General features: G+C 38.3%; 3 protein-coding genes across 4 annotated transcripts; 2 read left to right on the forward strand and 1 right to left on the reverse strand.

Annotated features, from left to right (window-relative positions):
- Positions 1-3,282: 3,282 nt before the first annotated feature.
- On the forward strand, positions 3,283-7,439 carry LOC149401683 (uncharacterized). 2 transcript variants are annotated; one of them, XM_089612191.1, is made up of 7 exons: positions 3,283-3,468; positions 4,481-4,609; positions 4,732-5,964; positions 6,056-6,119; positions 6,263-6,402; positions 6,478-6,789; positions 6,889-7,439. In XM_089612191.1, the coding sequence occupies exons 1-7, from the start codon at positions 3,400-3,402 to the stop codon at positions 7,213-7,215; spliced, it is 2,274 nt and encodes a 757-aa protein (XP_089468317.1). In that variant the 5' UTR covers positions 3,283-3,399; the 3' UTR covers positions 7,216-7,439. The 2 variants fall into 2 exon arrangements, with proteins under 2 accessions (XP_089468317.1, XP_089468318.1); XM_089612192.1 differs by having other exon boundaries at positions 3,287-3,468; positions 4,485-4,609.
- A 17,209-nt stretch (positions 7,440-24,648) lies between these two features.
- LOC149401684 (Nucleic acid-binding, OB-fold-like protein) lies at positions 24,649-25,273 on the forward strand. The gene is made up of 2 exons (XM_089610841.1): positions 24,649-25,063; positions 25,212-25,273. The coding sequence occupies exons 1-2, from the start codon at positions 24,649-24,651 to the stop codon at positions 25,271-25,273; spliced, it is 477 nt and encodes a 158-aa protein (XP_089466967.1).
- Positions 25,274-30,962: 5,689 nt separating this feature from the next.
- Positions 30,963-32,959, reverse strand: LOC149401685 (uncharacterized). The gene is made up of 4 exons (XM_089610842.1): positions 32,887-32,959; positions 32,700-32,767; positions 31,706-31,880; positions 30,963-31,600 (listed from the first exon to the last, which is right to left on the reverse strand). The coding sequence occupies exons 1-4, from the start codon at positions 32,957-32,959 to the stop codon at positions 30,963-30,965; spliced, it is 954 nt and encodes a 317-aa protein (XP_089466968.1).
- Between the last annotated feature and the right edge of the window lie 29,600 nt (positions 32,960-62,559).

The raw sequence follows: 62,559 nt of genomic DNA on the forward strand, positions 1-62,559 counted from the left end.
CGACTTCCAGAGGTATTGACAACTATAAAAGCCAAAGGCTCTGCCCTTAGTAGTCTTGATGCATTCATTTGTATTTTTAGGATTCTTAGACGTGCACGATCGGTGGACTGAGAAACTAATTGTGTGATGTGTGTGGTGTGATTCTCTAAATACTATTCCAGATCTATTGAGTGTTAGAGGTTGTGTGGGTTTTGTGATTTCGTGGTTGAAGTGCTCACGACCGATTGACATCAAAGATTACCAAACACTTGAAGAGTGTTTGAGAATGGAAGTGAGGGCAGCTCAGATCCAAGGGGACCTTGGACTTAAATTCACGGGTAGTAATAAGAAAGAGACCTTGAAGCGGGGATCGTTCATATATGTCCATTGTTGTACTATTGAGTACTCTTCATATAGTGAATTGTCTTTCCATTGGGCACACTGCCCTCCAGAGTATGTGACATTGCACCTAATTGGGTTACCATTTTTTGTGTCTTTTTCTTTTATGCACTGCTTTATATTTATCCATCTCTTGCATCAGAACATTTTTTCGCATACATTGACTTTACATTGTGTGCGACATTTTGTCTCTAACTAAGAGGGTTGGCCTTTTGGACCTCTTTTTTTTTTCTAGGCCATTGTTTTTCGTTTCCTATAAGAGCCCAGTCGATTCTTGAGCTTTGTTTATTTTCTTACGTCATTGTATAGTTGACAGGTTATGGTTCATTGTAAATTATTATTTAGTCAAGATGAAGAAAGTTTGTTTCGGGATTCGATACAAGTTAGTATAAATTTATATTGTATATGATAATTTCCTTTTTCAAAGGTTCAAAGGCGATCCAATAATTCAATTCCTTTCAATCCTAGTTCTTTTGAAAATCACTCCATTCTGAAACTCGAGTGTAAGTCATTTCCTTTAAGTTCAGAAATTATCTTATACCTTAATGCTCTCACTGACTCATCTTATTTTGTATTTCAAGAGAAGTCCGTTTACATTCTCTTCCTTAGATGTGGCTCATTGTTTTATGTCACCGTCTCAATTAAAATGGTTTTTGTTATAACCATTCCTTCAGAGAATTTGTTTTCTCCATCGTATGGTTCTCTTAAATTAAGAACATCGTACATAATGTCATGTTTGAATACGTTGTCTTAAATTGATTAAGACTTTGTGTATCGACAAGAATACATTTTAATACTCTCGGCGTTGCATCATTTATTCGTCAGAGTAACTTTGGTGATTGTCAAGAGGATATGCCTTATAAAAGAGAAAGCTATAAATATTTGGGACTTATGGGTAAGTGGAAGATTAGGTCAACTACTAATTACGAAGGGATTCACATGCTTATGTGCATTTTACTTGTTAGTAAACAAGAATAGTTGAAAGCCTTCAAAATGATCAAGTAATCAAGACTAAGACTTCGGCCATCATTACTGGAAACAAAGATTCGTATTTACTCGATAAGTTCAAACGTAGACTCTATAAGAACTCAACCTCTGTTACTTGATATAATCTACCATTTTACGCTTTCGCTAACTTAGCTTTGAACCGATAGACGGGTTTACGAGAGTGCATAGACATCTGACTATTTATTCCAACTGAGATATCTGTTCTAGGGGTGCTAGGAGTCAATATCCTGATTCCTCTTTTAAAACACTTAATATGGTAAAAATGAAATAATAATTCTCTGGATTTACTCCGAGATATGCCCTCTTGTGGTAGTACTAACTGGAATCGACCGTACAACACCACAGGAGACTGCATGACACTACATCTGAACGCACGTCACGCAATACTTCATTCAATCATGTTATTCTTCTTTTTTCCAAACCATGCAAAAGTTAAAAAAAAATTCTCTTAAAATTTACCATTTTCAATGTAAAACATTTTGAAAATATAAAAATAAAGCTTGGTGTGTAACAACAAAATAAAACTTACCCATTACAAAGGAGATCTCTTCAAAAATATTATTATGTAAGCCAAAAAAATAGATGAACATTTGATAAGCCTTAGAAAAACAAGGAACGGGTTGTGTGTTTTCGAAAATGAGAGGGACTGATTTCGTAGGTTTATGAGATGAAACGAGTTTGTAAGCTCGAAAGTGACTGATGAGATATATATATATATATATATATATATATATATATATATATATATATATAGCGTCTTAGAAAATCAAGAAACGGGTTGTGAGTTTTCAAAAACTAAAGGCATTTGCTTCGTAGGTTTACGAGAGGAGATTAGTTTGTAAGCTCGAAAATGAACGATGAGGGAGAGGGGTAAAAGTTTAGATGTAAATGTATTTTTGTAAGATTATACATAATTTCAAATTTTCATTAGTTTACACAATTTTTTAATTTAGTATATTTCCACACATAGTTTTTAAATTTCTCCAAATGTTTTCCTGTATTGTTCAATGTAGTACGAATTTAGCAGTGTCATTTTTCTTCTATATTTTAATAAGAAGGTTTTGTCAGATATAATGATATATGCATATACTATATAAGATGATTCCAATGGGAAGTCAACTTGATAGTATCTTGGTCGCTAAGACTGGGCATTACTTCTACATCGTCCTCTCAGCGAAAGGGTTTAAATCCAACGGTTCAGTTCTGCATTAAGAAAATACCAAATAAAGACAAACTCACTAGTAGAAGACAACTGGAGTTAAAAATCACATGCACATTGCACACGGAGGGAAAAGCATGACCGCAATCAAGAGTTTCTATTTATTTATTTATAACCATTTAATTTAATCAGTAATCACTAATCAGTGGCACGGTCGTAATACAAGTTAAGAAACATGTGCATTTTGGGTCAATAACAAAAAGACTTGTCTTTTTCTTTTGTTTACATTCATTGGTAATTCAATGTTTGGTATTTTCTTTCCCAAAAGGCACGAAGCCACCAAGCTAATGGCTCAATTTGCACATTGATAACATATATATAATATAATAAAATACCATAAATAACAATTAATATCAATAGTAAAAAAGAAACCAATTATTATTAAATTTTCACCATTTATATGCTGGTATTCCGTCAAATGTGCTGGTATTCCATAAATTGTTAATATCAATAGTAAAAAAAAAAAAATTGGTATTAAATTTACACCATTTAATGCTGGTATTCCGTCAAAAGTGCTGGTATTCCATAAACCCTAAATAAAATAACCTTTAATAGTTTATATTAAAAAAAAAATGCAATTAGCCAAGCCGAGATTCTGGAGCCGAAGCCAATAGCTGACTCGTGTGTCCGGTGTTCCTAAGAATTCTCTCTCTCTCTCTCTCTCTCTCTCTCTCTCTTTTATAAAACGCTCTCTTTTATAATTTCATCTCCGTCGTTTCGTCTTGACTTTTCCCTCACTTTCTCGCTCTCCGAACCGGAAGCGACGATTCTCTCTCTACTCGTTGGCGCTTTATATGGATCCTGATGTCGTTGAAATTCCTCCGCCGATTCCTCCGCCGTCGAGATTATTCAAACACAAAGAGGTTTAAAAAGCTGCGATCTTTACTTCTTTCTGTTTCTTCGATTGGAATTTTGCTTAATTTCTCTCATCGATCACTGATTCAGCTCTCAAATTCTATTTCTTTTCGGTTGGCCTCACAATTGGGTTTTCGGTACTTTAGGTCAAACGTATTCGTTTTGGGTTGTTTCCGATTTTCGCTGTCTTTATCGATGTTTTCTTGGTTTATATTTATCGTTTATTTATGCATGCATCGGTTACGGGATGTTTCAAATCATTCTAGTGTTGATCAAGACTGGTTTTAATTCATCAGGAATTTTACATTTAATTGGTGCTTTATAAAGTTCGATGATTGAAATTCCCGGGGATTCATAGTTTTTTTTAATAACTTTTTTGTTTTTTTTAATAATCCTTAGGCTTTTCATATCGCTCTACATGCATTGTTGTAATATTCTATCCTGTTGTGAAGAAGTGCACGAATTCTAGATTGTGGAAGATAAAACAAAGCTTTTTTTTTTCTTCGGCTTTATCTGTAATTACTTGTCGTGAAACGACCAATTTAGGTGAATGATGAAGGTTTCGAAATTCGGATTTCGTATATAACGTGCAATTGGTGTCTTTGAAATTGCTGTTGTTGACTGTAATCAGGTCAAAGAGTGGAAATTCTATATAACTCGAGTCAATCTGTTATTTTCTGTCGTTGATTGCGTTTACGTTAAATCATTCGATCATACCTACTCTGCCCATGTTTATCTGCCAGCCTCTTTATCTGAGTTCGTTAGTCAGTTGAATGGATTTATGGCGCAGTGTTTTCCAGGGCATTTTTACTAAACTCCATTTTACAAGCTTTTCGAATTTGTGGCAATTTCAGATTTCAGACACATTTTATGTGTGTTTTGCTGGGTTATTGTTCCATTCCCCTTTGAACTACTCATCTAAAGTTTGATTTCTGTTGTAATTTTTTCCTATTATTTTGCTTAGATGATTCTCTCTGTACTTGATTATTGTAAACCTGACATGCTTTCATTTCTATCCAGATAGATATGGGCCGCTTGATTCATATTGAAGATGATGCCGATTCTGTTAGCATGGTGACTTTCAACAATAAGAATAAAGGAAAGGCGATAAAAATTTTCTCTGACGATTACGATGATCGACTAGTGGAAGTTTGTGCTTGAATACCTATGAAAACATTCATTTTTTTTTTTGTTTTCTGGAAAGAACTATGCCTAGTACTAATACGTTATTATCATAACATGTTTTTTTCTTCTATTTTTAATGAATGAAGGTAAATGGGGCCAATCGTTTTGGAACCTCCGGTGAGCAAGGAAGTGCATCGACAAATGGGGTCGAGTCCTCAAAGGGTTTTTTTCCCGGTACACCTAACAACATAATCAACCTAGATGATCACAGCTCTGATGATTCCTGCGATAATGTCGATGACTACACTGATTTATTTTTGGACGCGGATATGGACGTTGATACGTATGCCTTGTTACAAGCCCACTTTGATAATTCCGACATTCCTGCGGGAGTTGAAGCGCCTGTCCCTTTTTTATTGGATCCTCATCAGAGTAACATGAATCCCCTTAGTGGCACTGATTTTGGGCATACAAACAATGCAGAGCCTGTTCATTTGCCCTCGGCATTTACACCTGGGAATGAACAGACCCAAATAGGAAACACAAAAAAGCATCATAGAACCATCCCATCGTCTTCTGCTCCTAGGTTTCCCAAGCCGGTCTGTTTTCCCACGACAGCTTTGGGTACGACTTCAAGCTTTCCAAACGAAATGGATTATTATAATAATAATATTGCAGGCCAGCCTACTGTTCTGGATATGCCTACGCCTCCGTGGTCTTCGAAGCCAGCCCAAAGTAAAAGGAAGGTTATACAACAACACAAAGGTGCTCTGTCTAGTTCAGCTCTTGGCGCGTTATCAAAGTCTCGTTGGAGGAGACCTTTTCAGGGTAGAAAGAAGCAATCAAATTCGAGTAGCCCTACTAGTTTCGACTCTGTAAACCAGCCAAATGGGTTGAAGTCACCACCTTCATTTGATCAGTCTTTTTGGGCTCCTGATATTCCCGAATTTTCCGACGACGCACACCTTCATATGAAATATCAAGGTTTACATTACCAAGACCACCATATAGGAGTGTCATTTGATCCTTTTGGAGGGGCCAAACATCTTTCTGGTGTAGGACAATCTCTCCCTTGGTCTCAGACTCCTATGCAAGCTAATGCTCTCAATCCGTCCTCTTTCGGAATCCATATGAACCACGATCCATGGGGTTCGACATTCTTTGCTTCAGGCTCGCTAGATAACGCGTGGGTTGGAAATCTTAATCATACGCCGAAGAACGAATTTGCAGAGCCTTGTCCAGATAACGATGTTCCAGCGCCCTCTACTGTGGTGGACACGACCGAAGTCATGGATCAATTTCAGATCTTCAAGCAGTTTGACACTGTCGATGATTATTCCGATCACCATTACAAAAGCAAAGGCTCTTCAACAAAGCAGGTGAGTTGAATGGTGCGTCTTTCATATCTTAACTTTTAATCTCGAAATGTGTTTATCGCCGATCTCGTCTTTTGCTCTCTCTTTCTGACAGCCGTCGAGGAGTTGGGCAAAACGAATTCAGGACGAGTGGAAGATTCTGGAGAAAGATTTGCCTGGTTAGTCTGGTCACTAGCGACACCATTTTCAACTATACAACTAGGCACATCTTGCTGATTGATTGGGTGATATGAGTAGATAATGTGAATTTTTGTCTGTTTGCTTGACTTCAACCTCGTGTCCATGTTTTATGCCTCAACAGATAATATATTTGTTAGGGTTTACGAATCAAGAATGGATCTTCTGAGAGCTGTCATAGTTGGAGCCGAGGGCACGCCGTACCATGATGGCCTGTTCTTTTTTGACGTATTCTTTCCGTCCCATTATCCCAGCGTACCGCCGGTATGTGATCCTCGATATGTTTGAGTTTGTGTGTGTATTTTAAGATTAAGATGTGTGTGCTGTGTTTTTGTTCAGCTTGTGTATTACCACTCAGGTGGTCTTCGCCTGAATCCGAACCTGTACAACTGTGGAAAAGTGTGCCTGAGTCTACTCAACACCTGGTCGGGCAGCAAGGAGGAGAAGTGGCTCCCTGGCACATCGACCATGTTGCAAGTTTTGGTGTCAATACAAGCGCTGATCCTGAACGCGAAGCCCTATTTTAACGAGCCTGGGTACGCTCAAACGGCTGGGTCGGCCCACGGCGAGAAGAAGTCGGAGGAGTACAACGAAAACACGTTCCTCCTATCATTGAGGACGATGACCTACTCAATGAGGAAACCTCCAAAGGTAAGAAAGGCGTGTTCAGTAGAAGCAGGAATATATATATATATATATATATACATTAAGTAGTAGTTGACGTTGCATGGGAATGGAAACTGGTTTCAGCATTTTGAGAAGTTTGCGGTGGGGCACTTTGTGAGGCGGGGGAAGGAGATACTGGTGGCGTGCAAGGCGTACATGGAGGGAGCCCAGGTGGGGTGTCTGGTGCGAGGCGGAGTCCAAGACGTGGACGAGGGAGACAAGAGCTCCTCAAAGCACTTCAAAGACATGCTCGTCGGTCACATCCAAGTTCTCGTCAAAGACTTCACCCGCATCGGCCTCCACCACTGCGACCAATTCCTCCCTCCTCCTCCTCCTAATCCTCCTCCTTCCGGAACCTCTACCAGCGGAAATTCCCCCAACGCCCTCAGGTTGCTCTCCATCTCCGGCTGAAACAACAGGGCTGCTCTGCTTTTTTTTGTCTTTCTAAAAAAATTCAATGTCTTAAAAGTACTAGCCTTAATTTTCAGAGAGAAGGGTGTCATGTTTTGTGTACCGCTCTCTCGTTGTTTTATCAGATCAGGGACCACATTTTGAAATATTGTACATAAAGTTGAACAATATGGATGGATGCATGGTAATAATAGAAGAAGTGCGCCGAGTAAATTTAGCTATCAGTTCAGTTCACTTGTATTTATCTGTTGACGGAATTATTGTATAGCTTTGCGAAGAAGTGTAGAGATTATGCAAAGAGATGGAGATTGGGAGTGAGATTCTGACTTTGGTGACCGTTCGACGAGGTTAAGCCACAGATGAGATTCCCATGCACTTAGTTTGGTAGATGTATCTATCAAATGGTTTTGAATTTAATGAAGCACAGGCTATTTTTTTTTCCTTGTCGACAGCGTCGACGGAACAAGTTAAGTTTTATAAGTCAACCATTACCTTCTATGTTTTTTTTCCACTATTATCAAAACACCATTATCTTCAAGGAAGAAAATTCTTCTCCCAAAGTTAGTGGCCATTCACGAGTGTGGAAAAATAAGTGTTGACTAGAAAACAAGAAACTATGAAATTAGTCAAAAGGCTAATCTCAATTGAATTCTTCATTTAAATATTAAAATTAAAACACAATCCATATCCAAGTCTCTTGTAATATGGCGGAGCGTGCATTTTATATTAGTTTGGATTATTTTTTAAATTATTATGTAACTAGGCTAGAATAACGTAAAGATCTAAATAGGTTATATATGTCCAAACTCCCCTAAAATATAATTAAGTACCACCGCACTTGTAAACTATACATGATCTATATTCTATTTTTTTTTTATATATATACTGTTATTCCTTCTTCCACTACAGTTTGGCTCATCTCTTTCTCTGTTCTTTTTTTTTTTTTTTTTGTCACTCTTTAAAACTAATATACCATGTGCTACAGTCACCAATGGAAGTCCCAAATATTCCTCTTCTTTGTGCTGCAATGTCACTCCTCTTTCTCTTCTCTCCAAACTCTATTCCAGCTAGCAGTTCATCTAAAATCTCGCATTCCGATCACTATGCTGCTAGAAAACCAATCAACACAGACTTCACGACATATTCTCGCACTGAGAAACCTGTGACTTCAAGTCCGAAGCCGATGCATGATCTCTCGAAATTCTTTCCTTTAGGCTCCGTTTGGAACCCGGAAAATAGGTGGGAAAAGAAAATGGAAATCCCTCTTATTTTACTTAAGTTGTTTGGATTGAGGAAAATATGGTAGAAAAAAAATATGATGAAAAATGCGAGGGAAAGTGTATAACTAAAATGAGGATTTCATTTTCCTTCGAAAATCAAATGGAAAATGAGAATCTCTCCACATTTGTCTATGAGGTGATCACATTTGTCTAGGGTAAAAATGTAAAACTTTTTAAAAATGGGCAAAAAATGTCAATAAAAAATTTAAGGGGGGCTAATTAAAAAAAATCATGGTAAAAATGAATTTTTTTAAAAAAAATGGGTCAAAAGTGTAAATTTTTTACGGTAAAAATGTAAAACTTTTTAAAAATGGGCAAAAAATGTAAATAAAAAAATTTAGGGGGGCTAATTAAAAAAATCATGGTAAAAGTGAAATTTTAAAAAAAAAATGGGTCAAAAGTGTAAATTTTTTAGGGTAAAAATGTAATACTTTTTAAAAATGGGCAAAAAATGTAAATACAAAAATTTAGGGGGGCTATAATTAAAAAAAATTCATGGTAAAAATGAATTTTTTTAAAAAAAATAGGTCAAAAGTGTAAATATTTTAGGGTAAAAAATATAAATTTTTTAAAAATGGGCAAAAATGTAAATAAAAAAATTTGTTGGGGAAAGGGCTAGAGCCCACCCTGGACTTGAGTTAGCTCCGTCCCTAGTCTCATCGTTACTTTTCCGTCAATTTTCTCTCATATTTTCTATGACTTTCAAACACAATTAGAATTTTGACTTTTTCTATTATTTTCTCTTACATTTTCATTTTCTCTATTATTTTCACTTTCTCTCTTATTTTCCGGGTTCCAAACGGAGCCTTAGACTTGTAAAATTTCCATGAAGCTAATGGCATAGGTTTGTCTTATACAAGCAGGGCCCACTTTAATAGGAAGCTCAATATTTGAGTTTGGATCGAGAGATATTATGGAATGATCAAAGCGGAAGAATCAATTTGGAAGGCGGATTTGGAGATCGTCTATAACACACTTGCTTGTATTTTCGCAGTGTCTCAATTCTTTCACTTAAAAAGGAATCCCAGCTATGTTCCCTTTGCTTCACTCACCATGTAGTTCATTCTAATTTTTTGCTACTCAATACCTCTCACGACAGACTTGAAATCAGTGATAACTTTGGATTTCAAGAGCCGAGATGTGTTGCTTAGCTCCGGTGGATTGATCGGCATCAAATCGATGACCAAAGGGATAACAGGTTTGATGAAGGACCTGGGGACGACCTTTACTGATAGCATGGACGTTGTTCCTCCGCTCAACCTCTCCGACGTGACCTACTCCGTACCCAGAGCTAGGTGCTCGAATGTTGAGGAGGCGATTCCCGAGGGCGTGGACGAGTTCGGGTCGAATGTCGGTCTCGTGGCTGAGACTTCCTCTCTCGACGCAAGGACTTCTCCAGCCGGGGCTGAGACTGTTGGGACTTCGAGACGACCTGACCAAGCTACCAACCCATGAGACAAGTCATCGTATTCTATTCTCTCTCTTTTTTTATATTAAGTCAGTAAATCTTTTATGCTTTCCATACTATGTCAGCATACTGTTTTTCTCGGGTAGGCCAGTATGGTTTCCGAACTTTAGCTAATATTTTTAATTTTCTGGAACTAAATCGTTGGAGGCGGTACATTGTGATGTTTTTCCGGGGTAGGGAAGCACAGTGATAATAGTAATTTCTTTTTTATATATATTCTTGTTTCCTTTGCGTGTGTTGAGCTCGATAGAGCGTATTTTTCTTATTTTTGTCAAAACTCCTTGCGGGACAAGACCCGGCTTAGACGTCTGCGAATGCGTAGATTCGGCTTGAAGATTCCTATGTCCCTTTGTCTTGTGGTGCAAACTGTGGAGCTCAGCTTTGTGTAGGCAAAAAGTTCGTCTTACAAGAGTGTGGACGTATGAGCCCGGTTTTAGCGCACGGAGGTCGTTCGAGTTTTTACTTCAAAACCTCAAAAATACAAAGTAAAATGGACTTAGGCGGGTTTTGACAAGTATAAGGTGGATAAGGGGGCGACTGTGCCCTTGCGAGCTGCCTACGTACCCACTTGGTGGGATCAAGTCACGATGTAGTTCGATGGTACACTGGTTAGCAGAAAATATTTCCTTAAATGTTGGGCATTCCAAGAGCGCAACACCGGGATGTCGTTCATTGTTTCTAGCTCGTGGGGCTCCATGGCGTGAAATGATATTTTTCCAGACAAAACCTTCTACATGAACGTCATTCACATTTGGGAAGGCTTCGGCCTCAATCCGTTTGGAGAAATAGTCGATGAGGATGGATAGGAATCTTCTCCCGCCCGGAGCTGGAGGCATGGGTCCTACTATATCCATCAACCATTTCATAAAAGGGTATGGTGCAGAGATGGAAGATAGCTCTTCTGCGGGCTGTCGGACTATGGGTGCGTGTCTTTGGCATTTTTCGCACTTTATAGCCCATTGCGAGCTGTCGGCTAGCATCGTGGACCAAAAATATCCCTTCCTTTTGGCTTTCAGAGCAAGGGATCGTCCTCCCGTATGATTTCCACATTCACCATCGTGGATTTCACTGAGAACTCGATTTGTCTCATCCCGTCCTAGGCATCTCATATATGGTCCGGAGGTACTCCTTTTGTAGAGCTTCCCGTTTATGAGGCAATATCTCGCGCTGATGGATTTCAACTTGTGAGCTTCTTGGGTTGTCGTGTGGTAGCTCTCCGTGTTGGATATACCTTGCGATTGGTGTTCTCCAATCTGTTTCTTCTATTTCTGTGAAATTAACTTCCATAGGTGTACTGGGTGATTCTATTGCTTCTACATGGATAACCATTTTCACGTTCGGGTCTGATGTGGAGGCGAGTGCGGCCAAGGAGTCTGCAGCCATGTTCTCTCCTCGGGAAATTCTAGTGAGCTTGAACTTGTCGAACTGATTAGCTAGATCCCGGACGATGGATACATAGTTCTTCATGCGCTCTTCGACGTGTCAAACTCACCACTGAACTAGTTGGCTACGAGCTGAGAATCGCTCAATGCATTTACGCTTCTTTCTCTGATGCCATTTGCAAGGCGTAATCCAGCGATTATGGCTTTGTATTCGGTCTCGTTGTTTGAGGCAGCGAACCCCAACCGGAAGGATTGTTCTAGTAAACAAGTGGGATCCCGATTCCGGACCCTTGTTTCTAGGATGCCCCCTCCATGTTGAGTGTCCAAACTCCATCTGGTTTTAGATCTTCCTCATGGTCGGTCGGGAGCTTGACAAGGAAATCGGCGAGGACCTGCGACTTGGCGCATTTCTCATCCGATACTCTCTGTCGTATTTTGATAGCTCAATCACCCTTTTGGTCAATCTTCTGGACTGGTTTGGACTATGGAGAACAGTCCGCAGTTGCTGGGTGGTCATTACTACTACGGGGTGTGACTAGGAAGTATGGCCGTAACTTCTTCGCTGATACCACCACGGCCAATGCCAAATTCTCGATGACGGTATATCGGATCTCCGCGTCTTCGAATGTTTTACTGATGTAGAAATTAGGCTTCTGATTTCCTACTTCTTCCCTTACCAGTACGCCACTGACAGCGGCGGGTGATACATCAACGTAAAGGTATAAGGGTTCTTCCTCCACAGGCGGAGAAGCCAATTACTCTTTTAGTTGCTGAAAGGCTTTCTCTCAATCGACGTCCCATTTGAAATCCTTTCAGGTATTTTTCTTGATACACTTGAAGAATGGGAGACACTTGTCCATTGATTTCAAGATGAACCGGTTCAGTGCCGCCACTCTCTCGATTAATCGTTGTACCTCTTGCGTATTCCTAGGCGAGGGCATTCCTGTTAGTGCTTAGATCTGGTCGGGGTTCGCCTCGATGCCTCGCTGGGTTACTAGGTAGCCCATGAATTTTCCTAACGATGCTCCAAATGAACACTTCGCATGATTTAATTTAATCTGGTATCGATTTAGTACCTTGAAACCTTCCTCGAGGTGCGCTACGTGGTCGGTGTCGTGGATAGACTTCACCAACATGTCATCAATGTAGAATTCCATGGTCATACCTAGTTTCTCTTCGAACATTTTGTTCACGAGTCTTTGATAAGTGGTTTCAGACCAAAAGGCGTCACTTTGTAACAATAGATTTCTCTATCCGTGATGAAGGCGGTTTTATCTTGATCATCGAGATGCATCAAGATCTGGTTATATCCGGAAAATGCATCCATGAAGGACAACATAATATGTCCGGTGGTTTCTTCGACCAACCGATCAATGTGCGGAAGGGGAAAGCTGTCTTTCGAGCATGCTTTGTTAAGATCTGTTAAATCTACGCATACCCTCCACTTCCCGTTCTTTTTCTTTACAACGACCGTGTTGGCCAACCAATACGGGTATTTTATTTCTCGGATTAATCCTACATTCAAGAGCCGTTCTACTTCATCGTTCACTACTTTAGCCCTATACGAGCCGAACTTGCGTCTCTTTTGTATCACCGATTTGAAACTCGGGTCAACGTTCAGTTGGTGGTATGTAATGTTGACATCGATATCTGGCATGTCTTAGGTGGTCCAGGCGAAGGCCGACTTATTCTCTTTTAGGAAATGAATGAGTTAGCTTAATTTGCCCTTCAGTTCGGAACCTATCCCTACCACTCGCTCTGGGTCAGACCCGTCAATCTGGATCGGGGTGTTTAGTTCCAGACATGAGTGATCTTGAGTTTTGAGCCCGTTATCCCCTTCGTCCTGATCACTTCTCGATGCAAGACTCCAAGAAGGGTCAAACATCCTTTAGGCATGGAGTCTCACTCTCTAAGGACCAGTCTCCCAAGACTGCACAAGAGATTGAGGACATGAGAAAAATTCCTTACGCCTCAGCCGTGGGAAGTCTCATGTATGTTATGCTTTGCACTAGATCAGATATTTGCTTTGCAGTTGGCATAGTAAGCCGTTTTCAGTCCAACCCTGGACCCGAGCACAGGATTGCTGTTAAGCATGTTCTTACGTATCTTCGGAGAGCTAGGAACTTGATGCTTACATATTCGAGTACTGACCTGACTATGACGGGATATACCGACTCCGACTTTCAGGCAAATAAGGATTCTAGAAAATCCACTTCAGGATCTGTGTTCATCCTAAATGGTGGATTTATTGTTTAGAAGAGTATCAAGCATCTTGCATTGGTGACTCCACAGTGGAAGCAGAATATGTGGCTTCTTGTGAAGCATCCAAAGAGGCTGTATGGCTTAGAAAATTCCTTAAGTATTTGGAAGTTGTTCCAAAAGTCGATGAGCCCATGACACTTTATTGTGATAATAATGGGGCTGTCGCTAACTCAAAGGAACCTCGAAGCCATAAACGCTCTAAGCATATTGAGAGGAAATACCATTTGATTCGAGAGATCGTGCAGCGCGGAGACGTGGAGGTGAAGAAGATCTCAACAGTGTGTTGAAATAGATCTAGGATTTAAGAAAAGATTATCGCTTCTAGCATGCGGCGGAATATAAAATTTCTTTAAAAACTCGTAAAACGTTTTTACTACCTAGACAAAGTGCATGAGCGTATAATTTAAAATTTTAAAACTACTTTGACTTCTCACTCGGTACCAACCTTGAATGGAGCTTGAGCGTTGGGAAGCCTTAGGAATGTTGAATCGCTCGTCTCCCCACTCAGCTCGCCTCCCACTAGTCTTCTTAAACCTGTGAGTAACCACAAACGTTTCTACCATTAGAGTCTTTCGAGTGTGGTTAGGATTTAGTGTGTGGGCACTTTTAAACACTATGACTCAAGAACTTGTCTTGGAGCCAAAGAGCTAAAACAAAACGCTAGGTCTAATGAGGACCTAGGTGCGAAAACAAAAGAACAAGAAGAGAGAGAGAGAGAGAGAGAGAGAGAGAGAGAGAGAGAGAGAGAGAGAGAGAGAGATGGGCGACTGCAAGTCTAGAGAGAGAAGCTCTCAGTCTCTAAAATTGTGTGTCATGAATTGTGAATGAGGTGGGGTATTTATAGGAGGAGGTTTGGCATTGAAAATGTAGTTTCCTCTTTTCTGTTTAATATCACATATTCATGAGCAAATCCTTGTTTCCTCTTTTCCCACTTCGACGTCCAACATGTGCCATGAAGGCTCTTGGATTTGTCTCCTCATTTGTTTTTTCCTCTCTCTTGGTCGCCCACTTGTTGTCAATAGTGGCAACAAGAAGAGTTGTAATCCTTATATTGTACATTTGATGTAATAAAGACTCATGAAGACTCTTGCTTGTAATTGCTTATTCATTAATAAAAAGTTGAAACGTTCATTCATTCTTCCTTGTCTGTTTGAAGCTTTATGATAAAACATTAGTCTTTAGTCCATAAACAAACTTAACAACTTGCGAAGAGACAAATGTAGATTTGCATGAACAAACTCTTCGTAGTTTGCTTAAAACGATATATTCGCAATCTAAAGGTCAAAGGACTATTGACCTCAGTATGATTGTTAGAAGAATCTATGATGTCTGGTTATTAGGCATTGAGAGTTGGAGACTCTATAGTTCTTCTAGGTATCTTCCGAAGGTACTGAATTGACCACTGCACTTCTAGAGACAAGATAAGAACAAACCATTTAACCTCTTATGTCTCGAAGTCACTACGTATGAATTGCATCGTGCTTACCTTAATCCTGAAATGAGACATGCCATTTCACACCTTACGTATTCTCATTTGAGAAAGTCAGAGTTCGGACTCACTATCTGATTCCGAACAAGGCCTATTGGTGAAGTACTAAGTTGTGAGAATGTCATGAGTAACTTTGTGAAGTTCTCATAGATATGGAATTCATGTACAAGATTGCTGAAATGCAATGTATATCACCTCATGCTTTGTTCCTTGGAGTGTGAATAAATGAACTGGCCAGTGTCCAAATTGAGTCCTGACTCTTTTGGATGAAACAATGTGACTTGTTAGCTCCTCGTCAATACATTGTTTCTAACTTATTCACAAGCGACAAAGGAGTTGAGGAAATAACAGCTAGAAGTGTAAAATGGTAATTTTGTAAATCCCGACTAGCTAATGATATTCATGAAGGGTAAACACTGATAATATTCTGTAGATCCACTCATTACAATTAGGTTGAATTCTTGAGTAGAAAATAAATTCATTTGAACCGAGAGATTTTCAGTGTCAACTCTTTAGTGGAGTCAGTTGACATTAAGCTAAACTTGTAAAACGTTTGTGAACTTTTTGAGTCCAAGTATTTAGCTCAAGCTTTGTTCATTTGGATCCATGAGGTCACTGTCACGAATCACATCGAGTAGGAATAGTTAAACTGGAAGCTAAGTCAAAACAAGAACGAAAATTGTCAAAAGGGTATTTTTGTCTTTTGAGACATAGCATGAAATGAATGTCAATAAATTTTTTGACAAGGTCATTTGATGACTTAATGTCACTCGGCCAAATTAGATTAATAGGGCCTTGTTGATTAATTTCATTTCATACGAATTTTATTGAAAATTCTTAATGGGTCTTTTTCATGTTGTAATGAACAAATGAAGAAGCTTCTAGAAGCTCCTTCTAGAGACATGTTGGGCGCCCACCACCCAAGAGAAAAGAGAGAATATTTTGTGCATAAATGTATCAAGATACTTGCCAAAAGAAAAAGAGGAAACAAATTTGCATGAGGATGCTTAAGGGAATTCGGCCAAGAGAGAGTCAAAGGCAAGGCATGGAACAAAATAGGAAACAAATCCAAGGCTTATTGAAGCCTATGTTGGCCGAGTATCTCAAGAGAAAAAAAGGGAAATTGGTTCATGAATATGTGATATTCTATAGAAGAGGAAACTACCTTATTGAAGGTGAGACCTCTCCTATAAATAGGAGCCTCATTCCACACATTTCATTCATCCAAGTTTAAGAGATTTGAGAGACTCTCTCTCTAGAACTTGGCCGAACTCCTCTCTCTCTCTCTAGTTAATTTTCGATTTTTGTTTTGGCACCTAGGTCCTCATTTGACCTAGTGTTTAGCTCTGCGACTTCAAGACTCGTTCTTAAGTCGTAGTGTTTAAAAGTGTCCACTCACTAATTCCTTTTCTCTCGAGTGATTTACTGATAGAAACTTTCGTGGTTGCTCGAGTTGCCGAGGAAGGAAGAGAGACGTGTTGCGAGGGAGACGAACGTTGCAACCTTTTTCCAAAAGCTTCTCAACGTTCAAGCTTCTAAAAAGGTTAGTAATCTTTTTTGCTCATGTTAGTTTTTATTTACATGTGCTTGCTCTTTGTCTAGGTTAGTAAAAACTGTTTTACTTGTAAAAGAAAATTTTTAAAATTTCGCCGCTTAACGAAGCGTTAAACTTTTTCTTAAACCCTAGATCAATTCCAACACCACTTTCATTCCTCATGGAGCAAATTTGTTTCCTCTTTTTCTTTTGGTAAGTATCTTCATACATCAATGCACAAAATAAACTCTCTTTCTCTCTTGGGTTGGACGGTTTTGAGAGCTTCTAGAACATGCTTCTAGATGTTTCTTTATTTGTTCATGACAACATAAGAAAAGCCCATGTAGAATTTTCACATAAAATTTTATGTAATGAAATTCAATCCTCAAGGCCCAATATACTAGTATGTCCGTGTGACATGAATTCATTTTCATGTCAAAAAACGTATCTATTGACATTCATACCATCCTATGTCCAAAAGGACAAAATTACCCTTTAGACAATTTTCGTAAAACTTGTCTAGTTCAACATTTGAACTCGTTTTAACTTAGCTTTCGTGTTTAACTAATCATTTTCTAATGACTTGTGGTAGTGACCTCATGGATCCAAATGGACAAACCTTGAGCTAGCATACATGGACTCAAAAGTTCACAAACCTTTTCCAAGTTTAGCTTAATGTCAATTGACTCCACTAAAGAGTTGACACTGAAATCTCTCGGTTCAAATGAATATATTTTCTACTCAAGAATTCTACTTAATTGTAATGAGTGGATCCATTGAATATTATCTATGTTTACCTTTCATGAATATCATCAACTAGATGAAATTTACAAAATTACCATTTTACAGTTCCAGTTGTTATTTCCTCAACTCTTTTGTTGCTTGTGAATAAGTTAGAAACAATGTATTGACGAGGAGCTAACAAGTCACATTGATTCATCCAAAAGAGTCATGACTCAATTTAGACACTGGCCAGTTCATTTATTCACATTCCAAGGAACAAAGCATGAGATGATATACATTGCATTTCAGCAATCTTGTACATGAATTCCATATCTTTGAGATCTTCACAAAGTTGTTCATGACATCTTCATAACTTAGCATTTCACCAATAGGTCTTGTCTATATCACATAGTGAATCTAGAACTCCGACTTTCTCAAATGAGAATACGTAAGCTATGAAATGACATGTCTCATTTCAGGATTGAGGTAAGCATGATGCGATTCATACATAGTGACTCTGAGACAGAACAGGTTAAATTGTTTCTTCTTACAATGTCTCTAGAAGTGCATTGGTCAATTCACTACCTTCAGAAGATACCTAGGAAGAACTATAGAGTCTCAAACTCTCTATGTCTCATAACCAGACATCATAGATTCTCCTAACAATCATACTAAGATCAATAGCCTTTTGATCCTTAGATTGTGAATATGCTATTTTAAGCAAACCATGAAGAGTTTGTTCATGCAAGTCTATATTTGACTCTTCATTTATTGTTAGGTTTGTTTAAGGACTAAAGACTATGGTTTATCATAAAGTTTCAAATAGACAAGGAAGAATGAATGAAAGTTTCAACTTTTATTAATTATTCAGCAGTTACAAGCAACAGTCTTCATAAGACTTTATTACATCAAATGTATATAAGTAATGACTACTACTCTTCTTGTGGAAATAATAACTAGAATGGTAAAATGGTAATTTTATAAATCTCATCTAGTTGATGATATTCATGAAGGGTAAACATAGATAATATTCAATGGATCCACTCATCACAATTAAGTAGAATTTTTTAGTAGAAAATACATTCATTTGAACCGAGAGATTTTCAGTGTCAACTCTTTAGTGGAGTCAGTGACATTAAGCTAGAACTTGGAAAAGGTTTGTGAAATTTTGTGTCCAAGCATGCTAGCTCAAGCTTTGTTCATTTAGATCCATGAGGTCAATACCACAAGTCATGAGTAGTATTTATTAAACTAGTAGCTATGTCAAAACAAGTTCAAGTGTTGAACTAGACGAATTTTACGAAAATTGTCTAAAGGGTAATTTTTTCCATAAGGACAATAAGATGGTATAAATGTCAAAATAAGATTTTGGACATTGTCATATGATGACAATGTAGATGATCCACACGGCCAACATGGACATTTGGGCCTTGAGGATTGAATCTCATTTTATGAAATTTTATGTGAAAATTCTACATGGGTTTTTCTTATATTGTCATGAATAAATAAAGAAACATCGAGAAGCTTGTTCTAGATGCTCAAAACCGTGGCCATCAATAGAGAGAAAGGGAATTTATTTTGTGCATTGATGTATGAAGATACTTGTCAAAAGGAAAAAGAGGAAACAAATTTATGGCACATGCCATAGTGGTATGGACGGCCAAGACTAGGGAAAAGGGAAACTATTTCCAACCTTGGTACTTTGATAGGAATGGGAAATAAAGATTGTGCTCATGAATATGTGATATTCAATAAATAAATAAAAAATGAAAAAAAAAGAGGAAACTACTCTTCAAGGCAATCCCTCTCCCTATAAATACCACACATCATTCACAATGTTGAAAACACAAGTTTTTTAGAAGTTCTGACTTTTGTTGGGCAGCTCTGTGATTATAAGGGAGGAAAATCAATGGAAGGTTTTCTTGGAATCATATAAAGACCTTCCAAACAGGATTACAGATATGTTGTTACAGACATTATTAGTTCTCGTAAAATCCCGTTGTGTCCTCAAGAGTTGAATTCCTGTAGCTTTTTCCGCGACTTTATTTTGCTCTGTTGATTATGAGACATACAATCACTTCTCGGTCAGTGCTTTGATGTTCATTGGATACCAGCTCTTACGAGAAAGACCATAACATTTGTTTCCAAAAGACTCAAATGCCATTCAACCAAATAGATCTAAAGCCCAAAGTGTTGTTATATATATATATATATATATATATATATATATATATATATACATATTTATACTAAGTATTTTTTTGCATGAAATCATATATAAATGCAAAAAGCCACTGTTGCCTAAGGATCTTTCTATGTATTGTGCAGCACAAGTATGCTCAGAATCGAACCTACAAACAGCAGTCACAAGAACAAGTTAGTTATACAAATGTGACTAATACTATTTAATTAGTTACAAATTTGTCACTATTTACAAGAATTAGTTACATACTTAACAAGTAATTTCCAAATTTTAGTTATATTCATGTAGCTACTTTCAGGATATTAGTTAATAACTACTTTCAAGATATTAGTTATGTAACTAATATATGAGTATTAGTTACATCAAGACCTTGACGTAACTAATACCCATATATTAGTTACATGACTGTAACTAATACTGATGGTTTAGTTACTTGGATGTAACTAAATCATATAAATAGAGACTAAATTGTAACTAATTCATTATATTATCAAAGTAAATAATATAATGAATTGATAATATTACCTCATTATATGAAATAATAGGGTTTTCCTCAATCTAACTGTCTGAACGGTCCACATACAAGACTTATCATGATAAACCACGTGGAGATACTGTGTATTAGATGTTCTAACGTTGTATGTAAAATGAATCTTGATTGCAAACATGCTCAAATATTTTTGCAACACAGCTTTGTTAGCATACAATCCTCCTTTAAATATGTTTATGGGAGGATGTATGTCCATCACGTCCAAGAGCGTGGAATCTGATGATGGAACTGTTAAATCTTGTGTCGCTCCTTGAGAAGGAGGAAGACTGCTTTATTCGCTAGCGGATGGAGAAGGTTGGCTTGGTTCACCGACGGGTCGATGGGGTTGGCTCGATTCGCCGGCGGCAGGAGGGGGCTGTGGCGATTCGCCGGTGGCTGGAAGGGGCTGGCTCGGTTGGTCGACCAGTGAAGAGGCCTGTCTCGGCTTTTTGATTGGCGGAAAGGCTTGTCTTGGTTCGCCGGTAGGTAGAGTGGACCCACTCTCACTCGTGTCAGACATGTTGTCGTTGAGGATATCATAATCACGACTCATCACAGGCGGCAAGCTACGTACTCTTGGATTTTTAAGTCTCGAAAAACCATTCTCTCTGGTGTTTAGAGTGAAACCAACACTCGCAGAATTGGTCTTCAATGACTCAATTTTCAAAACAAGAGACATTTTTTTATGTATCAGCTGGTTTCTTTTTCCGAATATGCAAATAGCATGCCAAACTAATGTCGGAGTCAATTACTACTGATTTTACTGCCTCTTCTGTCTCGTATTTAACATGGAGCTTTTGAGTGTTATAATTGAAATTTTCACCCGAACATGTGAACAATAGTTTTATGAAATCCTCATACTTGGTCGTTTGCTGTATGAGGCTGCATAAGCCCCACCGGGATGATAATAATCATCTTTGGGTCTCTAGCTTGGCCGCCCATCCCATCCCATCCCATCTATCTATCTCTCTCTCTCTCTCTCTCTCTCTCTCTCTCTCTATCTCTCTCTATCTCTCTCTCTCTCTCTCACTCTCTCTCTCTCTCTCTCTCTCTCTCTCTCTTTCTCTCTCTCTCTCTCTCTTTGTTTTGGCACCTAGGTCCTCATTAGACCTAGCTTTTGTATTAGCTCTTTGGCTCTAAGACTAGTTCTTGAGTCATCATGTTTAATAGTGCCCATACACTAAATCCTTTCTAAACTCGAAGACTCTAGTGGTAGAAATTATCGTGGTCACTCGGATTCAAGAAGATGCAAGGAGACAAGCTAAGTGGTAGAAACTATTGTGGTTACTCGGATTCAAGAGACGCAAGGAGATGAGTGAAAACTCTTTATAGTTATTAATTTTAAATTATGTGCTCATGAACTTTGTCTAGGTAGTAAAATCGTTTTACGTGTTTTAAAGAATTTTTTATATTTCGCCGCTTGCTAGAAGCGATAAATTATTCTAGATCCTAGATCTATTCCAACATATATCTCGCGTCCATGTGTTGATCCTCGCGGCGGATTGTGGTCCTTTGCTGCCTCTTGCAACAGAATACGCAAACTATTAGGGGAATCTTGACCTTCCCCTTTGACTGTAGGGGTGATTCCCTAGTGGTTGTCCGGGCCCGTCGTTGCGCTTTTTGGACGCAAACTGGCGGGGGTTCTAGTTCGGGGGATTTTTCGTGTTCGGGGTCGACTTTCGACCGCAAACTTTCTAGCCAGGGCCGCCCTTTCCTCCTTGGCGATGGCCCACTTCAGTACTCGATGCATAGCATCTTCGATCGTGGCAGGCTGGTTCACGATCAGCTTCTTGCGGAACCGCGATTCGTGCGAGAGCGCGTTCTTTAGGGCCATAATCGATCATGCGTTGCTGATGTCGCTGATCTTGGACATGACTTCTTTGAATCGAGTCATGAAGATTCTCAGCAACTCTTGAGCCCCTAGCTGGAGCGACCATATAATGCTTCAAGAATAACATCGACAACTGGTCAAAGTTGTCTATGGTCCTTCTTCTAACTTCGGAAACCATTCTAGGGCAGGCCCAGTCAAATGTTCTATGAAGATGCGGCAATAACCGGCATCCATTTCGTTGTCGTTTAGGTGAACTCGCTCGACGATGATTCTGAATTCGGTCATGTGTGCCTTAGGGTCAGTGTTTCCCTCATAAAATTGGAGTCTAAGTTTTCATGCATCCCTGATCCAAACGCTTGTAATTCGTTCGGTGAACGGGGTACGGCAAGTTTCTTTGATCATGCGATCGATTTCCGGGGCTGCGCTTGTGGCATTGTGAACTCACGTTCTCACAGCGCGTAATCCTACATTGGTTTCGACCATGGTCCACTGTAACAAAGTAATTTTGTTATGGTCGTATCGGGCCTCGAGTAGGGTTAGTTCGCGAGCTCTTGCGGGCTCGACATCTGGGTGGTCAAGCTGATATAGGTTTCGAACTACCCCAGCCCGATAAGGCGGGACTTGGCACCCTGCATATTCATAGGCGAGTTGGGTCAACTCATAGAGCGTTTCGCTCTATGAGGTGCAGGTTCGGCAAAACTTGCGTGTTCTCGACGGGGTCGGAACATTGGGGATTTGGCCTGTGCAGGCCTGTTCTCGAGAGTCCTCATGTGTTGTGGGATTTCGCGAGGCGGAGGTGGAATTTCAGTATGGATTTCACCTTTGTTAGGGTTGGAAGTCACTTTGATTCCCGAGAAATCCAACTGAATTTCAGGTGGAAAATTCCTTCCCTGCCTGTTAGATCGCGCGGCGTTCAGTTTGGATTCCGCCGACGGGAGACCTACTGCATCGCAGTGGGATTCCAACGCTATGTGTCTGGATGAAAGTGTTGAGACTTCTCGCATCACGGTCTGGTATGACTGCTTCTGAGATATGGCTCTCTCGATAAGGGCCTCCGACATTGACTTCAATTCGGGGATCAATTCCAAACTGGGCGCGGGAATTGTCGAAGACGATGATGCCATGGGGTCAGAGTGACAAGAAGGAAGGTGTTGGAAGAATTTGGGCTTGAAGTGTAAGGAAAATTGATAGGTTTTTCACAGACGACGTCAAACTGTTGATGTGAGAAATCACACCAAAGTAGTCACGATAAATTTATGATTGGAAATAGGTCGATTTAAATTTTAGGTGGGCCTCAATTCTCCGTGACAAGACCAAACTGAAACTCTTGATAAATTGGGAAATAAATAAAGACGAAAAGCGGAATGTAAAATAAGCCCGGGGTCGTTTGTATTATGATCGCTTAAGAAACAGTACAAAGATATTAACTCGAAGATAAGAATCGAAAATAGAATCAAAGTAACGTCTCCGATATGGGCTTAATTGTCTTATATTTATAGTTTGGGAGATGAGGTTGTGAGCTCCAGACTGTTAGGGACACGTCATGTGTCAGTTGGGACTCACTACTGTGTCTTGTGCCACCTGTCGTTGGAGACCTATTCGTATGAAAAGCGGTTGCGGATTGATTGGACTGACGAGCTTTGTATCTCCGGGTCTTCGGGGAGCGGTTATCTCGAGCTGCCATTTGAATCTTCTGACGGTCTGGCGTAATACCTGAACGTGCTAACAACAAATACATAGGCTTTGGCCCAATTATCTTGTACTGGGACAAATCCTTGTTTTGTTAGATTGAATACAAAGTCCAACATCAACAAAGATAATATGCGAAGCAGTCGTGTGGCGAGTCGTGATCAAGTGGTGGCTATTTTAATAAAGGCGTTGTCAACAACGTTGTTAAAAAATCCTAAGAGAATGATTGGAATGAAGGATGGAAGAGCTTTGAGTTTAAGGGAGGAATTTGTTACAATAAACCCGCCAGTCAACTTTGAGTGATTAGATGAATGGACAAATAGTTATGGATTTGAGCATATAGTATACCAAATTGAATTCCTCTAAGTTTATTTTATAATGGTGTAAGTTTAAGATCATTTAAAGTTTTGAAGAATAAATTACGTCCGTTTTAGTAACTAATGGTCAGGAATAAATCTTGTTAAAATAAATTATTTTTATTGCTAGTTAATATCTCTACATTTTTTTCAAGCTGATGATATTAAGAGAGTATATAAAAATTTGTATGAGCTGATAATATAAGAATGAAAGAGAGAAAGATAATATAAAAATATTGGTTTAAATTTTGTTAGAAAAACTCTAAAAAATCACAAAGTTTACTTGCTGCAAAGGTTTGTGGTTGTTGCTCTTGTATTCTCCTTTCTTGCGTTTTGCATGTCCATTAGTATAAAAGAGAATGTGGCAAATGATATACATTAAAATGACCGGATATAGCTGACAAATTGCTCTTTCTCTATACTTTGAGAGAGGGTTTGTGCAATTACACGTAATCTTGCACGCTGAATGGGTATAATTGACATATTTGTAGTCAATTTGTGGCAAGGTTGAAATACTTTAAGATTTTCGAGGTGGCTTTTTAATTCATTTCTTCACAAATATATCCCTCGAATGAAATCCTCAAAAACTTCAAATATCTCCAGGAATTTCCAAACCCAATCCATTCCCTCTTATCTTCTCTTCCACAAAGAAAAGCGCTGAGAAGAGAGAAATAAGAAGAAAAAAAAATGTGGAGCTCAACTTCGCTCCAGAGCGCGAATCTCCATCTTCCTCTTCTCCCAAAAGCCCCAAAAACTTGCCTTCTATCGATCCCTGAGCCGCGATTTTCACCGAAATCATATCCAGCTTTCACGGCGGCGCCAAAATGGCGGCGGAGTCCGGTTCTGACGGCGGCGAAAGCTCCGGGAGGTTCGAAGGACAGCGTGGATAAATGGACGAGCGAGGGACTCGTGACTGAGTCTCTCCCGAACGGAATGTTCAGAGTCAAGCTCGATAATACCGATATGATCATCGGATATATCTGTGGGAAGATTCGGAAGAGCTTCATCAGGATTTTGCCCGGAGATAGAGTCAAGGTCGAGGTCAGTCGGTACGATTCCACTAGAGGAAGGATAGTCTACAGGCTTCGTAATAGCAAAGACGGTTCTTCATGAATGAAAAGTTAGGGCTTTTGTGAATTTGAGCTGTGGTGTTTTGTAAGGTTTCAGTTCGAATCTTGTATAAGATTAAGATTGATACTCTTGATTTATCTCTTTGATTTTGCTATGGAATATGAATTATACTCGATTAGGTGATGAAATGGCTACAAACAAACTACTTGATGATGTTATGATGCCATTACTGTTGGGATAGTCCCGCCGTCGATAATGCCCGGACCTAGTACAAATTAGTTGGGTCACACTAAGCTTATTAAAAAAGTAATGCTATTACTATTCGGTGAAACTCTAATTAGTCAATGTTGTTGGCCCTTATTTGTTCCAAGAAATAGTTTTTCAGTCGATTTGAAATTGAACCACAAATAAATGGTTCGAGGATTTGTAGCGATCGTGGTGTCGAAGAAATGGTGATCTGGTTTTAAGTTTGAGAGAGAGAGAGAGTTGTGGCCTTATGTAGAGACGCAGTCATGATAGCAGCACAGGTTGGTACATCCACGATGAGTACAATTAGAAGTCGAAACAAAATTTGTTCACTAAGTCAAATGTGTTTATAAACCAATATAGTAATTATAAGTAATAAAAATAAATAAATAAATAAATTTGTTCGGTGATTTTTTTTTTTTTTTACCCAAGAACATATACAAATTCTCAATTCTTACTCGGTAATGCAATAAGCTGCGGAGATTGATTCATCTGATTCCGCTTCATTTTCACAAGCTAATCCTCTTTTATGCCAAGCTCTATCTCCTTCTGTTGAGTATCGCAATCTTTGTCAAGCTAACACAAAGACAATTACCTAATTTGGCGTTCGCAAATCCTTTTCAGCGATCATAGTCACTTAGTCAAGCCTTGCACTGGACGCATTGTTCCCATCCTAGCGATCCATATAGGGTGGTGTGTACATAAGCTAGAAGTTGACATTGTCTTCCTCAAAAGTGCTATATGAAGATATATATACATGTGCCACTTCGTCCTCAAACAAGTTTTGCGAGTCTGGCTTAAACGATTTCGATGAGTCTTGTTGGATTGACACTTTGTCAACTCAAAGTCTAATACCTCTCTGCTTCTCCACTAACAAAAAGGGAATCTTCATTTTGTTATAATATATGTGGACGATATACTCCTAGTTGGAAACAATGACTTATCCATCTCCAAGTTCATTGACGAATGAAAATTTATTGAATGTGACCCGAAAATGGAGATAGAAGACTAAAGAGAGAGAACCTTTTGAGTGAAAGTGAACTTAAAATTGAGAGACGGTTTGATGCGAACCAAGCCGTTCTTCGGATCACATCACGACTTACTAGAGAGACTTTTAGATGGGAATCATTGATATGTATCGTTTGATTTCCTAACATTTTGAATATAGAAACAAAACACCATTACGAAATTGATTTTAATCAGTGTTCACTGATCACTGATGTCTCACGTTTGTGGGACCCAGAACCATGTAGTGATACTCTATTATTTACTATTTTTTTTTTCATCTGTTATCGAATTTTATGTGATAATTGTAAATAAACAATGTGTGTAATTTATAAATAAGAAAACAAATTAAAAAAGAGAAATTTCATTTTCTAGACCTAAAAGTGATGGAAATATCTTCATTAGACCCGTTAATTAAAAAATATCCAAAATTGGACTTTTGTACCAATTTTGGACAAAAATGCCCTCAATTCAAAATAAACCTCATATTCTCACTTCTCACTTTCTCTTCTCACTTTCTCCTTCATCTTCTCACTTTCTTCTCACTTCTCTCACTTTCTCTCACATTCAAAATAAACCTCATATTTCCTTCATCTTCTCACTTTCTCTTCTCACTTCTCTCACTTTCTCTCAAAACAAAATCCGAGCCAACCTATTCCGACGCCCACCTCACCACCTCCGACGCCCACCTCACCACCTCCGACGCCGACCTCACCACCTCCGACGCCCACCACCAACTCCGACGCCGACCCCGACCTCCATCAACCTCCATAGCTCTCAAAACCCCAAAATGACAAAAAAGATATGTTTTTTAATGGTTTTTTCATGGTTGCTTAGTGTAGCATAGATAAGAAATAAGATTAGAGTGGTTTTTTCATGGTTTTTTTTTTAAATCGCTGTGATTTTTTTTTTTTTAAATCTTGATGGATCCCGTCGGATCCCATCGGAATCAGTCGGGATCCAACCGATTCCGATGGGATCCGACGGGATCCGATGAAGTTGTCGCTATGGAGGTCTCGAATCGGGAGGTTGGAAATTTTTTTTTTTTTTTTAATTTTGATGGATCCCGTCGGATCCCATCAGAATCCCGACTGATTCTGATGGGATCTGACGGGATCCGACCGTCTCCGATGAGGTTGGTTCCCGTCGCTTGTTAAATTTTTTTTTTTTTTAAATCTCGACTGTCTCCGATGAAGTGGGTTCCCGTCGGTGGTTTGAAATGTTTTTTTTTTTTTTTAATTTTGATGGATCCCGTCGGATCCCATCGGAATCAGTCGGGATCCGACTGAATCCGACGGGATCCGACTGTCTCCGATGAGGTTGATTCCCGTCGGTTTGAAATGTTTTTTTTTTTTAAATCTTGAGAGAATCTAGTTAAATTTATTTGTGTTTGTTTTTATTTTTTTCAGATTTTAGTTATGTTTTTTGTTGGATTATTTTGAATGATATTTAGTTGTGTTAGTTGTGTTTTGAATGATATTTAATTGTGTTTTTAGTTGTGTTTTGAATCATATTTAATTTTAGTTGTGTTTTGAATGATATTTAATTTTAGTTGTGTTTTGAATGATATTTGTTTTGTTTTTATAATTTATTAGTGATCAAACTTGTTATAACTCGTGTTTTAGGAGAATTTGACGTTGCTATGTGAGAGTAATTTTCCGGGTCGAATCACGTATAGTGGTTCGGGAATGTTGAAGCTTGTGAAAGAAAAATTCACAGCTCTGGATCTACTTCAAAGGATTGCAGAGACTCCGTTCGCTCAATTCTTCGAGGCGACGACGTTAAATTTCTCTTCAGTACTCTTACACTCTCTGCTTCTTCGAAAGGTGGAGTCCACGAAAAGGGGTGAGATTCACTTCGGTATCGGAAATAAACGCGTGAGATTCGGTAAACTCGAATACGCGTTGATCACCGGATTCAGTATGGAAGACGGTCCAACGGCGGAGGAGCAGAACGAGCGAAGAAGTAATAGGCTCGTGACCGATCACTTAAACGGCGTGCGAAACGCCAAGTTCGAAGTCTTGACGAACGCGTTCAAGACATGTCAAGATCCGGAGGACGCGTACAAGCTCGGATTGTGCGTGTTTGTCGTTGGGTATCTCCTCGGAGTAGAACACAATCAGTCGGGATCCGACCGATTTTGATGGGATCCGACGGGATCCGATGAAGTTGTCGCTATGGAGGTCTCGAATCGGGAGGTTGGAATTTTTTTTTTTAAAAAATTTTGATGGATCCCATCGGAATCAGTCGGGATCCGACTGATTCCGATGGGATCCGACGGGATCCGACCGTCTCCGATGAGGTTGGTTCCCGTCGCTTGTTAATTTTTTTTTTTTTAAATCTCGACTGTCTCCGATGAAGTGGGTTCCCGTCGGTGGTTTGAAATGTTTTTTTTTTAAATTTTGATGGATCCCGTCGGATCCCATCGGAATCAGTCGGGATCCGACTGAATCCGATGGGATCCGACGGGATCCAACTGTCTCCGATGAGGTTGATTCCCGTCGGTTTGAAATGTTTTTTTTTTTTAATCTTGAGAGAATCTAGTTAAATTTATTTGTGTTTGTTTTTATTTTTTTTTTTCAGATTTTAGTTATGTTTTTTGTTGGATTGTTTTGAATGATATTTAGTTGTGTTAGTTGTGTTTTGAATGATATTTAATTGTGTTTTTAGTTGTGTTTTGAATCATATTTAATTTTAGTTGTGTTTTGAATGATATTTAATTTTAGTTGTGTTTTGAATGATATTTGTTTTGTTTTTATAATTTATTAGTGATCAAACTTGTTATAACTCGTGTTTTAGGAGAATTTGACATTGCTATGTGAGAGTAATTTTCCGGGTCGAATCACGTATAGTGGTTCGGGAATGTTGAAGCTTGTGAAAGAAAAATTCACAGCTCTGGATCTACTTCAAAGGATTGCAGAGACTCCGTTCGCTCAATTCTTCGAGGCGACGACGTTAAATTTATCTTCAGTACTCTTACACTCTCTGCTTCTTCGAAAGGTGGAGCCCACGAAAAGGGGTGAGATTCACTTCGGTATCGGAAATAAACGAGTGAGATTCGGTAAACTCGAATACGCGTTGATCACCGGATTCAGTATGGAAGACGGTCCGACGGCGGAGGAGCAGAACGAGCAAAGAAGTAATAGGCTCGTGACCGATCACTTAAACGGCGCGAAACGCCAAGTTTGAAGTCTTGACGAACGCGTTCAAGACATGTCAAGATCCAGAGGACGCGTACAAGCTCGGATTGTGCGTGTTTGTCATTGGGTATCTCCTCGGAGTAGAACACAACCGAGTCATTAACGACAAATATCTCTACATGGTTGAGGACTTGCCATTCTTCTATTCTCTGCCATGGGGGAACATCACGTGGACAGAGACGTTCTCCGCCCTCTCTGTGGACATGAAACGCTACTGTCTAAAACAAAAGGACAAATCCGCCAACGAGAACATTCTTCAGAAGGAGGCAAAGTATTCCTTACCGGGGAATTTGCACGCCGTGCAATATTGGGCGTTCGAGGCTATTCCGGAGATTGGTCAGCAGTTCGGGAACAATATCGGTGTTCGAGTACCGAGGATGCTTTCGTGATCAAGCGTTCGAGTGGTGACACGCAAGGACGTCGAGAAGGTTTTCCTTAAAAAAATGGTAATTTATAATTTATATCTTTTATACATAATTTATACACTTATCTAGATGTTAAGTATTCATAATTTTTTTTCCTCTTGTAGCTCGGTGTTCTTCAGATGTTGAGACCAAGGACCGGTGAGCGCGAGTTCTTCCAGCAACTAGAAACGCAACTCAGTCAATCGCTCTATCCGACTGAAGGCGAAAACGTGGTTGAGCCACGTAATATCGAGGAAGAGATTGATTTAGTACAATCAATCGCGAAAGAAGCAGACGGACTCAGAGAAGCGGAAAAGGACGAAGAGGAGAACTTGTGGAGTGATGAAGACGATGATGATGATCATGTTTCAGATACACCGCGAGAACCTCGTCAGGTAAATTTTATTTAGTAATTACTAGTTTTAGAGTAGTTATTAGTTTCAATCATGTGAAGTAGTTATTAGTTTCAATCATTTCAGCCCACACTTCGCGCAATGTGTGACAATGTATGTAAAAAAAATTATGAAGTATTATTTAATCATGGCGGGGAAATTCGACTTCCACCGTTTGGATGGGTAGTTGACGATACCATCCCACAATGTGTGACAAGGTATGTAAGAAAAATTATGAAGTATTATTTAAGAGTTATGTTATTTGTGTATAACATTTTCTGATTTTGTCTTTTAGTGGTGATTGTGGGATGTTCGCACTCAAATACATGGAGCATATCCTTGTCAACGCCAGTTTTGATACACTACGAAGCGAGAACATGAAGACGTTCAGGAAGAAATGGTCGACGGATCTATTTTACCAATTAGAAGAGCAATGATATTTATTAATTATTAGGATATCTCTAGTTTTATTTCATTAAATATATTGGATATCTTTAGTTTCATTTTATGATATAGTTTCATGTCATTAAATTTATATTTAATTATTTTAAAGTAATAAATAAAAATATAAACATAAACATAACCACAAACATGTTCAACTCAAACTTAAACGTCAATTGTTCAACAAAATAAGTTTAAAAAAAAAAAAGATAATGATCAACTTAATGAAAATAAACAAGTTTTCACTCTCTCCATGTGCATGTCTTCCTATTATGTCCCATACCACCACATTTACCACATTTCCGATGGATAACAACTTTTTCTCCTTGAGATGGGTATCGATTGACTCTTCGCCTTCCTTGTTTACTTTTCTTCGGCCGACCGGCTTGTTTCTTTTTAACTGGTGCCAACACCTTCATGTTTTTTATGTCATTCGGAACGTTCCACTGTTCTTCATTCCCAACAGGATATATAGACTCCTTGTACATCTCAATCCATATCTCTTTCGAATAGAAAGGACTGCACAACGAATAAATGTCCACAATCCTGTGTTGTGCGGATGCGATGGCATGCTCGCACGGGATTCCAAGTAGTTGTGGTAGTCCACAAGTGCATGTGTTATTCATCAAATGCACATCAAAGTCACCTCTCTCGTCTCTAACATTACATTCAAACATCCCGAGTCCGTAGGTATTCACGTATTGTGCTTTGCCGTTCAGATGTTCGAGATTATCTTGAAACTTCGGGGACAGTCTTGTATCACATTTTCTAGCAATTTCTTCTCGATTAAAAAACCATGTTTGAAGTGTGAATCTAATGAACTCAAGCAAAGTGGTGATGGGAAACGTTCTAGCATTCCTCGTCTTATTGTTGAAGCTTTCTGCATTATTGCTTGTCATTATATCATACCTATAGAAACAGTTACATATTAGCGACGTTCTGGTTAAAACACTTGTAATGATAAAGGGAAAAGTTTTAGTCTTACCATTTTCCAGGAAAAATGCTCTTGCCCACCGATCAAAACCGACTTCCTCGAGATACTTAGCCATCTCGACATCTTTTCTCCTCAATTGCTGAAAATGAGCTTCGAAAGCCCGCTTATTGAAGGCATAAGCGGCATCATACAGTTCAATTCCACAATGATCAGTCTTGAATTTGTGCTGGACATTTAGTTTGAGATGATGGAAGCATGCTCCATGAGAGATACCGGGAAACACCACTTCGACGCCATGTATGATGCTAACATGTCGATCGGATATGAACACCAACTCTTCAACGTCTTCACCGATAGCTTCTCTCAACTTTCTCAAAAACCAAATCCACAAAGCATGACACTCGCTATCTACTACCCCAAATGCAAGTGGATACAACTGAGAATTAGCATCCATCGCAATTGCGCATAGCAACTGTCCACCGTATTTTGTCTTCAAAAATGCACCGTCTAATGATATGACGGGTCGACAAGACTTGAACCCTCTACGACACGCCCCAATAGAAAAGAACGTGTATTTGAATCTATCGCCATCTTTCACAAACGCCGTAAGAGTCCCTGGATTCTTCTGCTCCAACATGTACAACCAAGATGGTAACTTCTGATAAGATTCTTCTGGCGTACCCCTTACGTAAGAAATTGCTTTCTCCCTTGTTCTCCAAGCTTTCAAGTACGATATGCCAACACCCCATCTTGTCTTGACTTCCTCTCTTATGTTATGCGCTGAATATTCAGCCATAGAGCTAATGTTGTACTTATCTTTGAAGACGTGCCCAATAACCCAAGGTGCAGCTCCTCTATGACCTTCTGTTCGAACCACACGCGCGCAAGAATGTCTACTCTCATACGACGTTATCTGCCACATGTCAGACCACTGCACAACACCCCTCAGCTTCCAAGTGCACATCTCATTTTTGCATATGACATACCATCTCTTTTTCGAAGACGATTTCACTCTAAACTCAAAATTATTTTTTAGAGCAAAAACATGAATCTGTTGCTTCGTCTGTTTCTTTGACTCAAACTCTTTCCCAAGGTATATATCTTCTGTGCTACCTATTGCATGTAATCAATGGTTATAAAATATATAACATAACATTTTCCATATTATAAGTAGATATCATTGTTTTTATTAGGAATAATTTCACTTTTGCCCCCTGAATTTATTGACGAACCACAGACCTTATCCCGCCTTTTGTTTTGTAACAACCGGCTACCATCAACTTTATTAACTTTTTCAAAACTCATCCTTCCGTCAAATATTTAACAGATTTAAGGGTAAAATCGTAAAAAAAATGACATTTATCATTAAGCAGCTTTTATTAATTGATAATTAGATATGCTTGGAATTCGGGAGGATAAGAAAAGTCAATATTATATTAAAATGTTTAATCTTTCACAAGCAGATTGTTTCTTCAACTACCCACACTTTTTTTGTTTAATCTTTTCGTATTTATATTAAAATGGCTTTGCATAACTGAATTTATTTTAGTCTAAATAAAAAAAACACAATATTCATTCCATCATGTAAATACACTAATTAGTCCATCTATTTAAAAGAGTAAGCCGGCCAACATGAATCACGATGGATGATTTTTTTTATTCATTTCTTTATTTATGTATTTTTTTGGGACTGTGATGATTTTATTTATGATTCAGAATTTTGATCCTATATATATATATATTGAAAAATAAAATAAAAAATAACATATTTCTATCTATGATATTTTAATTACAATTTACAAGATAATGTACTACTACTATTAAATTAATTTCCTAAATAAATACACATTGTTCGTGTTCAATAAAACCTACTCATCAAACAGAGTCACATAATCAAACGAACACGACACGTAGCTCAACAACTCTGGGATTTCAATAAAACCTTAATCTAACCTCAATCTGATTCATGAAATTCAGATTAAGAAGAAAACGTGATGTTTTCCTTGCCTTGACGTGAAATATGACGAACGCTTCTTCAGTCTTTGGGCCATCCCTTCTTTAACTCCGCCGCTGCATCACGGCGGTCGAATCCCTCGAATCATGCGAGCCAGATTTCGAACCCTAACAAGGAAATCCCAGTCCACGTAATCAATCAACCATAACAAGAACATCTAAACCCAATACCAGATTCAAATTTCGGTTTCAACACCATCTCAACAAGAATCCGAAATTAAACACATATCCAAGCAAAACAATGTTCAATAAACGTTACCCAATACTTGTATCAAGGTTTTAACCTCAAATCCATCATCAATTTGAAGGTCTACGCTCGGAATAAGAAAACCCCCAATTATATGAACGAACCTTAACCTCAAAATCCATTTTCGGGTTTGATTTTCTTACCTAAGTTTTCCGCGAATTCAGACTCCTTGGCACTCTCTCCTTCCTTTCCCGGCGTTCCTTTCCCGGTCGGCCGGCCACGGCGGCTCGCGGCGATTTTCTCTCGGCCACGGCGCGCGCATCCACGGAGAGCGCGAGTCATCAACTCCTCGCCGGTCTCCTCTTCTTCGTCCCTCTCTCTCCGTTGCTCCTTTCTCAGCGGGTCTCTTCTCCTTGTTGAACACCGTCGAACACCCGCGAAGAACCCCCGGCGAAGCTCTACTTCCTCGTGCGGGCTCTCCAACGAAGGTCAAGTCCTCGTGCGGGTTATATTAAAAAAAATTAACCGTTAAAAATACAAAATGTAAGGGTATATTGGTAAATTTATGTTTAAACTCATTTTATACAACGACACTTGTCAAATTCTGTTAGAAACTTTAACGGAAGGATGAGTTTTGAAAAAGTTAATAAAGTTGATGGTAGCCGGTTGTTACAAAACAAAAGGCGGGATAAGGTCTGTGGTTCGTCAATAAATTCAGGGGGCAAAAATGAAATTAATCCTTTTTATTACCTGTGGAAGAATGTGACAATAGAGTTGAACCTTCATTACGTTCTTCTTTGACAACATCAGCCGCTGTGAAGTCAGGGGCTTCCCATGAATAATGCACGAAATCCGTTTGTGAAACATCTTTACGAGGGTCACGTGACGGTTCACCTTGTTTTGATGGTTCACCGTGTCCTGATGGTACTGAAAAATGTTTAACAAAATCTTTATATTCTTCATGATTTACAAACTCTTCGAATTCTGTTTCTTTGTCACTGTTGTGTCCATCTTCTCCCTTGTCACTTTTATCTTCGTCAACTTTGTTATTTTGTTCTTCATCATCTTCTTCCTTGTTGTTGTGATAATGATCTCTATCATGCACGTATACTTCATCATCTCGACCGCTGATTATCAAATTCTTTCGTCTCTTGTTGAGTTCAACACGAGGCAACTCTTCATTGATAACATTTTTTCCTTTATCTACTTTGTTTGCACTGAACGCTGTGATTTCTTTCGATATCAAAGTTACACAAAGTGCATATTTTCTACGACTTTTGCACTTCGTATAATACTTAACATCAATATCGTCCTTCAACAAAGCAGGCTCAATCGACATATTACCCGCTTCATATGGAATTTCTAACTTTAAGTCATACTTTGATCTGTCTATATCGACTCTATTGTACACCTTGTCGACTAACCCCGTGTATGTCGTCTCTTTCGAAACTTCAAGCGGAAATGTTCTTGCATTTTTGAACACGTATAAGTGTCCATTTCTCTCCCATGTGCCGTTAACCATCAACAAAACTGCAACAAATATCACATAAAATACATTAAATAAAAAAAATATTTTTTATTTTTTCTTCATACACTATCGGATCCGGCCAGATCCGGTCGGATTCTGGCAGTTTGTCGGATCCGGTCGGATCCTGCCAGATCCGGTCGGATCCTGACCTTGCCAGATCTGGTCGGATCTTGCCAGATCCGGTCGGATCCTGTCCGAATTTTAGCTTAAATTTCATCGGAAATAGTACTTAAATTTCATCCTAAATTATCGGATTTCATCGGAAATAACGTTAAATTCCCGGTTATTTGACCTAAATCTACCAACTTTTTTTTTCTACACAAACTATATCAACATAACTATAAAAGATGAATGAATGAGCATACTAACCCATTTCGACGGGATTGATTGAAGTGGATACTCAAAAATGATGAAACGAGAGGAAATGAGAGAGGATGAGAGATGAAAAGAAGTAGAGAATGAAGTGAAGATGGTTATATTACCTTGAAAGGGTATTTTTGTCCGAAATTGGTACAAAAGTCTAATTTTAGATATTTATGAACTAGTGAGTCTAACTGAGATATTTTCATAACTTCGAGGTCTAGAAAATGAAATTTTTTAAAAAAGCAGTATTTTTGTAATGGTTTTTAAACTGAATCCGAAATAGTTTGGCCCAACAATCCCGGCCCAAATCTGCACCGGAATACGAAGTCTCTGGAACAAAACTTTTAACAACCGCCAGTCGCTAAAACCCTAGACCCCTTCCCCGTATAAATTCCACACCAAAAACCCTTGACTTCTCAAAATAGCCTCCCAAACGAAGAAACGCCAAAACCAAATACACAACAACATCAAAAAATGGCGGCCAAATCGATTATTAACGCCGCCAAATCTCCCCTGGGCCACTTCCTCCGAAGCTCAGCCCTATCGGCCGTACGCATCGCCGCGATCTCGAAACCTCTCCCGGAGGTGGAGGCTCTTCGGCTGAGCCTTTTTGACGCGAAAGCTCGAGACCTCGTCGGCGATGGAAGGATCTGGGAACTGAAATCCGAATCCTTCGGGATCCAGGCGCGTGGAAACAGAAAAATCGTCGATAGCGAGGACGATACGGACGATGAGGATTTCGATTGCGAGGACGATTTCGACGACGACGACGACGACGATGAATTGGTCGATGAGGATGACGACGACGACGACGAAGACGATAAGGTTGAAAAGAAGAAAAAGAGATAGTTTTTTCCTTTTCTTTTTCTTTTGTCGGTCATTTCTGAACTTTCGTTTTCGATAGTTGTTTGGAATTGGTTCTCATTCGCAGTGATCAAAAAATGTTTGCTTCTTGTGATGGATAATAACATAATAGATAATCGTTGAGCTACTGTATAACTTAAATGTCACCAATTGGAGATCAGTTAAAACTTAAAATTATAGCTGTCAAAAAACTAAATCCCAACCTTTCATAGAATTAGAGATCAGTTGAGTTAAAATATTTTCTCCATTTCATTTGTGTAATAATAAGCTCTCAGATAGTGCTTTTTGACTTGGTGCATTGTGATATTGAGGGGCCTTTCCTTGTAACTTTATACTTGGGTTTTATATACTGTTTAATTCTTGTGGATGATAGTAATCGTTTCTGATGGATTTTCTTGACGAAGCGAAAATCTGATTTTCACAACTTGATACCTAGATTTTATGTCATGGTCGAAACATAGATTTTATGTCATGGTCAAAACATAATTTGGATATGATATCAAGACGTTCAGGTCAGATAATGCCTCTGAGCTCATTCTCATAATTCTTCATCAAAATATGAACCTTACATCAGTTTTCATGTGTGAAAACACCACAGCAAAACTCTGACTGAGAGAAAGCATCATCATTTGTTGAACGTGGCCAAGGCTCTATACTTTAATTCCAAGATTCCTATAAAGTTTTGGGCAGATTGTGTCATGACTGATTATAGCTTTCTGATAGTGTTTGCGTACCTTGCATTTGCTTCGACTCTAAAAGCAAACAGGACTGTGTTCCTACCTAGAGCTAGAAAATGCATTTTTCTAGGCTATCCAACTGGAGTCGAAGGATACAAACTCTATGATTTGAAAAGAAATAGATCTTTATGTGGCTTTTCATGAGCACATATTTCCATTTCATTCATCTCCAACACCATAACCAATTTTGGATCCATTCAGAGACATTGTGTTGCCTATAGCTGCCCCTATTGAAGAATAAGTGTCACACAGCCATTCTGATAACAATTCTATGTTCCACCAGCAGCTGGTTCAAATTCACAAGCATCTAGCTCACAATTCTTAGTTGATTTCAACGTTCTTTATTATATAGTTTATATTCGTTTATGTACAAGTACAACGACTTTTTGAGATCCACAATTATAAATAAATTGAATCAATCACTTAAATCAAGTACTTGTTGATGCTCGAAAATGATATTAAACAGAAAGACCAGTCTCGAAAGAAACGAGCTAAACTAGACAAAAAATATCTCAAAATGACCACATCATCAGATCATTCCGAATTGGAATCCGAAATTCTTTCTGGGATTAGGTCAATCTTTGAGATGTTGTTGAATAGTGCTAATAGTTAGAATGAGACCAATAGGATCATTCGTGCCCAATTGGACAAAATCATGACTTTTCCCCCACCTATTATCGGCCCACAAATCGAGACAGGGGAGATCACCACATCAGGTTTGGTTCGGCGTGCGACCACAATTGCAGGGACGAATCGAACTCTCTCTTCCGATACTCGCCTAGATTTTAAGCTGGGAACCACCCATCATGCTGCTGGAGCGTCCACTTCGGCAGCTTGCGTGGGTCTGGATGGTTTGCCCCCGCCTCCTTCGGGCGAGCCTCTTTCGCGATCCACTCCAGGCGGCCCTGGTGCGACCTCCCCAAGAAATAAATCGAGACCCTCCACCAAGTTGGTTGGAAGTTCGAGTTCGACGGTATATACCCAAACCGAGCAAATCACAGTCACCCTCGGTACGCATAGATCTATTCCCTGCCATAGTAAACCCGAATTTGACCGGGTTTAAAAAATTGAAGGAGTCAGTTGCAATCGAACTCATGGCTGCCAACACAAAGTTTCATAGCGCAACGAGCTCGACTCCTGAGATTGACTGATTCGTTACCGAAACAGAAAGAACTCTTTTCACCAAAAAGATCACCAATGAATTCTTTGGAGACTAAGAAGGTCAGGCTCCTACGCTGTGGTGGTACATCAAACCCAAAGGCCCATATAACATCCTTTAGGATCGCAATGGGCCGAGCTCAGCTCAGGGAGGATGAAAAAGAGCCGTTCTCGAGTGGTTCTCAAAATTGGAGGAATGGTCCATTGATAGCTTCAGACAGCTATCGATGGCTTTCCCGAAGCATTACTCTATGTTTGTGGAAGACAGAAACATAATGACAGACCTCTGGAACACTCAACAGTCAAAGCCCGAGTCCCTTAAAGATTACATGAGCCGCTTCAAAGGCATCATGGTTAAAACATTAAGCATCGACAACGACTCCGCCCTGACTACCCTGAAAAATGGACTATGGCATGACTCCAAGTTCCGCGAAGAAATGACCATTAACCATCCTATAACCATCAAAGACACAATTCATCGAGCTTCAGACTTCGTCAAGGCATAAGAAGAGAGGAGCTTGCTAGCTAAAAAGTATGGTGCAAGTAAGTAACCTCGGGTCGGCCAAACCTGCACTTGGACTCGAAATGGGGGAAATAACTTCAAAAAGGTTGGTCGACAAGGCGAGACCTCGCTCGCAAATAAACAAAATGCCCATCCGGGTTTTGCGTTCAGCATGAACAACGAGGGTAAAGAAGAGCGAAGTTAGGGAAAGCAATGGATCCGGGACTCCGACGCGTATTGTGTCTTTCACACAAGCACCATGTTGCGATAAAAGCACACACGCAAGCATTGGTGTCGCAAAAAAAAACATTGGTCATCATTTTGTTACTACCTTTCAAGCAAAAAGAGCAATAAATTTTTTTAGAACGTCCTCGTCAACATTTACACATTGTCCTCGAGTTGGGTCCCGACGTGGATCCAATCGATCCCTAGCTTCTCGATAGCACTATAAGGACACGCTGGATCAACTATTCCAGCGCTTAGCCAAGTTGATGTCAATGTTAACAAATCCCAATATGAAATGATGCACAAAGCAAAAACGTCATATCAAACCAGTTTATATACATCAATAACTTTAGATATGTTAAACTTTACATTGTCAGGTTTCCAGATTTTTGTTACTTTGTATGTGACAGAGACACATTTCAAATGTAAGTCTTTCACAAAGATAGTGTACCTATTAAGAAGTCATTATTTACATTGTGACACACTCATGATCTACAAAGAATAATGTTAAAAGAAGTTCCAAGGTTTCAATAGGTCATGAGATTGTCTAAGCTCACTCAAATAACAGAGGTTAACTAAATGAAACAATGGAGAAATACAACAACAATTAATGAAATATTCAACTAAATATTCATAGATAAACTTAAGATTTTAGTGTTAACGCAGACACACACTCACATCACATAAGTACAAACTGAAGAAAACTTTCAAGAGAATAGATCTCAGGCCTACCCAAACCAATATTATGAACACATAAACAAACTAGAGGAAGAAAAACGTAAATGACCCAAATCTTAACCTTTGGAATATCGAAGGAGAGAAGAAATTAAAAACCATAAAAAAAATCCGAGAGAGAAACTTACGATCGCGATTGGCGATGGTCCTGAGTGGGGAGTGCGGTGGTCACGAGCATGAGTGGCGTTGGTCACGTGCGCGAGTGCAGTGGTCATGAGCGATGACAACGATGGTCAGACTGAAGAGAGAGAGAGAGAGAGAGAGAGAGAGAGAGAGAGAGAGAGAGAGAGAGAGAGAGAGTTTTAACATATTTGACAGCTGAAAAAGTAACGAAAGCAAAGTGTGGGAAAGTAAAGAAAACAAAGTGGGAAATTAATGAAAAGAAGTGAGAAATATATTCCGCTAAAATTTCAATTTTTGTTTGCGACAAAGTCGCATCCAAAATACAGTTCGACCTACGACTTGTCGCATCCACTAGTAGAAAAAACGGATTTAATGGCGTTCAAAATGCGCTATTATAAAGAATTAATGTCACTTTTTGAACGCCATCAAAACAGGCGACATTAAAGATATATAATGGCGTGTAAACCAAAAAGCGATATTAAATGTGTCGACGTGTCATATCCGCGTGGCGGAGTACTGGGAAGGGTTTTAATGGCGTTTTGCTTTCGAACGCCATTAAAAAAAAAAGAGTTTCAATAGCGTTTTGCTTGCGAACGCCATTTAAAAAAATGTTTTTAATGGCGTTTATCTTTCGAACGCCATTAAAAATTACACAACGCGCGAAGTTCAAACTTTGGCGCTGTAAAGTTGGCGCTTTATTTAAGCCTATTATGGCGATAATTAATTGACCGCCATTATTTGTGGCTTTTTTTTTTTTACCCAAAAAATTTCTTAATTATTGCTCTAAAAATAGATATTAATAATATTAGTAGCCTGCAATTCTGCACTAATACATACATCAATAAAAATATAATCTTAACACAAAAAAACATCTAAGAAAAACAATAAGTGATACCATTCTTTTTATATAAAAAAAAACCATGCATAATACCATAACTTCTTCTAATTTCCGAAGCTAGAAAAAGATTTTTCTAACTATGATTCACAGGTTCATCAAAAATAAAAATAAAAAACAATTAACATCCACCATATTCATAAGTTCAAACTATATCTAACGTCTTCACCAAGTTCATAAGTTCCAAGCATGTTTCACATATCCGTCTTTATTGTCTTTCTTAGAAATGTCATCTAAAACAAATTGATACCATTCGTCACGAAACTCGTCGATGTCCACTTGATTGTATGTGTCTTGATCGCGCCACTAAAACAAGTTTATAAAGTAATATGTTAGAAATTAAAATTTAAGCTATATAAATATCTAGTTTATATAATACTTACAATTTTGATGCAATTTTGGAAACTCGAGAATTTAATGATGTCTCTCATCAGCATAAGGACGAAATATCCACACTCGACGGTCGATGGTTGTTTCGGTACCTAACAAACTTTAGAATTGTAATTCCACACATTGTTTAATATATGAAATTAAAGTTATATAACTCATACCTTAACTATCTTCCACGTGTATTTCAAATCCGCCCTACACACGACATGATATAATATATTATAATTATACATTACCTATATATAAAAGTTCTTTAACTAATATACTTACAAGTAAAAGATTGTCGCTATATCATCCGACACTTTTTTGTTATTCAACGGATCTAAATAGTAAGCCGTATTTTTTGTATTATCAATCACCACGAGTGTCTAATGATACCTACAAAATTAAATTCATGAATAATATGTCAAAGCTATAAGAGAAAATGACTTTGTCATAATAAAAACTTACATGTGAATAAAAGGCATGAGTAGCAATTGATTGGGACTCAAAGCCTTCACTCTACTCAAAACATGTTCCCCGCGTCCTATTGGTTCGTCATAATGCTCTATTCCATCGTTGGTTTCGAACATGGCCGGAGAAACTAAAACTGGATTAAAAAACGCAAAATTCTCCGTCTTATGTTCTTCTTGCAGCGTAGAGAATAAATGCCTAATTCATGGGATAAAAGTGCTCATTAGATTATATATATATATATATATATAGTACTTATTAATATCATAAACTTTTATAAACGTGTACCACATGTAAATGAGAATGACATTTGCTCCGATTTCTTGCATTCGCAGAAGTTGATTGATGTCTTCCTTTAATAAAAAGATAGGTTCAGATGGTTCACCAAAGATGTTTGGGTTGGGAGGTAGCTTGTATACTTCATCAAGCTCGATTTTGTCCATAGAGCGCTTTAATCTCACTGCTAAAGTCTCATGGCTAACAATATCGACGCTCGGAGGTAGAGTGCGGGATCTCTTTGTTTTTGACGATTTCAATGCCGTTTTACCCTTCTTAAGTGATGTAATTTTTTTTTTATACTACAGGACGAGACGAAGCTTGGGGAACCTGTGAAGAAAAAAAGTTGATAACCATTTGTAAAAGCTATACTTGGAACATATCCAGGCTGTGAATATATTTATGACTATCCAGACTGTTTTTCTTCAATAGTTGGAAAAAAAAATGTTCATGTTTTTTTTGGATTTGTATAACATGCTCATCTAATATAATATGAAGCATTTTTACCTCTTTTTCATATATTACAAGAGACTTCGGCCAAGCGACAAACGATTTTAACGCGTGGCTAAGCAATGTCATCTCATCGCCACCAGGAATCGGTAATTGCTCGTTCTCATGATTTGCCTCAATATTCAACACCTGCACTTTAAAGTTTTCACTCCCAAGAGACGTCCCGTGAATGAGCCGATCCGGGTTGCTTCCATTATCCATTATTAACCCGTTTGCAACAATATTTTCCATATTACCAACAGCAAGAAGACATTTTGTGGTTGTCATAGGGAATTGAGGATTTGATGCGTTCAACTGTTTGGCTGGGCTTAAAGGAGGCGATACACTATGTTCCAGCACTTTTTTTTCTTCAAATTGTGCGGTGGCAGTTTAGTAGATAGAGTTTTTGATTCCACTGCTCGCATCTCCTAATATAATATAAATGTTGTTAATATATCAAATCGTTCAATATAAAAAATGATCTATTTTACCGTAGGTTGAATAGGCGTGGAATATGCTTTGTTATATGGTTCAATCGGCACGAAATCAGACGTATCATGAGGCTCAAGTACATTTGGCGAATCACTCTTTGTTTTACTTATTCCCGACATTGGCTTCCGAGGTGGTTTCTCCTTCTGACATGATGTACATATAAAAAGCTTACCTGGTTGTGTGAAGAGGTAGTATGGGCTCGGAATGCGATGGAGCGTCAAAATATTCCGAAAAAAACACTACGACAAAATCACCGGGATAGATACTTCCAAAGAGGTCTGAATTTGTGATGAATGACCGGAAAATATGAAAAAGAACCACATCACCGAGGTTAATAACATTCCTTACAACCAATTACACCACGGATTTAGAGATAAAATAATAAATAAAAAAACCATAACCTGCCGACCGTGTACACGATGTTGGGCTGTCAACGAGGAGCGGCTATTATGGACTTGAGAAATGGCGGTGAAGACCGCCGTCGAGAAACGGTGGCGAGCAGCGGCGGGGAGGGTTGTCGCGCAAAAGTGGCAGTGGCGATGACTCTCGACGTTGAGTCTGTTTTAAGTCTTATATTGGAGCAGCTCTCGACGGATGGCTCTCGATATCTGTCACTTGTACATTTTTTTTAGTCAAACGAATTTCTTGATGGAAAGCTATAACATTCCCTCTAACTTTATAAAAGGATCAAGTAGATTTGAGAAACGTGCATAAAAGCAAAACATTATTTTTTCAAAACAATCACCAATGCTTCCACCAAAGCTAACACAAGATAACAAATTAACAAAGCTTCATCTGCAACTATAAATATATATCCTAACAAACAAAAAAACATCAACAACTTCATACTAATAACCATTAACAATAACAGACTCATGCTAAAATAAAAATAATAATAAAAAATCAACGACATGATGTACATATAAAAAAGCTTACCTGGGTGTGTGAAGATGTAGTATGGGCTGGAATGCGATGGAGTGTCAAAATAAACCGAAAAAACACTACAACGACATCACCGGGATAGATACTGCCAAAGAGGTCTGAATTTGTGATGAATGACCAGGAAAATATGAAAAAGAACCACATCACCGATGTTAATAACATTCCTTACAACCAATTACACCACGGATTTAGAGATAAAATAATAAATAAAAAAAACCATAACCTGCCGACCGTGTACACGATGTTGGGCTGTCAACGAGGAGCGGCTATTATGGACTCGACAAACCCGGTGAAGACCGACGTCGAGAGACGGTGGCGAGCAGCGGCGGGGATGGTTATCGCGCAAAAGTGGCAGTGGCGACAACACTCAACGTTGAGTCTGTTTTGAGTCTGTTATCGGAGCAACTCTCGACGGACGACTCTCGACAGCAAACAGCGGCGGCAAGATGTGGTTATTCACGTACGCACATAGTGAGTTGCAGAGAAGTTTCTGCGCCGCAAGAGTTTAAGAATACAAAACGCCAAAGTACAAAACCGTAAAAGATTGTGTTTAATTAGTAAAAAACATTTAATTATTATCCTTTTTTTTCCTCAGACTTTAATAATATTCTTTTTATACAGCCCATCAAATCTTTTACCTAATAAAAATGGGTCACGTGGATGGGCTTGATTCTTTATTATAGCGTATGAATAATAAAGCGCTATTAAAAGTCTTCAATACCAAAAACATTCCAGACTCGTGGCGCCTAATTTAAACGCTAAGAATTTGGACTTTTAAGTTCTGCTAAACTATTGACCGAGAGTGGTACTCGAAACATAAAAATGCATAACTATCTGCAATATTCAGAATCAAACACATCCTTCGGAATTAGCAATCTACAAAACGCAGAAAAAAGCCTATGGACTATCAAATAACCAGAATCATCAAACAAAACGCAGAAAAAAAAAACGAATACACTATCAAGTGTTGGCATTAAATCAAACACATGGAGGGCCATATTTTTACAACATGAAATCTGGATCTAATGGTTGATAATCTGACAATCAAAGAAAAAAATGTATAAAACAATGCAATCAGATAATAAAAAAAAACCCTAACCTGGTGACCATGTACACGATTTTGGGCTGTCAACGAGGAGCGGCTATTATGGACTCGAGAAACGGCGGTGAAGACCGACGTCGAGAAACGGTGGCGACCAGCGGCGGGGAGGGTTGTCGCGCAAAAGTGGCGCTGGCGATGACTCTTGACAGCAAACAGCGGCTCTCGGAGTTTGATACAGAGCGGCTCTCGACGGACGACTCTCGACAGCCGCAGGATATTGAAATAAAAGCTGATGATTTTTTTATCATTATTTTGTGTCTTCTCTTCCACAGGAAGATGTGAACAAGCTTTTATCAATATGAGAGATGGGACTTATTGAGGAGGATCATTTTCTGTAATGAGACACAAAGTGACGCAGAAGAGATGCCCAAGTTTGAGAAAATAAAAACGTAGAGCATTTCAAAGTGTACTTTTTTTCCCAAAAAATTAAATAATATTATTTTTATTCATCTCACCAAATATTTTACCCAATAAAAGTGGGCCACGTAGATGAGCTTGATTCTTTATTATAGCTCATGAATAAAGAACGCTATTAAAAGTCTTCAATACTTAAAATTTTCAGACTTGTAATGGTGGTCTTATTTTAAACACCATTAAATAGATATATAACCACGTGGTGCTAAATAATTGGATTATTTTAATTTAATGGCGCTTAACATTTAAACGCTAAGATTAGTTTTTTTGGATTTTTCTCCGGGTGCCGACGTGGCGATCTGCTATTCGTTTTCTTTTGTAAAAAGAAATTCGAAAATACAATAACTACTTTTAATGGCGTTTTTTTTTCACTAACGCCATTAAAGAGGCGCCATTAAAAGCCATTTTTCTACTAATGATCTAAAAGTGGAAAATTCAACTTAAAAAATAATTTTATTAAGAAGCTCGATGATTTTTTGGATCCGACTAATCGCATCTAAAAATTATCCGAAGCTAAATATTCAATTTGTTCTAGTGAATGTGTGTCGTTTAGTATTAGAACGAATGTAAAGCTGTCGTTTCTTACTAGCTTTTTATAGGCGTTAATTCTTTCTTTTCGGTTTTACCTCTGACTAACTGTTTTGTCCTTTGACGCGTCAGTTGTGGATCGGTTATTTATTCTTGTAATTATGTTGATTCTATTAGATCAATATAGAGCTTCATTTTCCCACTCAGTTCTCTTTTCCCCAATTCTCGATTCTCTCCGATTTTATCATCTCTATCCTCAATAGTAATATACAATGAACATTGAACAGTATGGTAATATGATTCCTCAAAATAGTGTGTTATTATGCGCAAGATATACCAAAAGAATTCCTTTATATATCCAGAAGAATAATATATACTCATTTTGAACCCTAACTATGGATTTCCTAAATAAAAAAACCTAACTACGAATCAAGAGAGCTATTTATTTCTGAGAGGCTTGTTGTTGGTCGAAAATGCAAGTCCGGCAGAGTGGACACGTGGAATGACTCTTCAACCAACTCACTATGCAATAGGAATGAAACACGTGTCGACACGCCGGGAAAACCTGACACATCTCCTCCGCCTGAAACTCGTCCAAGCAGATCACGCAATCCTTCAATCCGGCGCCGCCGTGGCGCTCCACCGGCGGAAGCCTCGTCATGGCCGCCCTCAGCCTCGCCTCCTCCGCCGCCGCCGCCAGTCTCCCGCGCTCCCGGATTATCCGATTCAGCGCCTCCAGAACCTGGCGGCGGCTCCGCCGCGCCGATCCGGACTCCACGTCGGCGTCGGCGATTTCCCCGGCGACGGCGCGGCTTGGTAGGAGTCGGGAGTAGAGTCTGGCGACGGAGACGACGGTGAGGGTGACGGTGACGGCAAAGGCGGTGATGGAGATGAGAATGGCGAGAGCGTAGCAGAATAGAGTCAGACACGAAATCAGCTTCGACGACGATAATGTCTGCGGATCGAACAAGTCCAGGAATATCGAGCTCATTCTCGTTCACACAAGGAAGAATAAGAAACTCTAGCTAAGCTAACTCCATTTCTCTCTCTTTTTCTCTTTCTTGTTTGATTTGTCTCTGCTTTCAAAAGAGGTTTTCTTTGTTTGTTCGGGAAGTGATAATTGTTGAAGACCAAAAGCTGTATAGGAATTAATTAATTTAATTACTGGCTTTTTTTTTGTTACTTTTTATTGGTTGATTTGTTTGATTTGATCCCATGTATGCAGGTGGATCGATTGTTTCAAGTTTCAACAATATGGAGTTACAACTTGCAAGTGAGATGACCGATATCATATATAATTTTGACCTATTAATCTGTAAGTTTGTTTTTTGTTTGTCTGTTTTTTTTTTTCAATCTTTTCATTGCCTTTGGAAGTTACAATTCATAAAATAAATAATAAATCCGTTCAGCAACTAGAACTAAATAAATAAATCAGTCTAGTCTTGTTTTTTTTTTTTTTAGGAATCAGTCTACTCTTGTTATAGCGTCTTTTCTTTTTTAATATATAGTCATCATTTGATTTCACATGTGTTTTGCAGTGCCACTATTTAGCAAAAAAAGAAACAGATTCAAATTAATCAGCCTTTTTATTGTGCATTTCAAATTTTCAGCAGCTGTGAAATTAGTAATCAAGGGTAATATTTAATTCATCAGTCTTCAGTAAGGATGACAAATTCGTGTTCGTGTCGTAATCGTGTCGTGTTTATCGTGTTTTTGAAAATATGCGATAGAACCAAATCCGACCATTTATTAATCGTGTTTGAAACTTAGATCCAAATCCGACCATTTAATTTTTTACAAAACCATATCCGTTTAAATTAAACCATTTAATAATCGTGTTAAATGATTAATTTAATCGTGTTTCAATTGTTTTTAACTATTTAGAGATAATTACTCAAGTGTATATTACAATATCTCTTGATTAGTAAACATCATTAATCATTATATGTAGTTAACTTTTGTAAACAACTTTTCAAGATGACTAATTTGCAATAATTTCAACAAAATAGAAATAGTTATATGTGCAAAATAGTGAATACATACACATTTAAAGCAACAACAAAAAAAAAGGACCTAAAACATGATCACGGGTATACCAACAGTCACAGAACAACATGATATTGATGGTGCTGTTAATAAATCAACAAAATCAACCTATAAACCAAGCTGGAGTAATCAACTAGCTTTATAAATCAACCTCTAGGCCAAATCTCAACCTTTAAAAAATCGACCTCTAGACCAAGCTCGAGTAATCAACAAAATCAACCTCTAAACTAATCCCTCTCAGCTAGCATTATAAATCTTCAAGGATCACATATAAACATAACTGACTAATAAAATAAAAATTCATCAACAAATACCACACCGTAAAAGGAATAAAGGGAGGTAAACTTTAACCAGACAAACTAAAATAAACTATAGATAAAAAAATCAGCAAAACTTCATGTTTCCCAAGTCATGTGTAACAATGTTGTTGTCCACTGAAATCGAGGCCGAAATCAGCAAGCCGCAACCGAGTACCAATGAAGGACCAAAAGAGTTTTAAGAAAACGAAAAAAAAATGCATCCAAACGAAAGAAATAAGTAAGGGTTTTAAGCAAAAACCAAAAATTTGACAACGCTGCGAATCAAAGACGGTGGCGATGCGAATCAAAAATAACAATAGTGACGGAGACCCAAAAGCTAGTACCGCAACGACGACCCAAAAGCTAGAACATCGACGATGAGCTTCGAGAACGGTGGTGATCGACGGCGCTGCCCCACGTCCATTTTATAACCTGTAAGAAAGAAGAAAAAAAACACATTTATAGTCTCACTGCCAATTTCCGATGAAACACAACCAATTTCAAGAAACAACCACAAATCGAGTCATATAGTCTATCAAAATGCTTCCAAATAGATTGTGAACAACCACAATCAGCTATTGCTCTGCTCGATTCGACCACAAACCGAGTCCTAAAACAAGTAATCCACGAAAATCAAACAACCAGAACGAATAACTAATTCTGAAACCCTAAATACTGATTCAAAATCAACAATATCAATGTTTTATTTTACCTTGTGATTAAGAGAACAAACGAGGCTTCAACGACTCCGACCACGGCGACGAACATCCAGCCTTGAAGAAAATGAAAACCAGAGCCAAACACTAGATTTTAGCCGAGATTGAAGAAGAAAAGAAACAACGAAGAAGGACGAAGAAGAGTGAAGAATAACCTAAAGACGCCGGCGACGAACAACGACTCCGACCACAGTGAATCCCTCGCCACTGTGAGCTGGAGGTCTAGGTCAGCGATCGACGCCACCGAGTGGGAGTGGAGGTGAGGAAGCCGCTCCGAGATGTTCGGCGGAGGAAGCCTATGCGGTAGATCTTGGATCGAACGGCTGAGATTCACCGCCTTTTGGTCAATCTCGCCGGCTGAGATCTCTCTCTCTCTATCTCTCTCTCTCTCTCTCTCAAGAATAGCCGATTTTCTTCTTCCCTTGCTTATCTGCGTCTAGGGGCTGACATGTCTTGTATTTTGTTTATGCGTTTCATTTTTTTTCCCACAAAAAATGAGGCCAAAAAGGAGGGAAAGTGACGAGGGTAGAACAAAATAAAAAAAGTAATTTGAAATTTTATGTAGAAAATGGAGGGAATCTATTGGAGGGATTTTAAATCTCAATATTAATCTTCAAATTTATACTTATATGACATAATAATAATATAAGTTTATAATTAAATGAAATAATAATAGTTTGTTAATTACATAAAAAAAATAACATTGGTAAAGAAAAGTGAACTAATTAATTTTTTAGGAGAAATCGAAAACAAATGGAAGTAATAAGTCATTGAAATCAAATAAAATTGAATATGATACATTATTATGAGACTATTATTATTGTGATTGTGAGTTTTGAATTGTGATTGTTCGATGTGAATTGAATTTAATTTAAATCAAATAAAATTGAATATGATACGTTATTATGGGACTATAGATATTGTGATTATTCGATATGAATTGCATTAAAATAAAAATCAAATAAAATTGAATATGATACGTTATTATAAGACTATAGTAATTGCGATTGTGAATTGTGATTGTTCGATAGGAATTGAATTAAAATTGAAATCAAATAAAATTGAATATGATACGTTATTATGATACTATAGTAATTGTGATTGTTCAAAATGAATTGACTAAAATTAAAATCAAATAAATATGAATATGATATGTTATTATGAGACTATTGTTATTGTGATTGTAAATTGTAATGGTTCAATATGAATTGAAATCAAATAAAATTTAATATGATACGTTATTAGCAAACTATTGTTATCGTGATTGTTCAATATGAAATGAAAAAAAAATGAATATGATACGTTATTATGAGACCATTGCTATTGTGATTGTAAATTGGTTATGGCTCCTTGAATTATATTAAATTGAATATCGTTCTTTAAAATTGAATATTTATACGAATATACTTTATTTTATTACATCATATTTTCTGATATCAATTTTATGTTTATAATTATAATTTTATATTTATAGTTATAAATTTATAATTTTACATATATGATATTAATCGTGTTTAAATGGATCGTACTCGTGCTATTACTCGTAATCGTGTTAATTGGATCATATTCGTGCGGGTTGTAATCGTGTTTCGTGTCGACCATTTAATAATCGTGTTAATCGGTTTTTTTTATCTTGTTACCGTAATCGTGTCGTTTGGAACCATTATTTAATCGTGTTAGCGTGTTCGATCCAATTAAGAACCGACCCATTTATTGAGATCCAAATCTGCTTTAAATCGTGTCGTAACCGTTTCGTGTTTCGTGTCCGGACCAAATTGCCACCCCTAGTCTTCAGTGTTGGTATGTCACAGCAATAGTAATTTATATGGGTAATTATTATTGCTAAACTTAAATCACATTCTTCAAAAGAGCATCAATCTAGCAATAAATTTTGTAGGGTAGAAGTTAGCTCATCAAGTCTCAATCAGTCAATTTCCGTGCACTTATTATATACGCAAAACTTACTCGTTTTAGACAAGAAAGGCTGGTTTTTAGTTTATGAACAAAAATGGAATCTTAATCAAAGTCTTAACTTCCTCGAAAAAAAAAGTCTTACAGATTACCATCCAAGTTATGCAATTGCTTTGCTTAATTCGCTTTGTCATAAATCAAATTACAGTTTCTCTATTCCTTACTTTTTAATTCAAATTTCAAACTAGAGATAATTCTTAAATTAACCGAGTTGTATTTAGTATCCAAATTAACCGAGTGGTATTTAGTATCCATTGACGGGAAGCTTGCTTTAGCCCATAAATGGATTTTGTCAATTTGCAAACCATCTTCTTTGGGTCTCACAACACAAAGTTTTCAGGTTGCACCATATAGATTGTTTCTTCAATGTCTCCATTGAGAAACGCCGTCTTGACATCCATTTGATGGAGTTCCATATCAAAATGTGCAACAAGTGCCATGATTGTCCGAAAAGAGTCCTTTGATGAAACCGGAGAAAAGGTCTCTTTAAAGTCAAACCCTTCCTTTTGAGTATAACCTTTACCTACAAGACGAGCCTTATACCTCTCCACATTACCATTTGAATCCCTTTTGGTTTTAAAAATCCATTTGCAACCAATGGGGTTCTTTCCTTCAGGCAATGGGACAATTCTGGCAACTTATTCTTGCGAGTTCTACTCCTGGTTCTATGGATTTCTAGCGAGACCGTCCTTACGGAAGCAGCGGAACGAGCGCAGCGTGTCAGGCAGCGGTGGACAAGGACGCGACAGTGGTTCTCGAAGTTGTGGCAACTTATTCGGTGGAAGGAATTCTACTATCGATAAGTTGTATAGGAAAAAAATTAGGAATTAATTTTTTCGTTTTTATTAGAATGAATTTGTATTTTTAATTAAGAATTCTATTTTCAGAATATTATTTCTAATTTAGAATTTTGTTAATTAATTTTTATTTAATTCTAGATGAATTTTGATTTAATTTTCTAATTTCTAATTTTGTAATTTTTTTTTAATTAAAATAACATATTCGGTGCGACATGTCTTCGTAGAGACAAATGTAGATTTGCATGAACAAACTCTTCGTAGTTTGCTTAAAACGATATATTCGCAATCTAAGGGTCAAAGGACTATTGACCTCACTACGATTGTTAGTAGAATCTATGATGTCTGGTTATGGGGCATTGAGAGTTGGAGACTCTATAGTTCTTTTGGGTATCTTCTGAAGGTACTGAATTGACCAGTGCACTTCTAGAGACAAAATAAGAACAAACCATTTAACCTCTTATGTCTCGAAGTCACTACGTATGAATTGCATCATGCCTACCTTAATCATGAAATGAGACATGCCATTTCACAGCTTACGTATTCTCATTTGAGAAAATCAGAGTTCGGACCCACTATGTGATTCTGAACAGGACCTATTGGTGAAGTACTAAGTTGTGAAGATGTCATGAGTAACTTTGTGAAGTTCTCATAGATATGGAATTCATGTACGAGATTGCTGAAATGCAATGTATATCACATCATGCTTTGTTCCTTGGAATGTGAATAAATGAACTGGCCAGTGTCCAAATTGTTGTCAATGGTACCCACAAGAAGAGTTGTAGTCTTTATATTGTATATTTGATGTAATAAAGTCTCATGAAGACTCTTGCTTGTAATTTCTTATTCAATAATAAAAAGTTGAAAAGTTCATTCATTCCTCCTTGTCTGTTTGAAGCTTTATGATAAAACATTAGTCTTTAGTCCATGAACAAACTAAACAACTTACGAAGAGACAAATGTAGATTTGCATGAACAAACTCTTCGTAGTTTGCTTAAAATGATATATTCGCAATCTAAGGGTCAAAGGACTATTGACCTCAGTATGATTGTTAGAAGAATCTATGATGTCTGGTTATGAGACATTGAGAGTTGGAGATTCTATAGTTCTTCTAGGTATCTTCCAAAGGTACTGAATTGACCAGTGCACTTCTAGAGACAAGATAAGAACAAACCATTTAACCTCTTATGTCTCGAAGTCACTACGTATGAATTGCATCGTGCTTACCTTAATCCTGAAATGAGACATGTCATTTCACACCTTACGTATTCTCATTTGAGAAAGTCAGAGTTCGGACTCACTATGTGATTCCGAACAAGGCCTATTGGTGAAATACTAAGTTGTGAGAATGTCATGAGTAACTTTATGAAGTTCTCATAGATATGGAATTCATGTACAAGATTGCTGAAATGCAATGTATATCACTTCATGCTTTGTTCCTTGGAATGTGAATAAATGAACAGGCCAGTGTCCAAATTGAGTCTTGACTCCTTTGGATGAAACAATTTGACTTGTTAGCTCCTCGTCAAAACATTGTTTGTAACTTATTCACAAGCTACAAAGGAGTTGAGGAAATAACAGCTAGAAGGGTAAAATGGTAATTTTGTAAATCTCGACTAGCTAATGATATTCATGAAGGGTAAACACTGATAATATTCTGTGGATCCACTCATTACAATTAGGTTGAATTCTTGAGTAGAAAATAAATTCATTTGAACCGAGAGATTTTCAGTGTCAACTCTGTAGTGGAGTCAGTTGACATTAAGCTAAACTTGGAAAACGTTTGTGAACTTTTGAGTCCAAGTGTTTAGCTCAAGCTTTGTTCATTTGGATCCATGAGGTCACTGTCACGAATCACATCGAGTAGGAATAGTTAAACTGGAAGCTAAGTCAAAACAAGAACGAAAATTGTCAAAAGGGTATTTTTGTCTTTTGAGACATAGGATGAAATGAATGTCAATAAATTTTTTGACAAGGTCATTTAATGACATGTTTCACTCGGCCAATATTAGTCTTATTGGGCCTTGTGGATTAATTTCATTTCATAAGAATTTTATTGAAAATTCTTAATGGGCCTTTTTCATGTTGTCATGAACAAATGAAGGAGTTTCTAGAAGCCCCTTCTAGAATTGAAATAGGCGCCCAACATACCCAAAGAAAGAGAGAATATTTTGTGCATGAATGTATGAAGATACTTGCCAAAAGAAAATGAGGAAACAAATTTCCCCTAAGAGGAAATCAATGTGGGCGCCCAAGAAAAGTCAAGGGAGAAGCAAATAAAAGAGAAAACAAATCCAAGGACTTGCATGGCAAGTCTTGGCCGTGTGCCTCATGAAAGAAAAGGGGAAATTGGCTCATGAATATGTGATATTCTATAGAAGAGGAAACTACCTTATTGAAGGTGAGACCTCTCCTATAAATAGGAGCCTCATTCCACATATTTCATTCATCCCAAGTTTTAGAGATTGAGAGCTTCTCTCTCTAGCTTGGCCGCCCCTCTCCTCTCTCTCTCTCTATTCAATTTCGATTTTTATTTTTGGCACCTATGTCCTCATTTGACCTAGTGTTTAGCTCTTCGACTTCAAGACTCGTTCTTAAGTCGTAGTGTTTAAAAGTGCCCACACACTAATTCATTTTCATCTTGAGTGATTTAGTGATAGAAACTTTCGTGGTTGCTCGAGTTAACGAGGAAAGGAAGAGAGACGTGCTGCGAGGGAGACGAACGTTGCAACCTTTTCGAAAAGCTTCTCAACGTTCAAGCTTCTAAGAAGGTTAGTAATCTTTAACGCTTATATCAGTTTTATTTACATGTGCTTGCTCTTTGTTTTGGTTAGTAAAAACGTTTTACTTGTTAAAAGAAATTTTTTTAAAATTCTGCCGCTTACCGAAGCGTTAAACTTTTTCTTAAACCCTAGATCGATTCCAACAAATGGTATCAGAGCTATGGTCAAAGATATGCATGTACATGTTTTTAAAAATATGAGCTTGAAAATCGTTTTCGAAAGTTTACTAATTTTGTGACAAGTTAGAATTGTTTTCTTAGATTTTTTTTTTAATTTATTGCTCTTGCCTTTAAATTAAAAATCATGTTGTTTTTCTATGAGTATGGGATGATATTAAAACACATTAGAATCAGTTCTAAAAGTTTTTAATTTTTTATATTGAAAAACGTGTTTTTAAGTTTGAGAAAATTTCGAGTAAATTTTGTGACTAGTTTTATTGTCTTACTAGTTTCTTATATTTACTTGAATCGTTTTATGCTTGTTGTTATTTATTTTACACCATGTTATTACCTTGCTAATAAAACACAAGTAAAAGCTTTAACAACATCCTAAAACGTTCCGTTACACTCGATTCTTTTTCGCACCTAAAAGGACCGAACTTTAATTATTTCTTTTTCTTCGAGCTGGAGTAAAATCTGCAGTAAAAGTGGCATAACTCTCTGCTAGGAAATGTAAATTTAATGATTCTTGAATCAAATTAAAGCTCTGTCTGTCCTCTTTCTAATGCCACCGGATTTAGGTCAAAAGAACATTGGAGCCGCCAGTTATGGCGATTTGACTCCGAGGTGCGCGGCTGTTCCGAAACTCCAGTTTTTTTAGAAATCCGGATTTTCAGCCCCACTACCATGAGTTATAGAACTCTAATGAGAAAATTTTCTTGAGCAAAACTGTTTTTCATAAGATTATAAACTTGATGTAAAAGATTAAAATGTTTTGATTTTTGAAAGATTAATTGAAATTGAATTTTACAAAACTAGTTTGAATTTTGAAAAACCGTTTTCGTTTTCAAACTTGAAAATACTTTGTCATCCAAATCAAATAAGTTTTCAAAATGTTTTCAAAACTATATCTATATCACATATGTTCAAAATCTATATGCTCTTGAAAATTTGAGTGGGAGGTCTCCTTGTAGACAAGCCGAAAAATAAAAAGATGTGTAATCTCAAACTTTCAAGTGTTCGAGTGAGTTGAAGTTCACACTTCCCTCATGCATTTTCCTGAAATAGAAAATAGGAAAAGATCCGAGTATGTCCCTTGTGCCTTTATGCACTAACACTGCTCTGAACATGAAGATCTAGGATTATCTTCTAGTTGTCCGCTCTGTCGCTCTCTAATTAGGAAATCCGTTTCCGAACTTATAAGAGTCGATGTACCAACTCCAAAAACTAAGTGGGAGGGTTATACTTGTTGTTTGTAACCCACGATCCCCAACACTAATGAAAAGTGCAATTGTCGCCAGACTAAGAGTCACCCTCGTGGCCCTCTCTTAAATGAGAGTACTCAAGGGAGCTTTGCACTGATCATTGTTCAATGAGCTAATTCCGAAAGTGAGACAATGAGACAAGACCTCCCCTCAGTGGATTGTTTTTCAAAATCGATCTTTTGGACTAAGTGGTTGGTTACACACTTATACTCAATCCCTAGTAATCCTCCCTCGAGGCTCTGCGAAAGGATGTGAGTGATCAAACCAATTTAAAAGGTGGCTGGTCAAAATTGGTGTATTGACATCTTGACTAAGCATTAATGATGTGTTATTTACTTATAAATGGAGATTTTTTGCGGCCTTCCGTCGAGGGAGCAAATTATCGTTTGGTTTATAACACCTTTGGATTTTATCAAATGTTTACAAACTTAAATCCTAAACCAAAGACTAATCATAAACTTGTTTCAACTTTTATAGGCAAAATGTCTCTCAACCCTCTCTCAACCATTCTTTCCTCAAACAAACTCGAAGGCGACAATTATGTTGACTGGAAACGTAACCTCGACATAGTCCTTACTGTCGACAAGCACAAATGGGTTCTCACCACCCCCTGTCCTCAAACGAATGAAGATTCGACGCAAGAGGAAAAAGACGCTCTGGCGGCCTGGCTTCGATCCGATGAGATTGCGAGGTGCTATATTCTGGCATCTATGAACAATGTGTTGCAACAACAATATCGTGATTACGAAACTGCCACTGATATGCTCTACAATCTCCATGAGATGTTTGGAGGGCAAGGACGTCAAGCTAGGCAACAAGCGGTCCGAGAGTTTATGAACTGTCGCATGAAGGCTGGGACTCCCGTTAGAGATCATATGATGCTGATCATTAGCTATCTAAACGAAATGGAGATCCTTGGATCTGAGATTGATGGTGAGACTAAAATAGATATGTTCTTGGAAACTCTCCCCGAAACTTTTGATACCTTCAAACTGAATTACTCCATGAACAAGCTAGAGTACACTGTTACCGAGCTCATGAAGGAACTTCAAACCGTTGAGGCACTCACTAAGAAAAAGAGGGCTCTAGAAGAGGTACATGCTACTGCCTCCACCTCTGGATCTAAGAAGAGACCTCGCAAGGCCGAGAAGAAGAACCAACCTAAGGTTCAAACGAAGAAGAAGGCGCCAAAGGCTCCGAAGGTGGATAAGTCTAACGACAAATGCCACCACTGCAATGAGCCTGGTCACTGGTGTAGGAACTGTCCTGCCTACCTCAAAACCAAAGTAAACGGTATTGTACTTATTACTGAAGCTTGTTTAGTAGCTGATAATGTATCATCGTGGGTTATTGACTCCACTGCTACTAACCATATTTGCTGCTCCTTAAATGGTTTTAGGAAAAGCAAAAGCTTAGAGGATGGCGACTTCTGCTTCAAGTGGGGTGATGGGAGCGTGGTGTCTGCGAAGGCTGTGGGATCCGTGACGCTATCTTTTGAAGATCGCACTTTAAATTTGAATAATGTTTATTATGTTCCTTCCTTTGGGAAAAACTTAATATATGTTGCTCAACTTTTCGAGCAAGATTATTATTTAAAGTTTATAAAGAATGGAATTCGTATTTCTTTTTCTAATTCTTTTGTCACTGATGCATGTATGAAGAATGATCTTTTTTACATTTATCCCACTCAACCTTCTTTTTTAGACACCGAAATAGATAACGATCTAATTATGGAGCCAAAGAGGATCAAACTTTATGAATCCTCCGATCTAACAAAATCAACATACCTCTGGCACTTAAGACATGGTCATATCAGTCTAGATAAGATTAAGAGACTTGTGAGAGATGGTCCACTCCAAGCCTCTGCAATAGGTTCAATACCTACTTGTGAATCCTGCATAGAAGGAAAAATGACTAAGCGACCTTTCTCCGATAAGGGTCGAAGAGCCACTGAGTTGCTGGAACTAATACATTCTGATGTATGTGGTCCGCTCAGCCAACAGGCACGTGGGGGATACGAATACTTCGTTACCTTCACCGATGATTACTCGCGATATGGTTTTGTCTATTTGCTCAAACACAAATCCGAGACCTTTAACGTATTTATGGTCTTTAGTGCTTTAGTGGAAAACCAAACTGGCAAAGTGATCAAAACACTTCAATCTGATCGAGGTGGTGAGTATATGTTATGTCTGGAGAGTTCGATGACTTTCTTAAAGAAGAACGAATCGCTTCTCAGCTTACCGACACCTGGCTCACCTCAAAAAAACGGAGTGTCAGAGAGAAGAAACCGAACTTTTATGGATATGGTTAGATCAATGATGAGTTACTCATCACTCCCTCTTTCCTTTTCGGGATATGCCCTCGAAACAGCCGCTTATATTCTGAACCAAGTTCCATCCAAAACGGTTCCTGGTACTCCTTATGAACGATGGACTGGCCGTAAAGTAAATCTGGGTCACATCCGAATTTGGGGTTGCCCTGCACACGTGCTAAGGCAAAAGACTAGCAAGTTGGCTAGTAGGTCAAAATTGTGCTTGTTTGTGGGATATCCAAAGGAAACCAATGGTTTCATCTTCTATAGTCCCGAGGACGATAAGACTTTCGTTAGCACGAATGCTCGTTTCCTTAAGGAGGACTTTATGAAAGACGTGAAACATACAAGCAAAATTGTGCTTGAAGAAAAGTTGGGTGAGGAAGCTTCTACCTCATCTGTAAGAACTGTTCTTACCCCAACTGAAACACAACCTTACTCATCAGAATCTCGTCAAGTAGTACTTCGACGTAGTGGGAGGGCTACTCAAAATCCTGACAGGTACATGTCTTATGGAGACTCTCTCGTAGCCGTCTCTGACATGGATGATCCTGTTTCCTATAGCCAAGCGATGGCTTGTTCTGAATCAAACAATTGGCTTGACGCCATGAAAGTTAAGATGCACTCGATTATGTCAACAAAGTCTGGAAACTTGTAGACCTTCCTGAAGGGATTAAACCCGTAGGGTGTAAGTGGATATACAAGAAGAAAAGGGGTCCGGATGGGAACGTCGAGACGTTCAAAGCACGACTTGTGGCGAAGGGTTATACCCAACAAGAAGGGATTGAATATGAAGAAACCTTCTCTCCAGTCGCGATGCTTAAATCCATCCGCGTACTCATATCCATAGCTGCAGCTCTCGACTATGAGATCTGGCAAATGGATGCCAAGACAACCTTCCTGAATGGCAATCTTGACGAGCGCATTTACATGGCTCAACCAGACGGTTTCGTGGAAGAAGGTCAAGAGACCGAGGTTTGTGAGTTGCTTAAGTCCATTTATGGATTAAAGCAAGCATCTAGGTCATGGAATATTAGATTCGATGAAACTGTGAAGAGCTACGGCTTTGAACAGTCAATAGATGAGCCTTGTGTTTACAAGTTAATACACGAAGGCAAAATTGTGTTTCTGGTACTATATGTCGATGATATATTACTAATTGGTAATGACGTGGGTAAGTTATCTAAGGTTAAGGTCTGGCTAGCAAAGCAATTTGATATGAAGGATCTAGGAGAAGCAGCGTACATTCTGGGGATCCAAATCTTTCGAGATAGGAAAAACCGGACACTGTCGCTCTCTCAAGCATCTTATATTGATAAGGTAATAGATCGCTTCTCGATGCAAGACTCCAAGAAGGGCCAAACACCCTTTAGGCATGAAGTTTCACTCTCTAAGGACCAGTCTCCCAAGACTGCACAAGAGATTAAAGATATGAGGAACATTCCTTACGCCTCAGTCGTAGGAAGTATCATGTATGCCATGCTTTGCACTAGACCTGATATTTGTTTCGCCGTTGGCGTAGTTATCCGTTTCCAATCCAACCCTGGACCCGAGCACTGGATTGCTGTTAAGCATGTTTCCAAGTATCTTCGAAGAACTAGGAACTTGATACTTACATATTCAGGTACAGACCTGACTATGACGGGATATACCGACTCTGATTTTCAAGCGGATAAGGATTCCAGGAAATCCACTTCGGGATCTGTGTTCATCCTCAATGGTGGAGCTGTCGTGTGGAGGAGTATTAAGCAATCTTGCATTGCTGACTCCACAATGGAAGCGGAATATGTGGCTGCTTGTGAAGCATCCAAAGAGGCTGTATGGCTTAAAAAATTCCGTAAGTATTTTGAAGTTGTTCCAAACGTCGACGAGCCCATGACCCTTTATTGTGATAATAGTGGGGCTGTCGCTAACTCAAAGGAACCTCGAAGCCATAAACGCTCTAAGCATATTGAGAGAAAATACCATTTGATTCGAGAGATCGTGCAGCGCGGAGACGTGGAAGGGAAGAAGATCTCAACAGTGGACAACCTGGCAGATCCATTCACCAAGGCCCTAGCGAACAAGTTCTTCGACCAACATCGAGAGGGATTAGGCATGAAGGACTACACACATCTTCTTTGAGTCAAGTGAGAGTTTGTTGTCAATGGTGCCCACAGGAAGAGTTGTAGTCTTTATATTGTACATTTGATGTAATAAAGTCTCATGAAGACTCTTGCTTGTAATTGCTTATTCATTAATAAAAAGTTGATACGTTCATTCATTCCTCCTTGTCTGTTTGAAGCTTTATGATAAAACATTAGTCTTTAGTCCATAAACAAACTAAACAACTTATGAAGAGACAAATGTAGATTTGCATGAACAAACTCTTCGTAGTTTGCTTAAAACGATATATTCGCAATCTAAGGAGCAAAGGACTATTGACCTCAGTATGTTTGTTAGAAGAATCTATGATGTCTGGTTATGAGGCATTGAGAGTTGGGGACTCTATAGTTCTTCTAGGTATCTTCCGAAGGTACTGAATTGACCAGTGCACTTCTAGAGACAAGATAAGAACAAACCATTTAACCTCTTATGTCTCGAAGTCACTACGTATGAATTGCATCGTGCTTACCTTAATCCTGAAATGAGACATGTCATTTCACACCTTACGTATTCTCATTTGAGAAAGTCAGAGTTCGGACTCACTATGTGATTCCGAACAAGGCCTATTGGTGAAGTACTAAGTTGTAAGAATGTCATGAGTAACTTTGTGAAGTTCGCATAGATATGGAATTCATGTACAAGATTGCTGAAATGCAATGTATATCACCTCATGCTTTGTTCCTTGGAGTGTGAATAAATGAACAGGCCAGTGTCCAAATTGAGTCCTGACTCTTTTGGATGAAACAATGTGATTTGTTAACTCCTCCTCAATACATTGTTTCTAACTTATTCACAAGCTACAAAGGAGTTGAAGAAATAACAACTAGAAGGGTAAAATGGTAATTTTGTAAATCCCGACTAGCTGATGATATTTATGAAGGGTAAACATAGATAATATTTAGTGGATCCACTCATTACAATTAGGTTGAATTCTTGAGTAGAAAATAAATTCATTTGAACCAAGAGATTTTCAGTGTCAACTCTTTAGTGGAGTCAGTTGACATGAAGCTAAACTTGAAAAAGGTTTGTGAACTTTTGAGTCCAAGTATTTAGCTCAAGCTTTGTGCATTAGGATCCATGAGGTCACTGTCACAAATCATATCGAGTAGGAATAGTTAAACTAGAAGCTAAGTCAAAACAAGAATGAGACAAGTTTTACGAAAATTTTCAAAATGTTATTTTTGTCTTTTTTTACATAGGACGAAATGAATGTCAATAAATTTTTTGACATGGTCATTTGATGACTTACATACACTCGGCCAAATTAATTTATTAAGGCCTTGTGGATTGATTTCATTTCATAAGAGTTTTATTGAAAATTCTTAATGGGCCTTTCTCATGTCCTCGTGAACAAATGAAGAAGTTTCTAGAAGCTCCTTCTAGAGAGCCTTGGCCGCCCATCATCTAGAGAAAAAGGGAGATTATTTTGTGCATTGAAGTATGAAGATACTAGCCAAAAGAAAAAGAGGAAACAAATTTCTTCCACAAGGAAGGAGAGAATTCGGCCAACAAGCAAGGAGGGAACAAAAGAGGAAACAAATTCAAGCCTTCTAGAAGGCATTATGGCCGTGTTACTCTAAGGGAAAAAAAGAAATTTTTCTCATGAATATGTGATATTCTATAGAAGATGAAACTACCTTATTGAAGGTAATCCCACCCCTATAAATAGAGGCCTCATTCTCATTGTTTGTTCATTCCAAAGTTTTAGAGATTGAGAGCCTCTCTCTCTAGAATAATGGCCGACTTCCTCTCTCTCTCTCTCTAGTTATTTTTCGTTTTTGTTTTGGCACCTAGGTCCACAATTGACCTAGCATTTTTAGCTCTTCGAGTCGTCGTGTTTAAAAGTGCCCACTCACTAATTCCTTTTCTCTCGAGTGATTCTTGTGATAGAAACTGTCGTGGTTGCTCGTGTTGCCGAGGAAAGAAGAGAGACGTGCTGCGATGGGAGACGAACGTTGCAACTTTCCAAAAGCTTCTCAACGTTCAAGCTTCTA

This window comes from Urtica dioica, chromosome 4 (genome assembly GCF_054948205.1).
Source record: "Urtica dioica subsp. dioica isolate 48M chromosome 4, U.dioica_male_clone48M_v1_H2, whole genome shotgun sequence".
NCBI lineage: Eukaryota > Viridiplantae > Streptophyta > Magnoliopsida > Rosales > Urticaceae > Urtica > Urtica dioica.

Excerpts from the sequence above, each read along its gene's own strand:
- LOC149401683 (XM_089612191.1), top strand. The coding sequence starts at position 3,400 with ATGGATCCTGATGTCGTTGAAATTCCTCCGCCGATTCCTCCGCCGTCG. Across the intron at positions 4,610-4,731 it reads ACGATGATCGACTAGTGGAA|GTAAATGGGGCCAATCGTTT; the intron begins GTTTGTGCTTGA and ends TAATGAATGAAG. Across the intron at positions 6,120-6,262 it reads TCTGGAGAAAGATTTGCCTG|ATAATATATTTGTTAGGGTT; the intron begins GTTAGTCTGGTC and ends ATGCCTCAACAG.
- LOC149401684 (XM_089610841.1), top strand. The coding sequence starts at position 24,649 with ATGTGGAGCTCAACTTCGCTCCAGAGCGCGAATCTCCATCTTCCTCTT. Across the intron at positions 25,064-25,211 it reads GCTTCGTAATAGCAAAGACG|GTGATGAAATGGCTACAAAC; the intron begins GTTCTTCATGAA and ends ATACTCGATTAG.
- LOC149401685 (XM_089610842.1), bottom strand. The coding sequence starts at position 32,959 with ATGAGTTTTGAAAAAGTTAATAAAGTTGATGGTAGCCGGTTGTTACAA. Across the intron at positions 32,768-32,886 it reads AAGGCGGGATAAGGTCTGTG|GTAGCACAGAAGATATATAC; the intron begins GTTCGTCAATAA and ends TACATGCAATAG. Across the intron at positions 31,881-32,699 it reads AGACGAAGCAACAGATTCAT|CACAAATTCAAGACTGATCA; the intron begins GTTTTTGCTCTA and ends CTAAATGTCCAG.